At 32.4% G+C, this 72,089-nt stretch overlaps 1 protein-coding gene across 1 annotated transcript; it reads right to left on the reverse strand.

Moving 5' to 3' along the window:
- Positions 1–15,536: 15,536 nt before the first annotated feature.
- On the reverse strand, positions 15,537–52,240 carry LOC129229558 (E3 ubiquitin-protein ligase RMND5A-like). The gene is given in 11 exon segments (XM_054863884.1): positions 15,537–15,743; positions 21,454–21,544; positions 26,180–26,334; positions 26,427–26,529; positions 31,320–31,384; positions 31,386–31,486; positions 35,223–35,392; positions 39,197–39,297; positions 45,775–45,912; positions 49,377–49,513; positions 51,958–52,240. Coding segments are annotated over 10 exon segments (1,170 nt in total). The 5' UTR covers positions 52,094–52,240; the 3' UTR covers positions 15,537–15,743; positions 21,454–21,480.
- Positions 52,241–72,089: the final 19,849 nt, after the last annotated feature.

The following is a 72,089-nucleotide window of genomic DNA, read 5'->3' on the forward strand; positions in this document are numbered from 1 at the left end:
AAGTACGGAATCTACATTGACTTTCAGTTTCCCCGAGGCGTTAATTTTAAGGGATTTGAACTGTTCAAAATTGAAAGGAAAATTGTTCAAATCAAAAAGATATTTTATGTACAAGTTTTTTTCATCAAAAGCTTTTTCCTACAAAATTTGTTTGAAGCAAACTCGCCTCACAGTTCGAAATTGCCTTGAATTTCGCCAATGGCGCTAATGTTAAGTTTTTTTGAACTGTTCAGAATTGAATAAAACATAGTTCAAATCAAAAAGTAAAAATTAGGAATGAGGTGTCTTTGCAGAGATCAATTCAAAAAAATTGTTCGAATCGGACTATTCACTCAAAAGTTATTGGGGGGGGGGGGCAGACAGACTGACATACAGACCTTTTCCCCCCATCTGAATACCCTACTTTCCAATTTTTAATTTTTCGATATTTATTTATTTATTTTTTTTTTTATTTGTGATTTTTTTTTTGTTTTTTGTTTTTGTAGTATTTTCAAGATACATTAAGCTTTCTTTCATGCTTTTTGTCTTCTTTCTGACTTTTACTGGAAAAGTACGCTAAAAACGGTATGTCGTAGAAGTTGAAATTTCGTAAGTAGACTCGCAGTGGGATCTAGTTGTGCACCTCCCCTTTTGGTTGCATTCGGATGTTTCAAAATGGCTTTTACATCTTTTTTGGGGGAAATCATTAATTTATATGCAAACTCAAGTGGTGTTATAATTTGGCGGACACTTGGCGATATATCACCAGTCTTTTGGTTACCGTATTTTGTCGTCAACTTAGGGATAAATTTGGCGATTTTTTTTTTAAATCTGGTTTTAATTCGGCCACTATTGGCGATATTTGGAGAGATAACCATTGAATCACATTAAAATTGCCATTAATGGGGAAATAAATCTGTGCAAAACGTTTTTTGCTTCGGTTTGTAACAAACTAGGGGTGAAAATATTTAGTGTTTCTCTGCTTACTCCAAGGCACTATTATCATTAAATTGGCGTAAAAGGAAGTTATGTGATGCACATATCAGCTCGTTTTCTTTTTTTTTTTTAATCAGTAACCGTCACCGTGAAATTCACCTAAAAATTGGATAGTTGGAATATTAGAGGGTACAATGTATTCTTTTATTTTAAATTTTAATTTAATTGCAAAAATTTAAATAATGATAAAAGTTTTGAAAAAACTAAATTTACTAAAGTTGACGCGTTTTAATTTTTTTTTTTCTGAAAATACTATTAATAGGAGCCATTCATCCCTTGCAATATTACCCCGTCACTTGTAATATTGCAAGGGTCCCCCTGAAACTTAAACCTGTCGTAAGAAAGTCATATTACATATCAATAGAAAGTTCTATATTTAGTTTTACTCTATTTTTTTAATTTTCATTCTACTATATAATTAGAACAGGAGTTAGAGTCATGTGTAAGAAACACTTTTCATTTTTTCCGCACAGTTTCAGTTTTTTTACTGGTCAACATTTTGAACAATTTTCAAAACAGAAATCTAAAAATTGGCAGGATTACTTACCTTGTCATATATGTCCTTCATGTCAAAATTTATTGAAATCGGAAATGATGAGGTGAAGAAGTTGATTTGTTGGCCATAGGCCACTAGCCGCGCGACGGGGTAAGATTGCGAGGAATGGTTTACCCCAGGGTTGGCAAGGTTTTGGACACTACGGTAAAAACCAGGGTTTTTACCGTCCTGTCCAACACCCTTGTGTCCAAAACTGTCCGAAAGTGTCCAAAACTATATTTTTTAGAAAAATTGCATTCTGTGAGGAAGCATCAAAAACAGAATAAAATGTATGGAAGTAATTTTTTATATTGAACATTTATTCAATGGAGAACATTCAACTTATTTTTGCAGCTGATTTGAATCTAGATACATAGAAGTTAAACTCTTGATCCAAATTGCGATTTCTTCGCATTAGTTTTTTTTTTTTTTTGATAATAGCAACCAAATTTCCAGAAGTTTATGCATGTGTGCAAATTAAAGCTGGGTTGGCAAGTTTTTTATCATCCTGTTCAAAGTCCTTTTGTCCGAAAGTGTTAAAAACTATTTCTTGAGAAACTATATTTTGTGAGAAAATATCAAAAACAGAGCAAAATGTGTCAAAATTATTTTTTTTCGACTATTTAATATATTTATTGAATGTGCACATTCAAGTATAAATACATGTGTAGTTTATTTATGCAGCTGATTTTAATCTAATTATGTAGAAATTAAATTCTTCATTAAAAATTTCAATTTGTATGCAGGAGTTTTTTTTTCCCCATAAACCAAATTTTTCGACATTTATGCATGTGTGCAAAAGAAAGTTCAAAATACAGTGCAATAATTGACTTAAAAGCAATAAGTTACAATTTTTTGTCGTTTCAGAATGTATTTAAAAAATATGAACTAAAAAAAGAATAACACAAGTTTTACAATGTAAGTGTTTAATCATCAATTTCTTGTTCTTTAATCTATGATTTAAAAAATAATTTTCGTTAAAACATCATGTAAAACTTATTTGCAAAAATCATTTAAAAAATTAAGCTATTTTTTCACCTAAATATTGAACAATTTAATAACATTCCTTTCAATTATAAATGGAACTGAAATTAGTTGTCTTGGTAGTGTTGTGAATTTTCTCTCATAACTCTACCAACTGTTACATAAGGACGTTTTTGTGTAGTAGTTTTAATGCCAATTTTTTCAAGTAAAATATTTTTTAAAATAACATTTTATAAAAAAATATTATAAAAAACTCAATTATTAAACCTCGGTTACGTCCATATTTATGCATTACAAATATTGCAGTCAATACGACTTGATTAGATTACACCCCTTTAACTTTATCATTAGTTTTGGACAGATTAAGACAGTTTCGGACACTTTTGGACAGTTTTGGACGGTAAAAACCACCTGTCCTGTCCTAAACCAGTTTTGGACAGTCCAAAACCCAACCCTGGTTTACCCCTATAAATAGTACTTTCAGAAAAATCCTTAAACACGTGAATTTTAGTTTGTTTAGTTTTTTTTTTTTTTTTCAAATTTTCAATCATTATTTGAATTTTTGTAATTAAAATTTAAAATAAAAAAATACATTGTACCCTCTAATATCCCAATTATCTAATATTTAGGCGTAAATTCTACCCCATTAAAGATGTCGATTGCCGATAAAATAAAAAAAATAATAATAATAATAAAAAAAAACACTGGTTCAATATTTTTTAGGTGTTCTATCGATGTGCAAAGTTCCAATTGGTGTCAGTGATTGTTCCCCCCCCCCCCCCCAAGAAAAAAGCATGATGAATATTGTCTATTTTGCATCCATTCGGTTAGTTGAACTTCATTTTAACTCTGCAACATAGTACATATTGTGTATTCTGAACAACTGGTATTTTTCTTTTTTGAGCTGAAATAGAAAGTAGAAGGGTTTCGAGCGTCGTGAGAAAATTACAAAGGTTAATTAATATATATATAAGTAGTTGAAAATAAATATTATGTATCGTTACGTCGCGCCAAAAATGAAAACTATCAGAGTACGATGTTGGATGAATTGAGTCACTGTAAAGCTTTTTTCTTCGTTATAACCTATTTACTAAAATTTAACTTTCATACAAATATTTCAGTTGAATACTTTTAACGACAGAAAACAGTGACATAAAAAGAAATACATTATTAAACAAAACGATAGTTTTTATCTTATTTTAACACTATTATGCACCGGAGTCGAATTGTATAACGACAGCACATCTGTAATAAATATAGTAATTAATGAAATATATATAGTGATAATCTTAAACGGCGTAAATATATTTTTTCTTATTTATGCTAGTTAAGAGGTAAAATAATTCCTGCCAATTTCAATCTAGTTGACAATTTAAAAGAATTTTGAAAATTAAGCTTTTTTATTTTACGAAACGAAATAATCGATATATGCAATTTTAAATGCAAAACCTCAACTGAATCTACTTAACAATTTTCAACCGTATGAGATAAATTTTCAAAAAAAAAAGAGCAGAAATGAAGGATTATGCGACTTTGGAAAGTGTTCGAAATAAGGTTTAATTTATCTTTTTTTATATTTTTTCCCCTCTCAATTTCAAAAACGTAAAAAAGTCATATTTCCTTTAGGCAAAAATCTGATTTGCATAACAATGACTGGCTTTCCCATTCTGCAATTAATATTTTAAAGTATTCTGTTTCAAATGATTTGAATAACGATTCTGATATTAAAAACAGATGCTTGCCGATTAGATTTGTTTTTTCGAGTTAATTGGAATTTCTGAAAACGGATTCCATCTTTCACATCCACCTGCTAGAAGAAATCGTTGATAGCTGAATTACGTTGTGTCGAAAAAGATCTTGTTGTTTTGTTTTTTAATAACTAGCCGGCTCCTCCCCCTGCTTGCTGACGCCTACCCAGGAAGCAGAACTTTTTTCAGTAGTCTGCGACGCGGATTAGAAAACCCAAAAACCATTTGCGAAGTGAATCAGCGTTTTAAATTAGTCGCAACATCTGTTATAAATAGTCACCAAGGAATGCTTGAAAATAAAATACTAAACTACGAGCAAAAAATAGGCTAAAAACGATGGAAAACTGGGGCGTAAGTTGTTGTCGGAACAAGTGTTTTGACCTCTCAGCCGACCGATGACTCCTGCACAAATTAAGGCGCTTGTTTCTGTTTACTTTCTTCTTCTGTTTCGTACTGAACTATGTTTTTCTATTTTAAATTCGAAAGATTAACACAGAAAGCGAAATCATAATTTAAAAAAAACTTTCCAATTTAGAAATAACCTGCAACTCTCCTCAAAAATTCTGTTTCAGCTACCGGGGCACCCAAATTCTCAATAGGCTGAGTAGGGAGCTGCCTAGGGCGGCAAAAAATTTTTGCCTTAATCACACATTTTTAAAATTAATTTGTTATTCTTGAAAGTAAACTATTGGCATTCTTTCATTTTCCACAGAGACAATTTTTTCTTGTAATTTAATGATGATTACATTCACACATATTATGAAAATCAAATATTTTTCAATCATGGTAATAGATTAGCGTAAAACAGTACGTGAAGACGAAAAGCGGTTGTCAATTTCAGAAAGTGCCTTTGCGTTTGGCCAAAAGTAGCAACAAGGTTGTAGTTTGACTAAGATTTTTAGTACTATACTAAAGTTTATTCAGTACTGGTATCTAGAGTGATAGACGTTTATTTTCTTTTTTACATTATTAACATTTGAAAATTGTTTTCTGTTAATATTAAGTCTCGGAGGCAAATGAAAATGAGTGACGAGAGAAAAAGGCTGAATGATTTTAAATAAAGGAAACATGCTAAATTAAAAAACGCGGAGAACGAAAAGGAGTCTTCAAAAAATTTTTTAACGTGATATATATTTTTTTTTCTTTAAAATTAGCAGTTTTCAAAAGCGAAAAGTTTGGACTCTTTGCAATGTAGTCCAGTTACAATTCACGAATAAATACCATCGAACAGTGAGGAGTGGTATAAGAACACAAGTGAGTGAACGTAATTGCAGGAAGTTATTCAAATCGTTGATTTGTTGATGGGAGAAAAAAATAAAAAAAAAAGAAGAAAAAAAAACAGGATAAAGATGCTGCTTTAAATAACGATCACAACGATAAAATTGTTAACGCATAAGACATTAAATTTCAGTGCTCATCAAAGATTCAGTTATAGGGTCATTCCATAGAAATGACAACCTCAACCTCAGATTTTTTCTTTTTTCACAAAGCCATAGTTGTGACCTATCATTTCATTCTGCATACTTTCTAGTACATAAATCCAGTAACAGTTTGTAAAAATTTCATTCGGTATTTTTCTTCTGACTCTGAACGTGCGAGGTTGCAGAAAAGGCTTAGCGTACGCAAAAAAACATACGTCTAAGTTTTCTTGTGTAATTTAGGGTAACACCCCCAGTAATTGGCATGTCACCAGTGATTGGCATTTCCAACAAAAATGTCCTAAATTGAGATTCATATCCAATCTTTTAAAAGTAGAAGGCAATATACCAACTGAATGTACATTTACTTTTTAGATTATAACTTCAATTCATGTTACTAAATAATAGCAGTGCTTAGGAAAGACAAACAATTGTGGCTTGTATCAAATCAGCCTTTTTTGTTGCAAAAGCTTCTGCTCTGGCTTAAGGGAAGTATGCGCAGTAATCCATTACAATCTGACTTAAAATATATTTTAAATTTTATTTGTCAAAAGTTTTGTTTAGTTTAAAAGTGCTACTTTGAGTGGATAGAAGTATGTTTTTATCCCCTTTTCGATTTTTGAAGTAATGATGGATGTCATTTAGTGGTGCTTCAGTTTTGCACCACCAGTAATTGGCACATATGCCAATAGTCACTAATATGTTGTGCAATGTGTCACTAGTTTGATTTCTGATACTTTTGCCACAACAATATTTTACATGGGTTCTACTATTGATTTGAATCCTACAGAATCTACTGTTAAATTTTTAAGAGAAACGATTAAAAAAAAAAAAAAAAAAATATGTTTGGCCATCACAGTCAGATATTGCGAGTGTAGAGAATCGTTTCATTTTTTATAGTCCCTTAGAATCATCGGGTTAATGTTCCTTTTTTGTGTGTGTGTGTGTGTGTGGAAACAGCTATAATTTGTAAAATCAAAACTGCATATCGAATGATGAACAATAATCACAATATTTTTTTTCCATGCAACACTCCAAATTTATTTTTATTTCTCTAAAATACTTTTTTAACGTCAAGATGATTTAACATTAATTTATGTAACATTACCTACTTTAAATTAATATTAATAATGTTACTTATGATAAAATTTCTATACAATCTAAAAGTGAAAAAATAAAATGATTTTCCAGTTCTATTAACATGTGCCAATCACTGGATCACAAGGTGTCATACATTGGGGTATCAGGTGCCAATTACTGGTGATTTTTGTAATTTTTTATACATATATTTTTATAAAAATATCTATTCAAATATTTTTGCTTTTAGTGAACTAAATAAATGCACACATGTGCATTCTTTGATACAAAAATATTTTCAAGTGAATATTTTTTTCTAAGTAATGAAAACAGGTGTAAGTTTAAGGACAAACTCTTAAAGTGCCAATTACTGGGGTCGTTACCCTAAAAATGTTTGCAAATTTTTAAAAGAACTATGTTTATTCTAAAAGATTAGATGTTGGCCCAATAAAACTGACTGTTCTTTTTCATGCATTGTCAGACAAGTATTTTAATTACTTTGGTTATTTCACTGAAAATATTTACGTTGCGTTAGTCACGAAAATGTACTATTTTCTGCTTAAAAGCTAAACCAGATGATTGAACCAAACAGCACTTTTTTTTTCTTACATCTGTGTCATATCTACTTAAAAAGTGCAAAATTTTTATTGTAGTATATCAGTAGATATAAAATAATTAGTGTGACTAACGTATCATTTGAGCTGTGACTAACGTAACAGTTTGCATGTGACTAACGTAACATTTTAAAAATGACTGCTAATATTTAAAACTTATTTAATTTAATGTACATTTTCATGAACAATTTTGAATAAGTAGGCATTCCATATTGATTAAAAATATAAAGGGTGAAAAATACAAGTAATATTGCATTGTAGACCTTCTGTTTACTTAGAAAAATACTTTTTTCAAGGGCTTTAAAAAGATACTTCCAATTTAAAGAATTATTATTTAAAAAAAAGTGAGTAAAGTAAAATGAGTATTTTGCTGAATGTGCATTCAACACAAGAATCCAAGCAAAAGAATTAAGAAAATAGAAAGACAGTCTTATCAAAGGAGAATGTCTCTATTTTTTAGAAAATACATCTCCACCCATGATTAAAATAAAGTAATGGTAGGTACGTTGGAAAACAATTTAAAGATGTTACATGATACAGTGAGAATAAGAGCTGCTGCTATATATTTCAGAAAATGCAAGAATGATCATTTAGAAATTCAAACATTTGCGGTGATATCTGGAATCAAAATGCATTCTGCAAAAATGTTCGAATATTTTTTTTTTTATTATTACATTTTAATTCAGGATGCACAACACTATTCGTTCAATGAATCAGTAAACAATAAAAAATAATATGCCGTTGAAAAGTATTACGGAGTTTCTTATAACGATAATTAGTATATCGGCAGAATACTAGAATTTGGTGAAACTATCAACTTGTATAAAGTTAAGTTTTTAAAAGAGAGATATTTAGGATTTAACTAGCCCAAAAAATGATGTTACTCAGTTAGTAAAAGTAGTTTCTTTATTTGTTTATTTATTTTTTTATTTTTTGCGCATTCAAATTGAATTAATTGAACATAGACAAAACAAAATATAGAAAGAACCCTAATGTAACATGAAGAAGGTTCCTAAAAAGTGTAAAAGTAAGAGCAAGAGATTAATTACAAAAAGTTTTTTTATATGCATTCATTGCTTATTATTCGATGGTTACGTTAGTCACACAGAGTTTTTCGTAAAAGTACCATTAAGGGCCAAAAAATATTCATCTGTAATAAATCTGTAGCATATTTTTAAAAATAGGAAGACTGTTTTACCTCTTGCAAATATATCGGCCAATTTTAAATGCCTGCGTAAGTTTCAGAAAAATTTGCTTCATAACATAAGCATTGTTTCTCAAGTTTGCGAAAATGTTACATTAGTCACGATGCCTTTTTTAGTGAAAAAAACCTGCCAGCGCTTATTTTGCTTCAAATTCTTGGTAGAAATGAAATATAGGGTCTGGTGGGGGAAAGTGGTCAATGGGGTAAAGTGGTCATAATTCAAATATATGGCTATAGCTTGGAAATTAATGTTCGAATAAATGTGAAAATTTTATTTTAGGGTAGTACATTTATAAACTATATTTTGAATACAAAATTTTACAACTGGCAAAATTTTATTTGGTAAAAAAAATATTTTGTGTAAATATGAAAATTCTTAAAATCTAAACACCTTTTTTAACTTCCTTGGGAAATTTTGTTTGTTAGAATTATGAACAGATTGACTGCACAGGAAGCTTCCTACATGTGTCAAGAACTCTTACTCATTTACAGTTAGCTGAATCTATTTTGAATAATTTGTTAGAACAATTTAAGTAAGATGGGGTAAAGTGGTCATAATATTAGGCTTAACGAATATTGTTCTTCTAAAGTCATTAAATCTTTAAGTATAAGGCAGATATAAATTAAATTTTAATTTCACTTAATATGTATTGTTTTGACAATAAACAGGGTTAAATATACGAGTATATGCGTATGTATACGCATATACTCGTATTCACATAAATGCAACCAATAAACACGTATTTGGGTACCTGCAAGTATTTTTTATCTATACAGATATACATTAGACTATACACGTATATTCCCGCTTATATACTCGTATATATACGAACAATTATATACTCAGGGAGACACGTATATACGCGTACGTACTTGACTAGACACTTGCATACAAGCATATGATATACATGTATACAGGGTGAATCTAAACTCTTGGTCAAATTATTAAAAGGTGTTAGACGGGACGATAAAAAGCAAAAATCATAAGAAACATCCAGAATCAAACTCAAGGCTGACGCACTACATGCACGCAAAGCCAGAAACTGATGGATGCAAAACATGTCACAAATTTATTACACAAAGACAATTTTACACAACATTTTAGGTTTTAAGAAAATTTTAAATTTATTAATGAAATTTGCGGGCCGGCAGCTGTAATACATGCATCGCAATCACTCTGTTGCAATTACGAGACTTTTTAAAAACTTTCATCAGTCGCTGCACCTTCGTTGCGATGCGTGTATTAGAACTACTACAGGCCGTAACTTTTAACAACTGCTCTAAATATGTCTTAAAAACTAAAATGTAGGGTAAAATCATCTTTATGTAACAAATTTGTGACCTGTTTTGCTAACGTCAGTTTCTTACCTTTTGTGCATGTAGCGCGTCAGCGACCATAAATTCCTTATGATTCTTTGCTTCTTATCCTCCCCTTTCACACCACCTAGATTTTGCAAAAAATCTTGGATTCATTCTGTAAGCATACATGTATAGTAGCGGATATACTCGTGGATTACGTGGATACATGCACTGGTGTATACACGTAAATGCACGTATATACGTTTAACAGGTATATAATCGTGTTTACACGTAAACATACGAATATACTCGTGCTTTCATATATATTTACGTGAGTAGACACGTACAAACACGCACTGGATATATCCACGAATTAACTCGTGTATACTCATATAAGTATGTATGTACACTTATATATGCGTATATACGTCGATTGTACACGTATATACTCAGGTATGCACGCATATACTCAGGTATGCACGCATATACTCGAGATACAAGCGCAAAACACGCATATGATGTTCTTGTTCTTTTCTACGCTTTACTCGCATATACACGTGATACGTATATACTCTTGTAGACACGTATACACTCCTATAGGTAATCACGTATACATGCGTGAGTATATACGTGTATACACTCGTGTATACACGTATATACTTGAGTAGGCATGTGCATGCATTTGATGTATATATGTATCTATTCATATATGAACGTGCTTACTCATGTCTACACGACACGTATAGTAGACTCGTGTATACCCGTATATACCCGTACATATACTTTTAACTATAAAAATAACCGAAATATACAAAAATTAGGGTTATTTGTAACGGTTTTGCAGTTTTTTTAAACTATGACCACTTTACCCCATGCTATGACCACTTTCCCCCATCCCATGGGGTAAAGTGGTCATAAATACAAAGGGAAATGAAAGTGTTATAAAACTACTTAAATTCAATATTTTTTTTCCTGAAATGCAATGTACGGTGTTCTTTAATAATGCAATGTAAAATAACAACAAAAAAGTTGAAGTGTTTAAAGAATTTATTGTTTTTATTATCCACCTAAGTTGAAAACCTACGATTTTATGACCACTTTACCCCACCAGACCCTACATTTTAAATCTGCATATTGAACCAAAAAACAATTATTTTTACTCCCGGTGTAAGTAAAAAGAGTAAGAAAATCAGCTGCGAATGTTACGTTAGTCACTATGGAATGACCTTATATATAGATATTGAATAACTAAGCTAGAGTTTCGATTTTAATACATGGTTTTGATCAAAAGAGCAATTATATGTATGTAACTTTTTAAAAAAAGTAACAGAATTAATTCGGAATGGAATCATTTTTTTCCCTATAATCAAAATGTCTTTTTGAACAAACGATGACAAATCATGAAACAACAAAGATGTTAGTTAATTTATTCAGAAAATAAAGATACTGTCCTATGTGAAACATGTTTAGCATTCAAGACAAATCTCGGTTACCGTTTATGTTCCTATTTTCTATCATTTTATTTTCCCTTACAGGTCCAACTCACGTCTATATCATTTTTCAGTAGTTCATCCACATTGCCATTATTAAGAAATGTCATAAAACTTCAAAGAATAAAAGAGAACTTGTTTTATGAAACTATAGAGCCATGAAAAAATAATAACCGTGCTGTATTAATTGAAAAGTGTAAATAAATATACATATTGTAAATATTATTTAACTAAGTCTTTTGTGAATCGTTTAATAATCTGCCCAAGAGTAGTACTTGAGTCTATGAACCGACATACAAAATTAAATAATATAAATAGAGAGGCGCATTGAACTAAAATTTTTGAGAGGAGGAAAATTTTAATTTTACCAAATGATAAAACACGAGCTTACACGCATATGATAAATACGTACATAACATCTAATGAGAAGGAACGTTAGGCATCATCAAAAAAGAATTTTAAAAATTAAAAAAAAAAGAATATGTTGCGACATTATCTGCAAATTTGCTGAATCCTCAGAAAAATTTGCCAAAAAAGGAATATTTTGGGAGATCACTTTGACCTCCCATCGGGGCACCCCTGATTGGGAAAGTCATCATTTCTTCATAAGCTTGACTGTTTAAGTTCAGGAACACTTTTTTGAGTGCTTTTAAGTTAAGGAAGTTTTGCTTCTTTTAGGGGGGATGAAGCGGCAGATTTCAAATCCGCCAAAGAGTGGCATAGAGCTAAATTCAGCCCTGGTTGCCCATCAACCCTGAAGGTTGCTTCGCAATCCTATTTGGTACACAGAGAGTGGAATATTCTGCTGGAAAGATTTTGGTTGAAAAACAAGCTACGATTGGAACAAAAGTACAAACCCGCTGCCCTCCCGTGAAAAATAGAATTTAATCAAAGCACTTATTAAAAGAGAACAATATGAAAATCTTGTTCTCACTTGAAGAGAAAAGAATTAGATGAAAACACACATTATTAATAATAATGTAATAAGAGGGCTCAGTTGAGTGGCTATCTTCAAGTTGACCAGTAGAGCTTTTGACGCTGGAACTCTGGGCTTGGACCAGTGCAACATAGCATCAGGTAGGTACTAGTTTCCCTCTCCTCTTTATATAGAAGATGGAATAAATTACTTTAGTTTAGCAATCTTTGTTCAATTATTTAAATTCTTAGTTATGTTACAGTAAACAGAAGTTACATGATAACAAAGTGAGGGTTATTGTTGGAACTTGGTAATTAATAGAAATATGGAAAAAAGCTTTGGTTTATTTGGTCTACCATAGAACTAGTAGTGAACTAAATTTCAAGGCTGTAGGTGCTAAGTTCTTGGGCATAGCAAGACAAATGTGTGTGTGTATAGCAAGACAACTGTGTATTGAAATATGGGAAACAGCTTTGGTTTATTTGGTCCACCATAGAACTAGTTGTGAACTAAATTTCAAGGCTGTAGGTGCTAAGTTCTTGGACATACAGGGTCCATTATGAAAGTAATGAGCATTTACTGACAAAATTTGTTTATTGATCGTAATTTGTACAAATGTTCAATATTCTTCAAAATACATTCCTCCTGCATCAATACACTTGCGGAGACGTGTTAGCCACGCCTGAAACTCCTTGAAGGGAATGCCTCTCAGGAACGTTGTAACATGGTGTTGGATGTTTTCCACGGTTTCCTAATGTTTTCCTTTCATCTTTCTCTTGAGTCGCGGAAACAAAAAGAAGTCACATGGAGCTAAGTCGGGACTTTAAGGGGGTGAGGGATCACCGGGGTGTTGCTCCGGGCCAGGAAATTGGTAATGATGAAGGCTTTGTGACTTGAAATGCAATCGTCCTTGAAGGCTTCTTGCAACATCTGGAATGTTTCGGTTGCATTTTTTCCAAGCCTCACACAAAACTTTACGGCGTTTCGTTGTTTAAGCGAACGCTCCATCGTGTCATGTTACAAAAGTTGAAAACACACTTCAAGCGGAGGCACGTACCTCCTCTCACACTGCTCGAACTCAACTGACGACCGGATGCATTGAAAGGGCATGTCCCCCACCACATTTTCCAGCCAGTTTTACCGTGCTGCCATCTATCATCGCAACACAATAACATTATGCTCATTACTTTCATAATGGACCCTGTAGCAAGACAACTGTGTGTAGTGTTTGAAAAGTCGTTCATGTAATAAAAATTTGAAGTCTCTAGTAACTTACGGTGTAGCTCAAACTTGAATTGAGTTTAACCTAGGGTTTTTTGCAAAATTGTAAAAAACTTCATCTTGTGAGATAAATGTTCTTTCGAATTACAAAAAAAAAAAAAAAAAAAAATCTATCTCCGAGGTGCACTCTCGGGACATTAAGTAATTTTGCAACCAAATTTCAAGGTTATAAGGGCCCTATGGGGTCTCCTAAATATTTGACAGCCAAAAAATCTGTTTGACATTAAAAAAAAAATGTATAAAGATCATTTTCCTTGCATGTTTCATTGTAAATCTTTTTTACTTTTTTTTTTTTTTTTGTGTGCTTTATTTCAGAAAACGGAAATGACAGAAATATGCATTTCTTAATACAAACTCATTATTAACTATTACAAATTGTGGCCGTTAATAATAAGTTGGATTTAAGATTTATAAACTTTTGTGTCATATGCATAAAAGGAAATATAATCACAATTATTAAGTTTTTCCATTCTAAAAGCAGAATCGTGAGGGAAAATTGAAAATCCTTTTGAAAGCCTTACTTAATAAAATGATTAACCTGTACTTTATTTGTTAAGAAATTACAAAAAGCAACAAATAAAAAATTCAAATCATTGAACTTTCTCTCCTTGCCTGCCAGCAATGAAATTATTACCAAAACTAAGAATTGCATTTAAATTTATTAAAAATAGGTTATAATTCCAGTACTGTTCAACTTAGAAGTTCCAAACAAATTCTATCATACCAGAGAAATTTGCTCTTTCGATTGATGATTTTAAATGAACAAATAAGTTTTTTATACCAAAATTTGCAAAAGAGAACTAATTTTCACGATTTTAATTAATATCTGCAGCAATTAAACTCCTACAAGGATGAGATGCAACTAAGAAAACTCTGAATCAAATCATCTTTCAAAAAAAAAAAAAAAACAAATTGGTTCATCTGCGTAGGAGCTACGTGCTACATGTCAAACTTATAATCCCCCTTGTTTTTTGCGTAATTCCACACATTTGAAATGAATTTCTAATTATAAAAGGACTTGGAGAAAATGCAGAAGTCACTTTACTTAATTTCACTGATTTGTCCTGGAAAAAAATGGTCACTGATCTTCAGGAGAAAGCTGAATATTTTTCGGTCTTTAAATCGAATACCCCTTTAAATGATTTTAGTGACTATTTATTTTTTTTTAAACCGTTTGTTTCTGTAAGTTACCAGAAAGAATAGTTGTAAACTACTTAATAAATCTGCGAAAAAAGGGTGTTTGAAAATTAAGATAACTCTTGGAAACACAGATACCCTACTACCAAGCGTCTAAGGTTGAAATCAAGAAAGGATATAAACAACGGAACAAAAACAAAATTTTGGAAATAATAGTTCTGTTTAGAGAGGAATATAACTTCTCCCCCAATCAAGATTTAAATTTCTTTTAAAGTAGAATGCATACGTTAAATTTTGTTATCTTCTCATTATATTTTCTTTGTATTTTCGCTCGTTAAAAAAATTCCTACAATCACAAGGGTTTCGGGAGGGACCATGGCCCCCTCTAGATCCGCCCTTGGGTGTCATAGCCTTTTTGATTTGATACGGATTGACGCGAAGGGTAATAGCCACTGAATTGAGTTGGGTTATTTACGTTTTACAAAAGTATTCCAACTGAAATCCAGGGCAATTACCCTCTCCTATTACCAGAAAAAAAGATAAACATTTTCAATGTTGGAGGTCTGCTCTGCCGTGGGCATGTAAACAGCAGTATCTGCAGAAACGAGTTTGAGATATTTGAAGAAATGAGTTTTTTATTCAATGCTAACAATAAGGGAATGTTGGAAATAGATATATTTTTTGTGCTTTTTCCCAGCTTAAACAAAATAAGCAAGTTTGTACTACAAAGATAATATACAATAGATGACAAAAATGCAAAAAATAAAAAAATTGCAGTTACTGCCCTTTACCTGCCCTCAGGAGACCTATAAGTAAATAGAAGACGCAACAAAATTAACTAAAAGATATTTATTTACATTAACAGTCTATATCATACATCACCAGAACACTCAATATATCTTCAGACACCAGAGATTTACATCACATCATTTTATATTTAAGAGATAGATCCTTTATAACCAAGTAGTTCCTTATGCTAGTGAAATGAGAATGAAGCTATCCCTGTAACATACGAAGAATCACATCACAATTATTCAATGATGCCATTGAGGAACGTAATAGAACCTGAAAAAAAACATCACATCGTATACTAGGACAATGATACATCATATGCAGTGCTGTAGTTTGTGGGGAAGGGGAAGTGCAGGAGAATGCCTTTCCCCGAAACAATTGGTGGTTCTACAGACGTTGAATTAACTTTTCGAAAAAAATGCCTGTCAACTAGTCGACTCATGTTTTTCGTTATGTTCACCACAGCAACTTAGTTGAATCAACTTTTCTTCTTTTCAGCCAAATTTATCCGAGCAGCTGCTTCACAATGCTGTTAAAACTGAACCGAGTTGACTCCACTAGGTTACTCATGTGTGGAGCGAATGCTTGGCAATGTCCAAGTGAGTTAAATCAACTAGAAAAGTTGATTCAACTCTCCAGGATGAGAGTGGGAGAGGCACATGTGCCTGATGACTTGACTGTAGTGTGAAGGTCGCTTGGCAATTCCTTCACTTTTGCACCTAATTACATCTCCTGATAACCGCAAGTTCAAAAGTTGATTCAAATTAAGTTGCCTTGTGTAAGGAAGGCCTTATTATTGTACAAATAATATATTTCAATGAAAACTGAAATTTCAAACTATCTTTTTTAAAAAGATGCTTTTAGCGTAAGCAGTGGCACAGCAAAGGGGTTTTTTGTCTCCCTCCTAAATGACTTCTAGCCTATGAAAAAAAAAGAGTTGCCTTCCCCCAGATATTTTTTTACAACTACAACACTGATCATGTTTATTCCTATAACTAATGTGGCATAACTAATGTGATTGTCTTTTTCATAAAATATATGTTTTTTTTACAGCTTGATCATATAAATTTCTCAGTTCAAATTTCATATTACAAATAACTGTGCAGGATGCATAACTCAACATTAAATTTATCATAATAATTAAAGAAAAAAAAACATTTATATTTAATGCACATTGTATCTTCGTAGTAATAAGGAAAATTTTCATATATATACATTAAACCAACTTTACAGGTAATGTACACACACATTGCAGGTGTGTTTTTTTTTTTTTTTTATATCTTGCTGAATAGGAAATATTACAAAAATAAAATTTAAAAAGGAGTCCCCTTCAGTTCTACTCTCCCCCAGTATTGGTTTGGTTGAACCAAGAAAAACTAGTTATATAAAAGGAAAAATGAGTTTGAATTAAAATAGGGTTAGACGGGGCAATTATGGGTCAAAATACCATAATATCTTAATATTTTCTTAAGCATAAAAGATAAAATGATTTAATTTGGCATGGAGTAAGCTTACACAATTTAGAAATTATTCAAATAATCCCTTTTCCTAAAATGACATTATTATTTATTTTATTTAAATTAAATGAGTGACCAGGAACTACCCTGGATTGGGGCAACTATGGGTCACACATGGGGCAAATATGGGTCACCCCCCTTTTTTTTAAAGTAATGCATGTTAAAAGTAACTAACTATTCCAATTTATCATTTCTTAGCCCACCAAGAGACTTTTTAATGATAAAATGTTTTATGTTTAAGAAATAACACATTATAATTGAAATAATTTGGTGTTACTCTTACTAGTCGACTACAATTGGCTATTGCTATTTGCTCTAAGCCCACAATTCGATGAAGAAATTTCTTTAATAGTTCTGTGCTACCTTCATCATTCATGTTTCTATCAACTGCAAAGAGTTTTCTTTTCAATTTCAATTAACTAGACTGAAAAAAAGGCACTTATTTCAAATTACTTCTAGAAATGTCTCGCTTGAACAAACTAAAATTTCCAACACCTTTTCCAAAAAATTCATTTCTGCTTTTTCTTTGTCCAAAATTTAAGTTACTTTCCCATTGTAGAATATGCTGCTTATCATCATACATAACAAAGTACAGAATGAATTCGGTTATAGCACCCCATCTTTTAACATTTTTTAAAACAGGATTGTTTTTGCAATTGTGTTATTGCAAATTCTTCCCTCTTTTTATTGTTGTCATAAACAATTCCAAAATAAGCTCATTTTGTATTTAAACACTGTCTATATCAGCTTGTTAAGGTACTTTTATTTCTTTGCAAGCAGGGTTTTTCTCATTGACTACATTTGTGAATTCAATTTCTCTTGCAGTTACAAGATAGACAAGCGAGTTTTATTTATCATAACTATCGAATTTGTCTTTTTATTTGGTACTGAAGTGATTTGCATTAATTTGTCGCTTAATTTGCTTCTTGATGTGTGCCATAATTGCATGCTGACAACAGGGGCGTAGCTAAGGGGGGGGGGGGTTTGGGGACAAACCCCCCCCCGAAATGTTTGTCTCAAAAAAAAAAGGAGAGAGAGAGAAAGAAAGAAAAGAGAAGAGAAAGAAAAGAGAAGAGAAAAAAATAGAAGAGAAAAAAGAGAAGAGAAAAAAAAAGAGAAGGAAAAAAATCAAAACGACTTTTTTCTGAATAATAATGGTCAAAAATTCACTTCGCTCCCCCCCCTTCCAGTGTCATTGAAAATCAGCTCCATGAGTGACCCTCAAGCGTAAAGACGCCTCACTCCTCACTCTGCTGCTACATTTTTTTGATAATTGAGTAAAATTTTACACTTCGCTTTAGAACTGAGATTGATTTGTTAAATCCACGTATATGTAGCCTTTTTTTGTCATAGATTCAGCAAATTGTTAAATATGTTTAATTTTATGAGCGGCGCAGTGGGAATATTACATACAGTTGAATCTGTATATTTCGAATTTCACAGGAAGGAAAAAATCGAGATAAAGAGGTTTTAAGATACGGGGGCTTTAATAAACTTTATAGAAATTTGGAATATGATGGAAAAAATTTGAAATCGGTACTGAAGACAATATGGGCTCTTTATCAAAATTACCCCGTATTAGTTTTGTTATTTTTTTTATTTTTTTTTTTAAATTCTAAAGTGTAAGTCAATGTATTTTTTTCAAAAAATGCTATTTTGTAACACAAAATCAGCTCTATACAAAGATATTTTTCGAATATGAGAAATACAGTAAAACCTGTCTACAACGATACTGTTGGGACCTAAAAAATATCGTAATAGACAGGTTAATAATAGACAGTTTGATTATTCATGCTGACATTTTGCTGGGGCCAAAAAAAAAAATTGTTATAGACAGGTTATTGTTATAGACAGTATCGTTATACACAGGTTTCACTGTATTTTACTTCAGTACATGCAATTAGATGTATGGAATAGGTGGTAAAAATTTCAAAACCTAACACAATTTAGTTTTTGAGAAAAAGGAACATTTAGTTTCAAAAATACCATTTCGAGATATTGCGATTTAAGGGGGAAAATCATACCTCATCAAAATAGGTTTATACTTTTTTAAAGTTTATTCTTGAAATACTCATCCATAATGCAACTAATACTTAACCTGTGAATTTCACCCCTTTACTCTTCTTCCAAGAAAGTGCGCGAAACGACTGTCCTTTTGTTAATCTTCCTAGAAAACCTATTCGTGGAACGAATTTCTCCCTTTTTTGCCCCCTCAGCCCTTTCTGTTTCGAGTTGAAGAAAATGCTTTTGCTTGCTGCTTTAAAGATCATTGGGCTTCGAATCCGAAAATGATAGCATAGCCGGAATTCGAGACATAAGGTTTTTGTTGGCGTTGTGCTGTCATAGTCAAAACGACCTTTGCTAACCAGAGTATCCACCGCAATCATTGATTTGTCGAAAATGTCAGCCAGTATTTAATGCGTATTCCTTTGAAAACGTGCAGTCTGAACTATTTAAAAATAGTATATTCTAAGTGAACGTTGTTGTATAATGAAGCGAGCAAAACCGATAACAAGCTTTTTAAAACCCAAAGAAAAAATTGTAAATGACGAAAATGATTGCCTAAAAAGAAAAAGTTGACGTCGTCTGAAGAAAACCAAGTACAGTCTGCTGAAGCAGCATTAGTCCCATAGAACACTTCTGAAGGAAATTTTATTTAAACTTAAAAGAAAAACTGCATAGCATTAGAGGAATAAAATGTTTAAAAACGAAATGAATATTGACTTCTGTACTATTTCTGTTAGCTTGGTTCGCATTAAAAAGTAGAAAATAAACAAGACTTCTGTTTATAACACTCGAAAATTGCTATTGCTCTCTCAAATAGCTATTTATGTAAATTCTAAAGCAGCTAATAAAATTAAAAATAAAAACATGAGAGGAGAACAGATGGTATGCAGCTTTGTGCAAATAACTATCTACCGCCTATATTTCTTCCCTATTTTTTTTATTCAAATTTTATTAACTGCTTTAGAATTAGCATAAATGTAAATACATATAAAAAGCAACATATAAATATAACGATATGGAAAGCTATTTCATTTTTTGCTGGTTATAATCAAGAAATCTTTTTTTATTTTATTTCATGCTTTCAGTGCGAACCAAGTTAGTAAAAAAAGTCTGACCACCGAAGAGATTGAAAGTCAAACATCCGGTTTACAGGCGGAAATGGATGCATCTATTAGCTTTCAGGGATACCAGCTTCTGTAGATGTGTGTTAGCCTCTAAATTAAGCAGTCACACTGAAATGAACGGAACACGCCCATCAGATATTTGATTTTCCCCCTGATTTGGATAGACTGGTTTTGACTAGACGTTGCTAGAAAGTTTCACTTTAAATTAAATGGAGGAAACAGAAAAAAAAAGTTAAATCTTCCAAAACATTAAAAAATAAATATATAAATAAATAAAATTCTTTGCTTTTGTTTGACACAAGTATCGAACTTGGGGCACCCCATTCCAAAGTATGCAAGATTCACCTCCCTCTTACTATTATTTTTTAATATTAGAAAAAGTTTACACACACACACACACACACACACACATATGTATACATACAGTTGGGTCTCTGTTCAACGACTTTCAAGGGACCACAAAAAATCGTTCTTAAGTAGAAAGCGTCCTTAAATAGAGAAAGTCATTGAATAGAGCATCGTTAAACAGAGAGCCAACTGTGTGTGTGTGTGTGTGTGTGTATATATATATATATATATAAAATAAGTAACCCCCCCCCCCCCGAAAGTCGGGTCTAGCTACGCCTCTGGCTGACATAAATTATCTTCAAAGCTGAAATTGATTTGCTAGCCAAAAGGGCATGATACTTAAGCAGCAATTGAAGATAAAATATCCAATGTTGCACTTGGAGAAATAAAATTTCTTTTTAAGAGAGAGTTTAGCATAGAAAAGGATAAGTTGAAGTAAATACTTATATTATTTACGTAGAAATAAATAAGAAAAACATCAAAAATGTCAGAAAATATACTGACACAGAATTACCCCGCTAAACTAAAGTATAAATCAGCATACTTTTATGCTAATGTTTTTTTTTAAAGAAGAAAAAATGTGTGTAGGTATGAAAAGCTTAGACCATTAACTATTAAAAAACAGCACCAACAAAATTATTCCTTCAACAGTGTTTCACCAACACGAATCTTGAAAAAAAATCATGATTTTCCGCGGCAATCTTTTTTGAAGGATATTATAGAATAGTTTTTATAGAAGTGTGAAAACTTTTTTCTCTCTTATTTACTTCACTGTTGCATTGTTTTTGACCTTGGTATAGAAAAATTGAATGTAGAATGATGAATTAGCATAATTTAGTTTTTTTTGCAAAAGCATTTTTTAACAGTAAAAAGTTGGTGATCATTATTTACCCCGGAAAGAGAGTGACCCATAATTCCCAATAGAACAAAGCACTAAGAACTTCACTATATTTTAAAATTATAATTAAGAATTAATTTTGTGCTTACAAATGAGTAAAAAGTCAGGGAACATTGTTAAAAATGAATTAGTCTTGCATCAGATGGATTCTGTTCCACTGGACAGTATGGACATTTTAATCTAGAAAAAAAATATTTAATTATTATAAAATACTTGTTTTTAAAGCAAATACATCTTAATATCAGATCTAATTAATAAACACATTTGAAATCAGGAAGTTTAAGTTTTTGGACTATATACAGCCGGACCCCGGTTTAACAATCCTCTATTTAACAAATTTCGCAATTTAGCATTCTTTTTTCCAAATGAAAATGAAGGCAAAAACCCCTATTTACCGAATATTAAACCCCAACTTAACAAATTATTTTAACAGCTTATTTTTTTTTTTTGTTAATTTGAATTAGGAAATGTTGGTTTGTTTTCCAAATGACTTAACCCTTATTGTACGAAGCAGAAAAAGACTTTTCATGGAATTAGCAATTTTTGACGAGTGAACCAATGAATAGGGATTCTGGTGCAGAAAGCGATAATGAAACTTTCATTAAAACTGTTACTTTTCAAATGTTTTACATGGCCTGGAAACTAAAAACATATCTCATGCTGCAGGCTGTAAATGATACAGTACTTTCTACTCTCCATAAAGTTGAAAGAGAACTATTTTGAGTCAAATATCAAGGAAATTATCAAATATCTATTACATAGTAGGAACTTTAAAATTTCAAATTAACTAGTGTATTAAGTCGCGGAATGCTGAGTAAAACGTCTTCACTTTCTAATTATGTATATTTTTGTGCAGCTGCTTATTAGGGCTTTTAGATAAGCTAAATGCAATATTTAAAAACAAAAATTCACACCCCGGTATTACGAATAACCCTGACATATAAAAGCTTCAGTCCTGATGAATTCGTTAAATCGGGGTTCGATTGTATGCTCAATTACAATCAGACATAGAAAAGGAGCAACATAACAGAAAAAAAACAGCTAAAAGCTGATGTAGTATGCATTACAACATGATTATTACAATATAAAATTTTACTATTTTTTGCAGAAAACCATTTTTTTTTTCCCTTACTGATTTCTGCCCCAATGTTTTCTTTCATAAAAGTATGTGTAAATAATTGTTAATTTTTGCAACCATTATATGTATAGTGAAAAAGCATAAATTGTATCATGCATGAAAACAAAAGCTACTTAAAATTTAGTTTTTACTTCAGTTACTGTTGAGGAGGTAACATCGAATTTTTTGATTACCTAAGATTTGCACAAAAGTTCTGTCCATTTATGAAGGAAAATGATGCAGTTTTTAATACATTTAACAATATTTACTGTACAATATGATTTCTATTGTTGCCCAAGACTTGATGCCAGGATAATGGCAATTTGTAAATCTCATTTTTGAAGGACACCTTGTCTTTGGAAGTAAAGAGCTCAACAGATACTGTTTTGACATCTTCATTTTTGATGTTGTCTCCTGCCAAAATATTTTACAAAAAAAAAAAAAAAGAGAGAGAATCAGTGCAATTCGAAGGATGCAAGGTTTGAGGAGGATGGTAGATGAAGGATGCGATGGAATTTATTGACCTACCTAGCTCTGCAATTTTCTGTCAAATCACCAATGCTGCATGTGGTTTGACATTGTTATGATACAGGATACAGCATGATTTACTTCCTGTTGAACAATGCCTGCCTATTATCACAATTCCCACACTTTGAAACCTCTTATTTTCACTTATTCTTATTTTTGCCATTAAGGAAAAGGGGGAGGACAAAAATGAAGGCCCCCCTGAAACAATGTTACTTGAGTTCCTTGCCTCCAAAGACAATGCTTTCTCAAAAAAAAAAAAAAAAAAAAAAAAAAAAAAGAAACTGCCATCATGCTGGTAAAAACTCCATACCAATGATAGAACTATGTTGCAGAGTAAATAATATTAAGTGTATTAAAAACTATCATTTTCTCTCTCTTTATAAATAGACAGAACTTTTCATCAGAACAAATCTGTGTAAGAAAAGTCTCAAAATTGAAAAAAAGAAATATAACTACAATAGAAGTCACTAAAATACTGTTTCTCTACTTCTTCATATTCAAAAGATATATGAAACCAATCTTCATTGAGATGACATCAACCTCCAGCTCTGTTATAGACTAATTCAGACTGACATGTCCATAGCAAGGACGAAACTTCAATCTCCGGATGTCATAAACAGGCTGTCGGTACATTTATGGAGCAGATTCATTAAAAATGGGTAGAATAATGAAATTAAATTAACAGGGTGGCGACAGGAACTGTGAGAAAAAGTTCCCTGACTTTTCCCTGATTTAGTTCACCAAATTTCCCTGATTTACGTTACCAATGATAATGGTTTTCTTTCGTTGCTCTACTTGAAATCCATTGTATGTTTGTATAAAATGCAGTATTTTAAACGTTTTAAATTGTGTTAAGTTGTCGAACTAAAGATATATTTTAAAAAGGAGCTACTTTTCAAATAAAATGGTAAAAAAACATTAAGTCAATTTATTTGATGAAAAAAACCCCCACAAAACAGTATATTAAATTTTTCTACATGGAAAGATTATAGAAAATTAAAATTAAAAAAAAAAATACTTAACTTCCAGAAACCACTTAGCATAAGAATTTTAAGAAACTATTAAAATTACTCTTAAAAACATATGTGTATTTATGATAGAACTAAAAGGTAATTCAAATTATTTTGAACTAAGTTTTCAGACAGTATAATAATTGTAGCAAGAATAACAAGTAAAAGTGAAAGAATAGAAGTAATGTAGTTATTCTTATATAACTAATTGACATATTTATGCAAAACAGATGAAACCATTTGACATCCATTCATAGGGAGCTTTTCTCTAATCAAGAACATGGGTTTTAATGAATGAATACAGCATTTTAACAATTAAAAAAACATAAAGCTATTTACTAAAGTACACAAGTTAACTCTATTTCAAATGATTTCAGTATGTAACGAAAAAAATCTTAGATTGCTTTTGTAACAAACAACTTTGAAATGCAAGAAAAAAAAAACAATTAGTTAATTTCAAAATATATAAAAGAAGACTACCACTTGGTTATGAAATTAAAGAATCACTTAAGTCTGAAGAAAAGAAAACCTTTATAATCTGCGGTGACAACAAATAGGATAATGCCAAAAAACAAAGTTTTTTTTTTTATTGAAAGTTCAATTTTGGCAATTAAATTAAAATCGCGAAGAAGTAATAACTTTTAAGCTTTTATAGTATTAATTCAAAAACCAAACATTTCTTCCTGAAATTGTGATTACAGTATGCTAATTACTTTGAGAAAATGGAATAAAGGCAAAGGAGCTAAGGCATTAATGAAAGCTTCCTCTTCGCCGGTATGGTTGTTTATTTTACGTAGCATTGAAAGCGTAAAAAGAAATTTCAAGCGAGGTAAAATAAACAACCTAACAGACACAGAAGCAATCTTAGGAAGTTCATCCTGTATCTAATAAGTAAGATTCAATACTTTGACATTGAGGAAAAAAGATGCACAAATATGCGGCAGTGTATAATCGCACCTCATTAATTTTTTTTTGAACAGATACTTGGCGGAAAATGCGTAGTGAATTAGAGTACTTAATTTTGTAAAGCAAAAAAAAAAAAAAAAAATCTGCATAAAATCAATTTTCCCTGATTTTTTGTTACTTTTTTCAAAATTCCCTGACATTTCCCTGATTAACAAAGTTCCCTGACTTTTTCCTGATCTCCATGATTTCCCTGATCTGTCGCCACCCTGATTAAGTACCAAAAAAATGCCTACGAAAATGCTCTATCATTTGAAATATGAAGCTAATGTAAATGAACAAAGAAAATGTTCTATCACAACTCTAGTTGAATCTAAACAAAATTAATCCATCAATTTCATGACTCAACAATTAGTTCCATAGAGAAATATTTTTCATTTTTCTCCATAACCACGACTATCTTCTCTGTAACATTTTCAAATTTTTGGAAGGAAAAAAAATTGACTTCTAGCATTATCAATGTTTTAGTTTTAAAGATTTGAGCTTTCTCAGTAAGCAATAATGCTAAAATATTTCTGAAATGGAAGCAAAATTAGGAATTTTCTTGATATTTCAAAAAAAAAAAAAAAAAACAAACAAACAAACAAAAACAAAGGAGCAAACAAAACATCCGAGTTGAAATATTGTTGAACTGTTGGACCACCTCGCCTCCAAAAATTTACAAGGTGGCCTTGAGTAAAAAAGGTTGGAGACTTTTGGCAACATACCATTTGATCGGCTGTTAAATTCATGAGATAGATTTTATAACGTAATCATGCACCACAGCATGTGGTCCACATTCTAAACTAACAAACTGGTACTAAAGAAATCAACTAGATGGTGCTATTTGTAAATGAATAACTGTCAGCACTTACGAACAGAGCCAATATTTGCAAAAGTATCAAAACACAATAAAACCTTGTCCTACATGTATTTTTTGTGTGATATCTTAAAACATAGGAGAAGTAAGTGGTCCAACTTTATTATATAGCATTATTTTTGACCTCTTTTTATTTATTTATTGCCAATTATTATTTTTTTTTTTTCGTGTTTCTGAAATTTTTTTCCTAAAAAAAAAACAGAATTAAATGTATTTTATTTTTCATTATTTTGAATTAAAAAAAATAAATAAAAACAAATCTGGGAGAGTTTTAAAAAAAATTCAGGCAATGATAAAAAAGAAAGTTTTGGTAACAAAATAAAACCAGAAACCCTTACTTGTTTCCATTTGCTAGCTTATGAAGTGCATCTCTAGATATCACATGACCACAAACCAATCGCATTGGAGGATTGTTTTCAGAACTCTGTTGTCTTAAAATTGGACAGGCAAAAACAGAATGAAAATGACATTTTTTCCCGAGATCTATTTCAATCTAAAATGTAAAAATGAAAGTAAATTAGGAAAGAACACGCATCATAATAAAAAATCACTTTACAATTAGCTAAAGACAAATATTTTACTTACAGGTAATTCATCTCTTGTATTCCAAACACCTGTGACATGTCTTTGTTGCATTACTTGCTTAATATTTAATAAAGCTGGTAAGGCTATACAACCTGCATTTGTGCTACAATTAAAAAGATTTAAGATTTCAAATTGATATGTAAGTACTAATCATGATAAACAATGCTATTAAAACAATATTCAGAACTTCAGCAGACATAAAAGGGGGGGGGGGAGGACAAAGAAACATTTCAATGAATAAAATTAACTGAATACACCTAATGCTGAAAATCACTATTTCTTAATTTTTAAGATACTCAACATAGGTATTGGTTTTTTATTAATGGAAATCCAATGAATAAAGAATGGCATAAATTTACACCACTGCTAAGAAATATGCAAATAAACACACACACATATTAACTGTACAAAATATGTTAGCTTTAATAGTATACAATATATTTTCATTTTTAATTTCTGCACAAATGTTATAAATGAGGTTTGGATTTTGACGAGTTTTTTCTTTTTCTTTTGCACTTTTAGATTCTCCTTCAAAGGGTATTTTTTTAAACACTTTACCACATTTTTTTTCTTTTTTGAATCAGTTTTTATAAGTAACAAAAAATTTTCTAATCATTTTGCACTTCATATAGTAATTTTCTTTGAACAATTTCTCTTTCGTAAAATGCAAGAGATTGTATCCTTAACGATAAAAGGTTTTTGTAAAAAGAACAATGATTTCCAAACACATACACACAAAAAACTCCATGTGATTTTCAGACCACAGACATGTTCTTGCTTTTTGAAATGAGGCAGTAAAAAGCAAAGGGATGTAAGTGACAAAATTGAAAATTTGGTGATAACCAGTACAAATGGTAGATGAACCCTCTCCTCTGTCTTGGGACAAGAGATGGTACTAGTAGCCTTGGTAGTTGCTGCTATACAGCATGATTTAGAAAATATTTTCAATGAAAGCCTACGTAGACCTTATCTTTAAACGTGTTTTACTCAAACTTGAAAATGACGACTAACATCCCTTTGCTTCTCACTGCCTCATATGCCAATTTCCTTGAAAAGTGATACATATATATATAATCAGTGCATTGCTTTTGTTTAATGAAATTCAAATTCATACATATTTTTACAATGTACAAAATCCTTTTACTAAGTCATGATAATTTTGCCTGATGACTAAAAAATTTTTAAAAGTTACTTTGTATTAAAATTTTACACATCAATTCAATTGACAAACTGCAAACAAAATATAGGTGAATGGTTTAGAATTATTCTACGTATTTTTCATGAATCTAAACTATTTTACTAGTCAACATCAAAAATGCATCCGGCTCAAAAATAGTTATTTCCAAAGTATTTTTGCTTCGCTAAACATGGAAATCACCATATAAAGTTGAGATTAGTTCTAATAAGCACGAAACTGCAGTCCTCGGCTGGAATGACTGAGTTGGCGGTAGATTTCATGTATTAGCTCTAGTTTTCAAGATACAGAGCCAACTAGGATAGTGAATTCTCACTAATGCTCTTTTTTCTGGCAGATAGAAACACCTCCCATGGGACTGACAGTCTTCTGAAACTTTGACCCCAGGCTGGGATAGAAAAGCTCACTACGTGAAAACCAAATTGGACTTCAAGAAATTTAAATTCTGGGAAGTAAAATGCCAAAAATCAGCCTCTAACAGATCCACTCATTCCTGCTTTCACCCATTCTCATTCTGCTTGGAATAATGAAGAGCTTTGTGAAAGCTGTGAACAAAGACAATTTTCCAATACCTTGGAGGGAAATTTCCATGATATATTAAAGTTAAGGTTAAGGAATTTTTTAACACACATCTTTCAAATAGGCGCAATTATAAAAATGTTTTTTTTTATAAAGTTGTGAGGGGAGAAAAAAAATGCCCAGGAAGCCTTTTAAGGGTGTATTACAAGTATTTCTAAGCAGCAGAGAAGACGAGAACTAAAAAGAGTTGGTCAAACAATCTCTACGGAAGTTCTGTGACCATTGATGACTGTTGAATGATGTGTCTCTGAAACTCGATTTTGTTCACTTCTTCCAGGATATTTTCTTTAAAAACTAAAGCCATGAGCAGTGAGCCTCAGGAAAGGTTTCACCAAGATATCTTTACAATGGAACACAGATATCAGGGTCATTGAACTGTGTTAAATGCTGTTGAACTATTACAAGAGATGGCCCTTTTTTGACATACAAAAAACAATAGAAAATGAAGCGTTTACAGCAATGGGCTATGTTTTTCCGAAAATAAGCATTATTTAATAAAACAGGACCCATTTAAAAAAATTCATTCCATAGGATTTCTTTTTACTTTTTAACATTACCTTTAAATCAATGTGTAGTTTGCTGTGCATCTTTCTCCAATGGGCTTCTATGTATCTTGAAAAAAAGAGCTAATAAAAAAATCCACTACCATATTCGTTTTCCTCGACCCAAAATTAGTAGGAATTGACTATTTAAAACCAGGATGCAGACAAAAAGTTCTTTTTTGTCGACTAGTGTTATTAGTCATAACCCTCCTTGGAAATGTGACAATTTCAAAAAGGAGAAAACAGGTGAAAGAAAATTAAATGTTATAGTATAATTCACGTTTCCAAAATAGTAAACTGCCAATTATCCACAGAATAGGGTGGCACAGTAAAGGCCGATAAGTGAAATTGGTGGAGAATCCGCAAATTAAGTACAAAATGATACTAGTGCATTCAATAGCTTGAAAAAAAAATCAACAGCACTTGCATAAGTTTAAACTATAGCTAAAAACGATAACATTATATGTAAAAAACATGTGAGCATAAGTAGTAGTAGTAGTTCTAAAAATTAGCATAAGTAGTAGTAGTAGTTCTAAAAATCAGTAAGTAGTTTGAATCTAAAGCCGTAAGTAGGCTAAATCTAAAGCACTAAGTAGTTTAGTTTGAAAGCAGTAGGTAGTGCAGATCTAATACAGTAAGTAGTGCAGATCTAATAGAGTAAGTAGTGCAGATCTAAAAAGTTGTAAGTGGATTTAAAGCAGTAGAATAGATCTTAAGATCGGTTCTAAGGAGTAGTGTAGACCTAAAATCAGTAAATAGTCAAAAAAAAAAAAAAAGGATTTTGCACTTGTAAGTTAAAATTTGAATTTATCAACGTTCAGCTAATCATTGCCTTTTTTTTTAAGTGTGAAAGACTGCAGAATATGCCGAATGATTTCATTATAATGAACTACCTAATATACTCACGAAGTTTATTATGAAAAATGAGGTTTAAAGTCGGGGGTGGACTTATATATAGGGCAGAATTTCAGAAAATTCTTCCCTAATTAACGAGCGATTTTTAGAAAAAAATACTTGGAAATGTGAACATTTTTCCAATTTTAACTCTTTTAAGCAGATGATAAAGAAGTAAATACTTGCATATCCTGCTATGGTTTTACAGTCTGACTGCAAAATAAAGAGTAAATAATTAATCAATGGCTGACCACGCAAAAAGTGCAGGAATCACCGTATTCGCAAATTTTCCCAATAGTTGTTAATTTATGCTCAGTTCTAAAAAATAATGTAATATGGCTGCAGCCTAAAATTTTATTGATATTAAATCCAAAGAAAAGCAACAAGTAACAGAAATTGTAACGGCGAAATCGAGCCCTTCACAAATATCGTAGTCGAGGAAGTGAACCCTTTTTGTGCATTGGAATAAAAATCGGACGTTTTTCAACATAAAAATGTTTATTACATTTTATTTTTCTCCTTTTATAGCGTTTAAATTCAAAATTATTCCCAATTTTTTCAGAAAGTAGGAACTGAACTTATACGCGGTTTTTTCAATTTTTTCCAGATTTTCCTCCCAAAAGTAGGGGGGGGCGACTGATATGCGAGATCGACTTATACACAAGTCTATATGGTAAACACTGAAAAATATATAGTACAAGTGCGATGCAAATTATGCAATCACTAATTTTTCGGAGAAATGATACATTCAGAAAGCTTTATGAGAAAGAAGGTAATACAGTTGGCTCTCTGTTTAACGACGCTCTATTTAACGACTTTCTCTACTTAACGACGGCTTTTAATGGTCACAGATGGTCTACTGTAGGGTTAAAAGAATTCTATTCAAAGAGGCTTTCTACTTAAGGACGATTTTTCGTGTGGTCCCTTGAAAGTCGTTAAACGGAGAGCCAACTGTATTTAAAAAATATTATTTTATTTGCTGCTTTATTTTTTACTTCCTTTTACAAAAAAGGAAGTATTGTATTCGAAAAAAAATTTTACTCAAAAATCGGCTTAAATTTTCATTTTGCTCGCCTGCTCGAACGAATATTGAATTTTTTTTCAACCGGATCACACGTGGATATATGCTTAAGAATGTATAGACACCCGATGTATCCATTTTGACCATCCCTGAGTTAATTACAATGAGTTTCTCGTGACATCTGTATGTATCTTGCATAACTCAAAAACGGTGTGTGTCCTAGAAAGTAGAAATTTGGTACGTCCACTCCTAGTGGGGTCTAGTTGTGCACCTTCCCTTTTGATTACATTCAGATGTTCCAAAGGGACTCTTAATAATACAGATTCTGAACATTTACAATATAAATTTCAGGTTAAGAGAGTTGCATTTTACTTCTCATGTTTTAAAAATTTTCTTTTAAGCTACTAATAGTATGAATATTTTGGACAAAAAAAAAACATTTACATACAAGACTTTTACATAGAGAAATCCTTACAAAGATGATCACATAAAAGAGGTGATGGTGGAGGGGAGGGAGGGAGGGGGGTGTTTAAAAACAAATTTTTGGTTTAATGTAGCTCAAGTTTCAGTTTATTTTTTTTTTTTTTTTGTTGAAGTGTTGAGATTTTTCACAAATAATTAATTTGCATCACTACTTTAAACACTCGGCTTAAAATACTTACCAGACTGCTAATGGACTTTCCACTGATAAGCCTAGTAGTGCACAAGCATCTCGGGTAAAAATATCACCAGATTTCGGCCCAATGTATGGGATCTAAAAGATAACTGTACGGAGAATTTTGCACTCCTTGTCTTAAGTATAATAAACTTCCCATCAGAACCTGAATATCTGTAAATAAAAATTTATATTTTAATGAAGTCTATTTGTACACGAGTGTGTGTATGTATATATATTCAAAAAAAAAAAAAAAAAACAAGAAATAGAAAGCGCTAAATTACAAAAAACAAAGTACGGAAGGAGACAAAATGAAATACGTAAATAAGAGACTGACTACATCGTTAGGGGGAAGACCAGTCCCTTAATGTACAAGGTCCTTTATGAGGGGCTGGTCTTCCTCCTGACAACAAAATTTAAAAAAGAGCTTAGGACAATGCATTTTTTTTTTACATATTAAATTCAAGGCATGTACATACATGAGATAATTGGTTTTACCAGAAAGGGATTTCAGTTTCAGATTTTAAGGTGGAATATCCTCTACATTATTACTTTAATTTAAAATATAATCAGTATCCTGTTGTCATGTTTTGACAGGTATAAAACAGGGGTCTGTCCAGGATTTTTCACAGGGTCCGTTTTTTGTGAAAAAATTAAATAATTTTGTGAAAAATGAATAAATTTTGTGAAAAATAATTAATTTCGCAAAAAAAAAAAAAAAAAAAAGAATTTTTTTTTGTTAAAACGAAATTTTATAATTTAGAGATGGCACAAACTGCATCAATTAAACTTAAAGTTGAGTGTTTTCCTCTTCTATGTCGAGAATATCATTCTGGAGTGTTTTTTCTGATATTTTGGCGGGGGGGGGGGGGGGGGGCGCATCGCTCTCTCAAGTATCAATATTTATCTACCATTCTACATTTTGTTAAATTATACTACAAATATTTCTGTCCAGTATTTAAAATAATTGTAACAAAAAAAAATAAATAAATAAATAAAATTCAGAATAGGGTTCAGCATTTAACTTTGTGACCCAAGACACTCTTAAAAAGCACAGAATTTCGTTTTTAAAACGTATAAATTCCGTGATTTTAACAAAAATAAAAAGTTATTTTAATTGTTTACCTCTTAACAAAGCGTAATAAACATCAGAAATTCGAAAAATCGGATTCCGATAGCGGATGCAAAGAGATCGCAATTCTCAAAGTGAAGGCATCAAAAGTATAAAAACGACTTGTAAAAGAAATATTTTTGATAAAATTATTTTAAAATTGCATTTTAGAGTCCTATGATAAACATTTCATTAACATCTGTGGACACAGTTGAAGCAAAAAAATAAATAAATAAATAAATAAATAAATAAATGAAATAAACCATCTATTCAGCATTTTAATTTTTCACTCATAACAGAAAATGGAATTTTGCTTTAAAAACTTGAAATGAGAGTTCTAACAGAAATAAAGAGACTTTTCATTTATTTGCATCCTAATAAAGCGAAGTTAGCTCGAAAAAAGAACAAAATATGACCATATCAGATTTAAAGGATTGCATTTTTCAAAATGTAGACATCTAAAGAAAAAAAACGGTAATTAAAAGAGTTTATTTAAAGTTAATCATCTTTGTTAGCATCGAAAAATCAAAACCCATATAATTTTCTCCCAAAATAACAATTAAACATCGCACCGCACTGTAAAAACGCAAATATTGACAAGCTAGTAAAATGAGAATATTTTCTAATCAAGTCATTATAAAGGTTCAACGCCAGATGCTAAGTGGTGATAATTTTGAAGTTGGTAACCCTATCTGAAGCGATCATATTTTTTCCCCACCCTTACTATCCTTTTGCAGTTCTAAGTTCATTTCGCAGATATATATTATTATGGTTTATTAAATCAAGAGCGGGGAGAAAAGTGCTTACAAATGCCTTTTCAGAAAAGTTTACAACAACACCGCTGCTAATTAGCTGTGATAAAACAAACAAACAACCATTATATTTATTTGGCAGTAGCAATTATTTATCTCTTGCAGGAGCATCGCAAGAGTGCCGATTTTTTTCTTTCAAAATTAGCCGATTTTGTATAAGCTGATCCCTCTAATTTGACTTCAAAAAAGGTTCCAAAAATTATCGGTTTATACACAGAAATATGCATCGTTCAGATTTGCTCTTTCAATTAACAATTTGTGAAAGATCCAATCTTGTTTATCAGAATTTTGTGAAGGGTCCGTTTTGTTTGATCGGGATTTTGTGAAAGGTCCGTTTTGTTTGATCGGGATTTTGTGAAAGGTCCGTTTTGGTTGATCGGATTTTTGTGAAGGGTCCGTTAACGGACCCGAATATCCTCTGGCCAGACCCCTGTAAAAGTTTGTTTAATTGTTCATCACTTAGATATAAGATAAATAGTTAGAGCGACGTTAACTTTGATATCGCAAATATTTTCTTTTCCAAAGGGCATTGGCATATCAGAGAAACTACTACATCCGAAATAACTTTCAGATATGAAGTAAAACGTACACTGAATTCTCAAATTAAATATTTACACTACATTGTTTTTTCCGTATAATATTTCTCTATAAAACCTTACTCTAGCTGGTGAAACTATACCAAATGGCACTGCATAAAGGCGTTCAAAAGACATTTGCACACCGTTGCCGATCAGGCTTGCTGAGGGCCTGCATTAAACTGAGTTTAATATGCAATGATGGAAGAAAGGCACATTGCGGATTTCCAAGTGGTTCATGTCGTAAGTTTTTGGTGCCATGAATGAAGTTTTTTTTTTGTTTTTTTTTTTGCAGGCCATTGTTTGAAGACAGCTAAAAACTTAAATATTTTTTAAGTATTTCTAATGGCAATTTATTAAACAACTGAACATCAAAGTAAAATTCAGTAAAACATTTCAAAAACTGAAAAAGCATGTGAAAGGTGCATTTTTGGGGAAATGGCGCATTTCAAACAAAGAAATATAGACATAGATTTGTTATTTTCAGCCAAGAATAGATAAGCACTAGCATGACTTTGGGGTAGAGATGGTTAGCTTGCGAGGCACCCAAAGTGGATGCAAGAGGACAGTGGCGTAGCTAGACCCGACTTTTGGGGGGGGGGGTGGTTACTTCTTATATATATATATATATAAATATATATATATATATATATATATATATATATATATATATATATATATATATATATATATATATATATATATATATATACATATACACATATATACATATATACACACACACACACACACATATATATATATATATATATATATATATATATATATATATGTGTGTGTGTGTGTATAATCGCTTGGAATTTTTTCCTTTTCTTCTTTTTTTTTTCTTTCTCTTCTCTCTTCTTTTTCTCTTTTTTTTGAGACTAACTTTTCGGGGGGGGGGGGGGGTTGTCCCCAAAACCCCCCCCTTAGCTACGCCCCTGCAAGAGTACATGAAAAATATATTCTAATTCTGAAAATTTCCTCCAAGATATTTTAAATTACATGCAATCTATTAAATGTAAATGAAACTAGAGCACAATATTGCAGTGAAGGGGCAGTTACTACTGCTCCTAGGGAAATTTTATATAAAATATATTCATAATATATACTTGTTATAATTTAAAACTTTTTTATGCCAAAAAAATAAAAAAGGAGTTGTTTCCGAAAATTGTACATAGAAATATTTACATACGCCATTAAAAGTTTTATTATTATTATTTTTTTTTTTTTTATTATTTTTTTGATGGGGGAGGGGAAATTCATAATTATAAGAGGTTTTGATTTTCAGATTTGCACAGTAATAATTTTTTAGTTTGTAAAAAAAGTGAGTTATTTAACAAGAATATGCAATTTCTAAACAGAACTAATCTAACATGATGTTAAGCAAAATGTTTTACTTTTAAAATTACCTTTTTCATGTTGGGCGGCTAAGTGCTGGAAGTTTTTACGTGCGTAACCTATCGCTTCTTCTTGCTTGAACACGCCCTGCTGCAACAAATCAATAAAATGTAACCTATGAAGTCTGAACTCAAGAGAGCTGTTCTGTTCCAACAATTTCTTTCGATTTGATTGGGCCCACCTAGAATTTTAGATAAAAATCAAAAAGATATTAAGCAATGAAACAAAACAGAAACAAGTAAAATCTGCTTAATAAATGGGATGCACACTCATATTTTCAGGTAAAAACAGGATGTTTGGTAGCATTAGACAAACTGAATAATGGGAATCATTTTTTTTAGTGTATTATTTTTCTAGAATGCAGTATTCAGAAATGTACAGCATGCACTACATCAACAATAAGTTTCATAAGCATTAAAATTAGTGAAATGGTCATTCTGATCCCAAGCAAATTTTTTGTTTTGCTAACTGTTCCTCTAAATTTTCATAAAAAGTTTAATCATACCTTAGCTTTTTCTAAATCATTGTGCTGCATTATAATATAAAGTTTTCAAGAAAATAATCTTTTTTTTAAAACTCAAACTAAAGAGTTAACACTAGAATAGCAAGAGGGGAAATTTGGACCCCAATCAAACATTTTTTTGCTAACTGCTCCTCTGTATTTTCATAAAATACTTAATCTTTCCTTGACTTTCCCTAAATAATAATGCTGTTTAATAACATAAAGCTTTCAAAAATATTGAATTTTTTTTAAGTCCAAACAAAAGGGTTACACCTTACAGTGTGGACAGGTATCATTTTGACCCTTTTGAGAAAAAAAGAATTGGAAGCATAGCAGAATCTAAAAAATGCTTCGTAGAATATTGTATGGCAAAAACTTAAAGCATTTATAATGTTTTATCACATAAAAGAGAACAATAGTTGGTAGCTTCTGAAATGCAAATGAAACAGCGCTGGTTGCTTAAAGGATTTTTAAACATTTTTTAAATGCTTCATTATATCTCTGCATCCTTTAAATAAACTATATTTATTCTTAATATGCTTATTTTTAACTAATTTTTACAAATGTACAACATTATGTAGGGAACTATGCAGATTTCTTCTTAGGGGTCAAAATGACCCACGCTGTATTTCTAGGTATACGAAGATCGCTATAATTCTGGTGTTATACCTAGAAGTGTGGGTAAGTATCATTCTGACCCCTTTGAGAACAAAGTAATGAAAATGTAGTTATAGATGCTGAAACAGAGCAGAAACTCAAAAATGCTTCTTGGAACATATCATTTAAACATTCATGATGTTTTTGTACATAAAAGGGAACATTAGCTGCTAGTTTCTGAAATGCAACTGAAACAGGGCTGGTTATTCTAAGGGCATTTTAAACCCTTTTGTTAAATACTTCATTGCATATCCTTAAAATCCCTGAATCCTTTAAAGTAGAGTGTAATTATTATGATTAAGTATATTTTTAACTTATTTTTACAAATGACACAACTTTGTTAAACATGATGTAGGGAACCATGCAGATTTCTTTTTCAAGGGTTAAAATGACCCTCAACATATTTCTAGGAATATAAAGACTGCCATAATTCTAGTATTAAATCTCATGGAACTAAATAATAATAATAAATAAATAAAGAAGTTAAAAATATCTATACAATTTACAAACATAACAAGTACCCAATAAGTTTTCAAAATAGGAACAATTGAAAAGGAATTGATGGCAAATGCATTTAAATGAAAAATAATCCAATAAGCTTTGTGCTAAAATATGGTTGAAATGAAAAATCAATGGAAATAAAGCACAAATTATCAAGAAAATGCAGTATTTTGCATTTTGTTTTAGCTATATGCTGTATTTTCTTAATAATTTGTGGTTTATTTGTGTCGGTCTTTCATTTCAGTCACAAGTACATTTATTATTCAACACAGTGCCAAATTTTTCAAAAGACAGAGTAGGAACATATCAAACTGCAATTTTCAGCGATGCAATTTAAACATAAATATTTTGGAATATAGACAGAGTAAAATGGATCAAGGTAACTAAATCACGTAAAACTGTCTCAGACAAACATTTAGCTATGTCTTTAAAAAGTTTGGCCTTAAAAAAAAAAAAAAATTTAAACTATATTTTTATCAAAACTATTATTTCTCATTAAAACTATTTGAAAATACAAAGAAAAATTATTTTTAAATTTTGAAGTTATCAGGTGTCAGATTGGAAAAAATTTGTATAAAAAATGCACTCCAAATGTTGCAGTTCTTTAATTTTTTCACTAGCAGTGACACATTTGGTTTCCCTGTTTTTACAGGAGTGATATATCACCCAATTGCTATTAATAAAGAAATAGTAACTTTGTTCTTACTTAAAAAGGTCTACCAGTGACTAGCAATAAAGGTTTTAGGTTCTCCCCATTGGTTTTGAAAGCAAGCAAGAACTGCACAAAGTTTTCTAATTCCATATTTCAAAATTTAAAATTTACAAGCAATAAGTAGTTAATTCATAACACACCAGGCATCTAAAACTGCATCATATTTGACAAAACATAATTATTTCAGAAAAAATGGCAAAAACAGAATGTTTACATTTGAACAAAATTTGTTTAAAACAATTAAAAACAGAAAATTGACAAAACTTCTATGCATTTGCAGCAAAGGAAGCAATTATAATCCACGTCTCAAATTTTTTATGGAAATTTAGTGCCACCAATGGCACTTTTTCTGCACTATTCATTATTGAAAAGAGAAAAACCCTCTTTTTACTAATTTTTCTAAAAACATCAAAAAGCATTTAGTTGAAGCTTTAACACAATAGGGACAAATAAAGAATTTTTTAAAAAAAATATCAGTTGTTTAAAATGCACTTTGCATTACCAATGGCACCTTTCCCACACTCCCCATCATGGAAATTAAAAAACAGTTTTCTCAGACCACCCTACTGAATAGGACACAAAATTGACAATTTTAAGGGGGGAGGGGAGATGTTTTAAAAGAGTTTTTTTTTTCTCTCTCATAAGTGACAATTCTTTGCAGCAGGCAAAAATGTAAAATTTCAGGAAAAAAAACCGGAAACATTTTACTGCAGTTTTGGGATATAAATGTTTTGTAGAGAATTCAAAAATGATAAGATCAAAAAAATAAATAAAGATCAGACATACAGTCAAGCCCCGCTTATACGTTTTTCCAGGGACTGTATGAAAAAAACGTATAGGTACACATTAATCTGTATTGGATTTTGCAGGGACCAATTCAAAAAAATATAAAAAAGAAACGTACAATTGGTGCTTCACTGTATTAATTTCAGGTTTCAGGGAAAAAAGTTTCCTTTTTGCAAGCACAATCGTTTCACAGTAAAGAGTCTCCCTCCCCCCTTACTCTAATTACTAAAACTTCTTTCATCGGAAATTTTGTTTTGACGAAAATTTGAGAGACATTTACTTCATTCAAGAGAAGGCATTAAAATTTGTTAGTCTCCCGAACAAATTGGAAGAGTTGACAATTATGGACTATGTGTTACGTTTATACTTAACTACAAAATCTAAACCTTTGGCGATAGTCAGGAAATTTGCATAAAGTTGGAGTGTTGTAAGAGTGCACATTATTACTTGAAGATTTTGCTTCTGGTAGCTTCTAATAATTCCTATAGAGAATGAGTAGGAAATTTCAGGTTGCAAACTTTATTTGAAACATTTCCTCTTTCTCTCTCTAATAACTTTTTTTTTATTTGCCCTACACAATTAAGCTACATATTTATTGATAATCAATACAAATTTTAGTTTTTAAAATAATAACAGATTTCCAGTCAATACTGATTCCAACAAATGCAACAACAATTTCAAATCTTAAGCAATTTAGGTATTATGCATCAGTCATTTATAAAAGCTTAAAAACTGGATTTTCGTTTGTTCCAAAAAAGTTTTTATTTTAAAATAAAGAAGTAAATACATACTAAAACGTTTATTTTTTTCAAAATACTTTTACATACATCAATGCAGGTTCCAAATCTCTTTTTTTCAAAGCATCTAAAATTCTATTCAGTTCTGAAAATGGTTCTCGTTTATTTTGTTCCATTTGAAGTCCTGTTTCCTATGGTGAAAAGAAAAATCCTTGTTCAAAGCAGAGTATATATAAATTTTATGCAAAACTTTTGGATTTTATTTACATTTTTAAAAAAATTTAAGCATTAAGTTTGTTTAACATTGATGCAAACAGTTTGAATGCAATCCTTCCATTAAGTAAAAAAGTTCTGATTTCTTAATTGACCTTTAAAGATTTTCTGCTCATGTATATTACTTTCTATTCCAGATAGTTTTTTAAAAACATGAGATTAAGCAACGGAAAAAATATTGAAAAATATGTTTAAAACTCAAACTTTTCAAAAAAGAAATATGAAATCATTACTTTTTCAAACAGGTAAGAGACAATATAAATACTATATATTCATACCTAAATAAAACTTAAAACTGTCTGTGAACTCAAATGAGTGCTTAAAATTTTTCTGCCGAAAAACCTGGCACTCCTACTACTCGGACTACATTTTCCTAAAACTTTCAAGGTTTTTAAGCACTTGGAAACATTTTTTTAAGTACCATAAAATGGGACGGCTTTGCCCACTGGGGTGACTTTGTCCCATTTTAATTCTAAGTATCTCCTCTTAAAAGTAGTAGATCAAGGTTTCGCTTCGATGCTCTAAGATAGTGCAATATCATCTCTGCCTTGTTTAGAATGCACTATGAAAAGGCATAATGATTCTTGGTAAGTTATTAATCAAACAGGTTATTTCATTGGCTGTAAGGCAAAACAAAGAAATTTTAGTGTGCTCTAAATTACATATGTGCTGTCCACGTGTTGAGTCAGTAAGTACCCCGCCTGTTATATTTTCCCGTTGATCTTGTAATAAGGAAGAAGCATTTTCTTTTTTTTTTCAAAACCATACACACTAGGTATAATCCTTGTGGGTAATTTCACTCCGGCTTTTATAAAAAAATTTGAGGTCACTTTGCCCACTTGATATGTACAAAAAAATGGATTCATACTTGAAAACGTATGAATGAATAATAATTACTATTAATATATGTCTATTATTATTTGTTTCAAACAATATTAGCAAAATACCATGCACATATAAAGGAAAACTGGGGCACCATCAATATGTCTCATGCACAAATGCTGTGCTCGACAAAGCATTTTGTGATATCGTTGAGCTGTGGTTATCGCTTTGGCAAAGTTGTCTATTTGGCTGAAAAGCATGGGATTCTCCGACTAACTTTGGGAAATCCCAAGGTAAAAACATTAAACAACCTGGGCAGGGGGGGGAGGGACATGCCGATCAGTGGTAGATGAAAGCGAGATAATCAAACAAATTTTCAAATGCGCTGATTAGGGCATGCCTCTATTATCAACGGATGTACGGCTCATTGCTAAAGATTACTTGTCTCAAGCTGGTAGAGAGTGTGTGAAGCTCTGGAATAATCTTCCAGGGGAAAATTGGTTTAAGTCATTTTTGAATCATCCTGAAAAAGAGCTCTCACAAAGTAAATGTCAAAATGTATCCCGATCTAGAGGTCCTGAATCTATATTTTCTTATTTCGATCATCAGTATGAATCCTTACTTACTGTCCCACCCAAAAACACCCTGAACTACGAACTACAACTGATCTGATCCCTAGAAACTGATATCAGTGATGACCCGGGTGCTAAATTAATGATATTTCGGCGTGGAGTGAAGTATCCTGAAAGCAGTATACCAAAGCAATACTGTAGCAGATGTTCCAAAGGGAGAATCTCTTTAATCTTTATTAATACTATTGCTGGTGAATTACTATTTTGCGTTATAGTGTATATAACAAAATGTTTTTCTCTTTTTCCCAATTTTCCCCTGCATGTCAATGTTTATATTTATTTCGGCATTATATATTTTGTTTTTGCATTCCTTTGCTCAATAAATATTTTTGATTAATAGATAGTATGGTTTTCTTCACCCCTGACAAAGTTGACTTTGTCCAACAAAATATGTGAAGGCAATTTCTTATGAAAAGTAAAAGTGGGCGAGGTCACCCCTTTAAGCAGGTTGACTTTGCCAAACTAGTTTTTAATTTTTTAAAAATATATCAAGTGAGCCAAAAATAAAATGCACTAGCGATCCCGATTTCTTTTGCCTTTCCCAAAAGCACAAGATGTTTATTATTGCAATATTTTTACAGCAAGAAAAAAAAAAGCTCTAAACATGATAACTGGGCAATGTTACCCTCGTTATGGTTCTTTTCATTTTTTTAAAGAAGGAATCATGCATTTTCGGGGGTCCTAAGTTATAGCTTGTTTAACTTATAGGTAAATTCTGCCCTGTTCTTATGCATTTATTTTGCTCTCTCAATTATTGTTGTGCACATGGTTCAGATATTAAATTAACTTGTTTTTCCTATTTTTTGCCATACTCTTTTAGAAGTTACCATAAATTTGGATTGTAAAGCCGGCTCTAGACTATACATGAAACATGTGATAATCAATCTTAAAAAAGTTGATTGGACAAGCTACACTACAATACTGCCGTGCTAAACACAGATGTGGTATCTGCAGTAGAACTCAAAATGAGAAATTGATGATTAAAGTTTTACAACTCGTTTCTTTGATTTATGACTTAATTAAATGCTCAACTTGCGGTAGTTGTTTCATAAATAACTTATCTAAAAACTGTAAGAGAGTATTTTTGTAAAAATCTTAATTTAAAATTAATAAATGTAGTTACGACAAATTTTCTTTTCAAAACCTTTCCATATATTAAGCTATTTGCACCGTAAGTGACAATTACTAGGCATTTTTAGGGGTATCTGCACAGATACGACAAAAGTAGCTTAGAAAAACGTGCTCAATGTATCATTAAATAATACTGAAAACACCTGCTTTCTTTGGACTTAGCTGTTTCGCTTTATTTAGTAATACAAATCTAACAGAATCTATCTTCTGAAAGATACCATTTTCAAAACTCCGGACAGTTAAAACCAGGGTTGCCAGAAGTCCCAGATTTCAAGGGACAGTCCCGTATTTTGAAAAATTTTCCCGCGTCCTGGGGAACTTCCATACGGGACGGCTAAAGTCCCGTATTCTAGCGGATAACAATATTTTACAGAACAAGACATTATTTTAAGGAAAGAAATTAAGTAAAACAAAAAATGTGAAATAATGAGCAATAAGAAAATCATGTGGCAGCAAACGCAAAAAATGTTTTCCTTTTGATTTGGTTTGTATGTTTTTGCTTTTGGCAGCAGACCATTAGGAGCCGCAGGGGTGCCCACCTGGGGGGGGGGGGGGTCATGGCGCAGACTGCGGCATTGAAATTTATAGGAGACGTTTTGAGGGGTATTTATCTCATTTTTGGTTTAAGGGACCTTTCCTTTTTTTGGGGGGGGAGGAGGGGTCTCCACAATATTGAGAGAGGTGTGTCCTAGCCCTTAGAGGAGGCACCCCTGAGGAGCCGAATGGTTGCTTCTTTGCTCATTGACTAATATTTGAAATATATCTCTGCGCATGCGTTGTCATTCGCAATGAAAACAATTTTTTATACTTTGATAGGCAACATTTTGTTAGGTTTAATGCTTTGTTGAGATTGAATTTACAGCGACGTCTCAAAAATACCCCCCCCCTCCCCATTTTTTTTCCATCTAGAATCTTGTCCTGTATTTACTGTTCTTAAATCTGGCAACCCTGGTTAAAACTGTAATCCATAACAATTTTCTGTTTTTTATATCCAAAGAAGGTGTTTTTTTTTTTTAATAATGTTTTATTTTCTAGATTCATTTTTACCGAGCATGAAGATAATTTTGGCAGCAGACGATACTTAAATAAAAATATTACTGGCCGTAGAATGAAATGCGTTTTTTTTTGCATGAAAGAATTAGTGAATATTTTACATGCATTTCATCTTTAGAATTTGCATTTTAAATAACCATTTAAATAGAAAAAGCTGAATATTTACTTTAGCAATTATTCAAAGTTGTATTAGTTTTTATTATCAACTTGTATCAACTATTCAACGGTAAACTAATTTTAATATTCTGTGTTACAATAAACTGCTACATTATTAAATTTGCTGCTTTACTAAGGTATAAAAGTCGTATCTACAAATTACTAAGGAAAAAAGTGGTAACTGCGCAGATACCACATTAAAGGCTTAGTATTTGTCACTTACGTTCAAATTGCCTTAGCAAACTAAGCAAATTTGCAGTTATGACTTTTTTCTTAAAGCTTTTTTTAATATTTCGCGTTTACAAATCGCCAAAAATTTTGAGATTTAGGTAAATTAAATTACTAACGACCACCTGGTGACAATAACTCAATTTTGATAATATGTGCAGATACCATATCTGTGCATCTGTGCTTGGCACGGCAGAATATACATCGCAGCAAAACATACTTCCCTTCTATTTTTATGTAAACAATAACATTTATAAAATAACAATAAACAGTAATATATATTTCAATAGTTAACTAATGCATTGTTATGCATAATGATTTATTTAAACATTCAATGCAATTAATTCTTTTTGACAAGGTTCTCCCTTTCAGAAAAAAAAAAAAAAAAACTTTTAAAATTGAGGGTGAAAATTTTAATCCATTTGAAAAATTCTTAGCCGGACTTCTGGACTTCACAAAAAGGAAAATTAAATTTAGAGAACTATTACAGAGTGACTTTTTGATTTTGAGAAAAATACTGTAGTGCTTATCAGAATTTAAACAATGATGCAGACAAGACGCAAGCAATGAAACAAAGTTGCAAACATTTATACATTGCTATTGAGAAACAGAGGTCACTCAATTAGACAGATGCAGCTTTTGGAGTACACAAAATCAAGATTTTAAGTAGAAAAAAACTTTGTAGCAGGGGAAAATAAACTCTCTAGCACAGAAATGTACACTAGCACCGACTTCATGTAGCTCGGGTTGGGGGGGGGGGCAGGATTACATACTCCTTTACCGTCAAAAAGGTTTAGTCCCCCCCCCCCCATTTTTGCAAGTCCGTGTCCCTGGAAATGTATACATAGTAAATTGTTTTTGATGTTTTAAGAACTTAAAAAAAGAAAAAGTAATACATTTTTATGTCTGACCCAGAAAACAAAGCTGGTCGATAGAAAACCTCAAATAATTAAAACTTGCTTTTTTTAGTTTTGGTTCCTCCACCAATATGTGGTACTGATTACTTTATACTAATTTAGTTTAAAATTTATCAAGGCAAAGAAAAAAAGAAAGAAAAAAGAAGCTAACAATGGCTGGATTTAATGCAATCAAAACCTTAAAAGACTTTTAAAAATTTCAATTGGTTCAGAATGAAATACTTTGATATCAATGTTTTAAACTCTTGTATTTAAAATACAATTAATTTTAAAATAATACATAAAAGCTTCATTTAATGTTATATACATATCAAACATATTTTACTTCTTATAACAAAAATAAAAGCATTTCAAAGAACAAAAAGGATAGGATTGAAATGCTAACGAGCACAATTACAAAATAATAGATTTCCAATTCTTGTAGAAAATTTATCATCGTCCATTGCCATTGTCTAGAACTATTTTTCTTAAACAAAATGTTTTAAGATCTATATTAATATAAACGCTATGATGCTCCACAATTCTAAAGACAGGCATGATTGCCAAAACTTTAATAAAGGCTAAGAATAACCAATGCATTTGAGTAACTCAACGTTTTCAGACTTCTGCCCAAGATTTTCCGAAACGAAAGAATTCCTATATTTCTGAAATCTAGAGCTATACTAAGTGATTTTTTAGGAGGGATACCTCAAAATCCAATATCTTTGGTAAGCCTGGTAAAAATCAAGCAAATTGCTTAAACTAACATAGATGCAATTGGATTGAATTTTTTGAATGGGAGTGGCAAAAGAATACAAGTGCTAGTCCTCAACAGAAAACACAATGTATTGAAAGTAACCATCAACACACACTTACTAATGTCTAAGTCATAGAAATGCATCATAGACAAAAATCATCAAGAGTTGCAGAAACTAATGCAATCAAATTCCGATTACATAAATAAATCGTGCTTAGCAAAGCACAATAACGATCAAAATGCTTAAACTTTATGTCTAGTGTGTTAAATCCATTGAGAAGAGATAAAATGGAGGGAGTGAAGACGTTCTTTTTTGAACCAAAGACCCCAAGTCACGTGATAAATTTTAAAGCAAAGCATTGGAAGAAATCAGGTTTCCTTCGATAGTTTCACGCAAAACCTGTCAACCATTTGTCGTTGTTGAGTCACGTGACTTGGGGTCTTGAGCCTCTGCTTTTGCTAAGCCAATGATTGGACTTGCTCCCTCCATTTACTAATTCCTATTCTAAAGTTAAATCCAGCAGTTATGATATTTAAAATAATAAAATATTGCTTTGCAAGAAAAAGTAAAATGTTTAAATTTGTTGCAGAAAATGACAAAATAACCACTTTTTAGCAGGTTATTCTTTTTCCTGCAATTTGGAGCAAAAGTATACTCTTACACAAATAAAAATTTATTTAAAGGGCAAGTGTTAGCTAATACTTTAGAAACAGAATTACCTTAATAAGCTCTTCTGCAATTTCGAGCATCCCTTGTCTGAGAAAATGTTCACTAATAACTTGATTTAAGAGCTTCACATTTTCATTTCCTTGGAACACCTCCTCATTACTTGTACTTGCAAAATCAGCTATGAAATTCTGTAATGATAAAATTTATTTTTAGCTTCATTTTATTAATTTTTTTTTTTTTTAATATTTTAATGCGAAAATACTAATTTTTCAATTAGAAAATTGTTAGTTTTTATTGGAATAGTTAAGTCAAATTACATAAGAAATACAAAAATTGATTTTAAATACAGTAGAACCTCGTTTTACGCGGGGGTTACGTTCAACGAAAATGCCGTGTAAATTAAGACTCAACATTAGTGTTAAAATAGGGGATAGGTTTTATAGGTGAAAAAAATACTTCATTCTAGTGATAAATATATATAATAAGTTTAATCTGTGCTTATTTCGATACATATGCACAACCCGCATAAAAAAAACATGAATTAACTTAGTGTTTATAAAAAGGAGATAATTTTGATATTCTTTTGGTAGTCATTAATTATTTTTCTCTGTAGTTATTTGTGCAGCATTATTGCTTCCATAATCACTTCCATCATTTCCATGACAGGATCTTCCTTCGCTAACGAATTGGAAAGATCATTTGTCATTGTCAAGGAATGACTCAAAATTATCAGCGAGAAAGCTTTTGATTGTGACTCACCAATGTCAGTATCCTCCTTGGTTTCGTTCTTCTTAGTCACTTCTAAGAGCTCTTCTTCCAGTGAGCTCTGTATTGTGTGAGTTTAATAACTTTACTTCTAGAATCAGCTCTGGAACTGATCGAAAAAAATGTCTCCAGTGGCCCAAGCTCGCTTTTTATCACATCAAACTGCAGTTTATTATGTTTTATTTGCAATTTTAGAGGCTTTGAGTTTAAAAGATTGAAAAATTTTGTCTATTTGCAATGCCTCATCCACGTAAAATCAAAATCCATCTCTATAAAATAAAATAAAGGTGTCAAATCTTAACCGCATATAATCGAATCCGAGTAAAACGAGGGTCTACTGTACCTGTCATTTTTTGAACAAAGTGTTCTTGTTTTCAAAACAAAATTGTTAGTTTAGAATGCTCAATCTATTTGCACAAATAAGACAATTTTACATATTTATTAACACTTCATTTCCAGAATTTTAAACTTAGGGTGTTCATTTTCATAAATGCGAATATAAGGTAGGGCTGGGCGATACATTGCATAAAGATGGTGTACTTTTTTTCATCTCACATATTTTTCAAAATGCTGGTGTAAAGTAGAGACACCCCGATAGGAGATCACTGACCAACGAAAAATATCCTTATTTGATAATTTTTTCCTGACGATTTGGTAAATTTAGAGACAGCATTGTGACATTGTCCTTAAAAAACTTTTTTAAAAAAATAATGATGTTTAATGTCTCTTCTCATTAGATATATGTTTGTGTTCATGCTCGCATGTAATCATTTGGTAAAATTCAGAGTATCTTGCGGCAAGTTATAAAATTCCTTCTTCCCAAAAATTTTAATTTGTGTCATCTCTGGGCTGAAGTAAACAAAGATCTCCACTTTTCCCAAAACTTGCACTCACAAAAGTGCTTTTTTTTAATTCTTATTTTTAACTCTTATAGGAAAATATATTGCTTGAACAAAATTTATCACATAATCAGCCCCCGCCCCCCCCCCCCAAAAAATGCTTAAAGTGTATAATAGCGACAAAAATTGCAGGCACATATTTTGGAGCTTCAAGGCACCTCTTTTTAAATGCAAGAAGATGCAATTGCTTCCATAAGTTCACATTTTTTTACATTGAAAAAACAGGTTCATTGTAATCCCAAAACACATGTCTAATATTTATTGTTATCTTCTTTTTCTTTAACAATTTCTTGCTAGTGTTAGAATCTATTTGTAATATATGAAGTAATTTATATTTTTTCATCTTGAATATATGTTTTAGAATTTAAACAAGCAAGTATAACAAACGCTCTTAAAACCACACACACACACACACACATTGTGTTGTATCGCAATGTAAGGTTGGTGATGCATTACGATGTAGAAAGTCCTACAATAGCCAACCTTAATATAAGGAACCATTATGTACCATAACATGAAGTATCAACTTTCTAAAAAGTTTTCTTGTAACAAAACAATGATTTCTATGAGTTGCAAGCATATTTTTTTTTTTGCCATAATATACTTGAACTAATCGAAAATTCCCGTGCGAAATTGTCAGTCCTCCATCGGGCACCTCCCCAGGTGGCGGACAGGGGAATGTCTCCCAGATATGGGTAGTACCAATTAAATCAAATACCCGAGGTGAACCAAAACTGACGAAGCATTGTCTGATCCAGAGTGGGCGGATGCGCTCAGTGTCTGTGCTCAAGTGAGAGTCGGCTGATTTCTTTTGCATGCTTTCCTTAGGAAACATCAGACTTCAGCCCTTGCGGTTCCACGTTAAATTGGAGCTGCCTCGTACCTATATTGAACGACATAGAGGTAGAACCCTGTACCACTCTTTTAATTTTTTGACTCCCACCACATCTCTCAATAATGTGGTTTTTAACGAATTTTTAAATTTGGCTTTTACTAAACAAAAAGAGTACCCAGAGCTGTTGCGCAAACTGGCTCTTGAAATCATCGACAATATCCAACCAGGGGCTGTTGCTATTTATACCGATGGCAGCAAATTCAATTCAGGAAGAACTGGCACTGATGTCTATATGAGAATTAAGGACAAGTCCTACAAATACAGCTTCAGAAATCCTGATTTTAGTTCTGTTTTTTGTTTGGAACTCATTGCCATAAATGAAGCTCTGAGCCTCGCCTTGGACAATGGTATTTGTGATGTGTGGATTCTGACTGATAGCAGGAGTTCCATTCAATTCTTGAGAGACTGGCCATGTATTTATGATCAACTGGGGCAAGATATTGTTTCCAAACTGGCTACATTGTCTGAGGTAGGCTCTGTGTGCTTACAGTGGATTCCCTCTCATATTGATATGGTAATGATGTCGCTGACAGTCTTGCCGTGGAAGACAGTAACCTTTCCATTCTTCCATCATCAATTTTAAGAGTCTCAGAGGTTCATTCTATGTTTACTGACAAAATAAAATCAACTTGGAGGATTCCACCTGAACACGATTGTACACCGCAGAGCATCCTGGATTGTCCCTGAAGAAGACCTGCTCAAGACTTGCCCAAACTGCCTTATCTAGGCTAAGGTCTGGCGGTTCCATCAAGGCTTTTTCTACTTGCCTGTGCTCAGCTACTGCCTCCCTCTCATATTATTTGCAGTTCGGTGCCTCTGTGAGGCAACTGTCAGATGAGAGTAGGATTATCTTTGATCTTTTAGTGCAACATGATCTCTTGGACTTGGTCTAGGGGTCTAGACCAAGAGGATCAGCAACAACAAAAAACACTAATCAAAGCATGCAGAATTATGTCAGTTTCAGACAGCACTAGAGTAATATAGAAAACATCTGAATATTTATATCATTATTCACTGTCATCTTGTCTTTCATATTAAAAATTAAAAACAATTTGAACACATTTATAGAAAAAAAAATGTGATGAAATCTTACTTTATCTATAGCTTTTCCAACTTTGGACACAGTTCCATGCAAATCTCTGTGCTCAGTTGCCATTGCTGCCACCACATCTTTCACTTTTTTTGAACAATGAGTTAATATTTGAACCTGAGCAGGCGTTGGCTCATTACCTGAAGAAGGGTTAAAAGGTTAAAGTGAAAAACTGAAAGAGCATAAAACAAGGTTCAAACAATTTGAACAAAATTACACCCCTCCTAAAAGATTTTTAGTTTGTCCTTTGGGAGAAAAAGGAACTAAGTTTTTTTTTTTAAACAGGGAACTTTTTTATCAAAACTTTTTGAGGTCAAAAGTAGGGATTAACTGACTAATTGGTCGAAATCAGTAATCAGCAAATTTGCTTATTATTTATAATTGGTTATTTTTACCAAATAATTAGTAAAAAAATTTTTTTCTTAAAACTGATTTTAAAAATAATTTTCCTCATTATTAAAAATTGTTATTAAATGATTAAAAATAATTTATCAGCTAACTTCCAACAAATTTTTATTGATTAATCAATAAAAATTTAATTAAAGGCTACTGTAAAATATTTTTTTTTTAATTTACTTTTGTCTAAAAACAAAAAAACAATGCAGAATGAACTTATCACAGCCACCAACAGTTTAGAACTCTAGCCATCATGTCCACATTTGATTCAAAATTTTTAAATTGTCATAGTAGGGTTGAGAAAAAAAATTCATATTTTTCTTTAAAGCAAGAAGTTCTGTCCAGAACTAAACGAGCCTACTTTCACATATACCAATAGTGACTTTCTAGTATCTGATCAATATCCTTAAAATTAGCTTTAACTCTACTTCAATAGCAATAATTTCATAACAGAGCAAAAGAATGGATTTCTAATAGACATCTCCCGTTCTTCATCTGAGGTCTTAATATATATAGATACCACTGCCGAATTAATTATTGTCTCCTTTACTTCTATCCTTGCAGATTTTGATAGGTACTCAGGTAAGCTGCTTCTAACCCATCTTCCATGAGTGACAAGGCAGTGAATAATAAATAAATTCACATAAAATTAAACTAACTAATATTAATGAAGCCAATTAAATCATACTTTGAATGCAGTTGATGACATACACATAGATGGCTGGTATACCAAAAAAGTGTAGGAGTTAATTGATGTGGCCCCTGAAGTTGATTTTTTTTAAATATAAAATTGGGCTATATTACTCTGGCTTTTATACTGATTTAATAACTCTAAAAGTGTGGAATATGGAATCAAAAATCGCACAGAGGGCATTCTCAGACTTTCCTCAGTTCCATTCTTATAAAATAAGATGTGAAAAGTTCATTGAGTTGGAGTTTTAATTTTTGCTTTCATGAAATGAATCAATCCTTCCTATAAAAAACCATTTTCTAATCAATCATAATTTTTTAACACTGAAAAGTGAGGGGGCAAAGTCCCCCTTGCCCCTCCGTATGAGCCACCTATGGGTATACATTTATTAACGTGAATTTAAAGTAAAAATTCCTTGAATAAAAGATTTGTTTTTTATAACTTTCTCAGAGTAGAAACTTCAAAATTTTTGAGTTTTTCAGTTTAAACCAGTATTTAGCAGTTTAAACTAATTATTTGACACTTATCACAACAAAAACCAATTTCGGATGTCAAAATGCCAACCTTATTGCATATATACCAGCAGAATAATTCCTAGATCTTATATATAAAAAAAAAAGGTGAATGAGCAGAAAAGTGTAAACAAAATAATGCAATGAATTAAATATCTTGAATTCCTTCTTAATAAAAAGAATGAGCTGAAACAGATTTCTAGACCTTCAAAATCACAATTTTGATTACATCCTCCATTGACCTTTTAGTAGGATGGATTTGTTGAGCAGTATTGATCAGATGTCAATCAATGTGTGTGCAGAAGTTCATACTTTTTTTAGCATAACAAAAAGTGCAAAATCAATAAAGCAATTAATCAATCAGTTTGAAATCTGTTTAAATGTAAATTACTAATGTTTATTAATTAGAGAAGGTTTTGATAACTAGAATTCTTGGTAATTGTGCCAATTGTTTTCTAATTTTTTGATGATAAAACCTAGAATGTATGACATCCTTGCTGATATTGTCAGAGTAAAATGATTTCAATCCAAAATTAAACATTAAAATCCCAATTTGAAATTTTTAGCAAATTAAAATCATAAAATTCAACAATTAGGGATTAGTAAAGACTAAATTTAACTTGTCACAAATTTAAATGAAGTAAGGAACTTCTTATATTGTTACAATTTGAAATCTGACAAATTAATTTTAAAGGGAGCTAGTTTTAGTGAAATTTCTAAATTATATTTAAATGCAAGAAAACAAATTTTGACATGTAACAAAAAGAGAGAGAGAGAGAAAGAAGAAAAGAAAAGAAAAAAGGACATGAAAACTAAATGAAATAAAAGAAAAACAAGACATTAAAAGGGCAGTACTGAAATTTTTAGACTTTTAAACAATAACAGAATTTTCCAGGTCTTCACGTTCAAAATGGAAACATCAGTTCTACAAAATCTATTGGTACGAAAGGAATGTTTCAGGAAGTTTTAAAATTTTAATATTTACCCAAATTAAATTCTCTTTGAATGTTCTGCACATATTCAATAAGATCAGTTAGAGTTCTCCATACGTGGTCATTAAAAGCACCGAATTTGCTCAGGACCTTTTCAATTTCTTTTTCCACGTTTGCGCAAGCATCCATTTCAGCTGCTTAATGAATGAAAAAGAATTTCGCTGTGAATTTTAAATTAAAGGGGCATATTTCACTAAAACGAAGGATGTCAAATAGCAAGCCAAACACAAACAATCTTAAATACACAAATAAACTTGATAGACTACTAGTTACTAGTAAACAGTTTATTTTAAGATGAAGCTATAGTTGAAGTAGCTATTTACGATGGTGGGTAAGGCTCTCTAGCAACATTAATGTCTGAAATGAAACGTCAAGAAATATTAGTTAGAAAAAAGCTAAGGAAAAAACGAGCTTTTGCTACAATTGGAATTGAAAAGTAAGAAATTATCTTCGAATATAAAGCCAAAACTTGAAGAAAGCCAAACCGAAACCAGCCACTGACGTCATCAAAGAGCCAACTGTTTAACCGGTGCTTCTATTCGAACACACTCATTTTCTTAAATAGTTTTATGATTTACGATATTACTATAGTGCCTTCTAAGCAGTATAATATTACAGATGATATTTTACCTGCAATAGAACAGATATAAGGGGACTAAACGTTCCCATTTAGTAGGGACAGTCCATGTTTTTGTCTCCACGTTTTAAAATTAGGTAATGGGGACCACATTTTCGTAATTTTGTCCCCACTTTTAAAAAACTTTTTATTTTAGCGATTTTTTTTTTTGAGTTTTCCAGTTAATTTAGTAAAACATCAAAACAATCTTCTTTTCTTTCAATGGTTTCACATTTGTGATATCTTGTATATATTTCTCAAAGGGTTTTTTTTTTTTTTGAGCAATCACGATTGCTTATCGTTCTCATTTGACAGTCCTTGACGTTCCTTTGATTTTTCCCACCGCCACCTTCCGCACCATCACCGTGGACCGGCTGGCTCCTCACGATGCTGCTCCTATAGCGAAAGCCGTCTCCGGGTTGCATCCATGTCCTATACACACGCGCATACATACACAACTACACGCACACACACATACACACACACGCACACACACACACACATACACATACCCCCCCCACACAGACACAAACATACATGCCTACACACACATACACATAACCCGTACACACAAACACATACCCCGATCACACAAACACACACGCCTACATACACACACTCGTGATTGCGAAAAACATAATTTGAATTGAAAATGTCAAGATTCAAATTAATTTTTTTTTTTTTTTTTTTTTTTGAGCAATCATGAATTGCTCAGTGTTTTCACTTGACCACAGTTGAACTTGGATTCATTTTTCCGATTACCATTACGACAAAAAATGAGTCTATAGCTCGTTTTTTTTTTTTTTTTTTTTTTTTAAATATTTATTCAGAAATTAATTTTCGTCGTCATGGTTACAAATCGTCTGCGTATATTCTCAAGCAATTTTTACATTAAAAAAAAAGGAATTTTCTGTGCAAAATTACTTTTTATTTTTTTATCAGGAAAAACACCTGTACAGATGAACATAATAGCAAAACTTCAACTAAATACAAAATTTCCAAATAACTAACTCCCACCACTGAAGATTTATTAGAAATAAAAATACCGTAGCAGTATGCGCTGTGAATATAGTTTTAGGAAAAGTGTTCGGGTGTAAATTGGCCGTAATAGCCAAGACACCTTTATTACTGCATCCTATAATTACCATTTCCTTTTCAATGAATATGCCTCCTATTACCTAAGCTAGAAAACTACCAGTCATGATATGATAAGTGCAAATTTCTTCTCCATTTCCATTCCATTATATTTGTAGAAACAAGAAACACAACGAGTAGGGTACTATTGCAATTCGTGATTGCGAAAACTATAATTTAAATTCAAGACGTTAAAATTCAAATGAATGCCCGCCTGAATGCTGAATGTTTTTCTTTTCCTTTGAGATATAACTTCCTCAATAATTCATCAAGCATCATAATATAGCTAACACGCTCTTAAATTACCTGCCCTTCTTTGCAGGATAAATCGAAATCCCCGCATTCTCCGGGGGAGGAAAAAAAAAAAAAACTTGTGGTAACATAGTAACAAGTTCAACACTCAGGCTGATGTTTTTTTTTTTTTTTTTTTGAAAAAAAGAAAATTATTGAAAAAGCCTTATCGGAATAATACCAGTTTCCATAACAAAATCTGTCGGCTTTGCATGGGCTATGCAAAAATTTCCTTTCGAATAAGAACAACATATGTTGTCTATATTTTCCCCAGCGCTGCATGTTCAATCTCAATTGCAAAGACGTCTTAAGAAATGATGGCACACGAAGCGAATATTTTCTGGCATCCCTCTGTACCCTGCGCTGAATTGTGGACGTACAATGGAAAAGTATCTAACACTTTAATAATATCAGTTGTTAGCCTGCTAAACCCTTAGCCAAAAAATAGCATATTAAATTAAAAAGATGAAAAGAATGTGTGTGTTTGTGCGTGTGCAGTGGGGTGGTTTCCTTCAGTCAAAAGTACTACTTTTAGTCATTGAAATGGATAGAATAAGCAAAAAAAATTACATAGACCCAGAAAATACTTTCATTTTCCCAAAAGTTTTTTTTTAATTAATTTTTTTAAATGTCCGATTTTTCAAACAAGGCGTGGTCTTTATGACGTCACAAATGATGCAATTTGGCGCATCTTTCTACTACGTTTCCACGTTATGATAATCAAGCAGCGAATTAAAATTGCGCTCTACGCTTGCTATCAACCACATCGTTGCCAATACACGTGAGTAAAGATGCGAATTAAATATTTTGTTCTGTGAAAGGCAACATTGAATGGCATATGTAAACAATAAAAGCGCACCGATTTAAGTATATATATATATTTTTTAAATATTAAACTTAAATAAATTATTTAAAAAATGGTCAGATCTTATGTTTTTAAGCATGCTGTTTCAGAAAACAAATACTTTTAAAATTTTGGAAACGACCCCACTCATTGCTTTAAAGGGAAGGATATTTTTAGTGGCATCACACACAAAGGAAGAAAGAAGAAGGGGAGGGATCGATAGATGGTTCCTGGAAATTTTTCAAAATTGAAGACTTAAAAATTTAGTTAGCCTTTGGAGGTGGGTGTGAGCAGAAGAAGAGGATTAATGAGTGAAAGGGATTTATGAAAATTTCAATATTGACGTTACAATATCGTATAAATGAATTTATTTTGGGAGGGTTCCAAGCTAAATTTTATGAGAAATTTTCAAATTTAAGTTTGAAAATATTAAATCATTGTTCACAATGAGAGATTTAAATTTATTTTGGAAGGGGCCAGAGTCGTTCGGCTTAATTCTCCCTTGAATACTCCCTTTTGTGACGTCAGAAATTGCAATTTTAGGTGGGAATTTTTGATAATGTTGGGGGGAAAGGGAGATGGGGTGTCCTTGCAAAATTTTTTTTTCAAAATTGAAGTTAATTTTACGCTATTTTGGGTGACTTAAGGGAGCTGGAAGTTTCTCTTAGAAATTTTCCGCTATTGAAGCCTAAAAAACTGAATTTTAGACTGTATTTGATAACGATAGCGGGAAGGGGGAGGAAGTTCCCTCCCGGAATTGTGTTCAAAACTGATGTCAATTTTAAGCTATCTTTGGGGGAAAATGGTTTGAGGACACCCCCTAATGATATTGCTTAAAATAAATTTCAAGCTATGGGGAGAGTTGAGAGAAATGGGTCTCCCCACCTCCAACCCCTACAAAAATCTGATTTGAAGTTTTAAACGTAGTTTTAGGTTGTCATCGGAGACGTTATGCTGTGAAGCAGGGAGTTGAGGGCATACGGATCTGCTTCATAAAATGTTCGACATGGAAATCTTAAAGACGCAGTCTACCTTTGTACTAACATTGGATAACACCTGTGTTTCGTGGCCCTTCGCTTTTTTTTTAATTAATTTATTTATTTTTTTCTGACAGAAGTCTTAAAAACATATGTTAATCTGATTAATGTTAGAAGAAAAGTTAGGAGCAGTTCTTTGAATTTTTTTTTTTTTTTTTGATGTTGAAGTTTCAAAAACGTAATTTTAGGCTATATAGGGAAGTGAATTAGTGTTCTATTTAGACATTTTTCGAAATGGAAAGCTTAAAAATGCACTTTCAGTGTATGTTTGGTGATGATAGGAGATAGAGAAAGCAAGAAAGTTCGTGGGGGCTCTCGATGGAATGTTTTGAAATTTAAACTTTGAATAAGGAATTCTAAAACTATATTTAACGGTAGTATTGGAAGGAGTGGTGAACTTTGCAGATTTTGAAACTCTATTTGGCGATGTTCGAAAAGGTAGTTTTGAGTTATTTTGGAATCTCTTTGGTCTCTTGATGTGGGTTCATGTCAGTTTGTCACATGGACGCCCACACGGGGGGGGGGGGGGGGGTCAAGTGTGGGCTCAAGCCCCTCCTTAGGAATTAGAACTTCCTTGCCTTTAGTTCTTTTTACCTTGCAAAAATTGTTAAAGCCGAGAAAAAAAAAATAATAAATAAACATTTAATTTGTTCATCACAGAGTAAAATCTAAAATGTTTCGTAAGCTTGAGTGTTTTTTCTGATAAACGAAATATTTAGAAACGACGCGTCATTTAATCGATTGTTTTTGCGCCGACATCAAAACTTGTGTTTGAAAGTAGTCTGAATGGTGATCAAAGAATAAAATTATTTTTCATTTAGAGCAATTTTGAAGTCGGTTTTTTTTTAAAATTATTTTAAATAAAAATTTAACCCTTTCTACAATCCAAATTACAATTACAAATGCTTAATAAGCCAGAAGAAGCCACTGCAAGTCACGGAACTGTACTGATGCAGTCTTTACAAGATTTTTAGATGACATACAATGCAAAAATTTCGTTGCTTATTATAGTTACCATAAGCCAATTGTTCTTTCATAGGATTAAATAATGATAATAATTTAATCCTATGAAAGTTATCACTTCTACTGAGCGTCCCATGACGCATTTTTTTTTTTTTTAAATATTATTATCAAACCGTTCAGCATTTTTCTGATAGTGGTTTTTAAAATATGAAATTAGGAAGTAAAGAAAATACATTTGCAAAATGTAAAATACATTAACAGGGCCAAGAAAACGTTTAAAAATAAGAGCGCTTTGTGTAACTAAAATCATAAAAGTTGATTAAAGATGAATGTGCATTTTTTTTTTTTTTTTTTTTTTTATTTTCCTCCCTATAATTTTTTGCTCCATTGGAATGGTTTAACCAGATTCCGATTACCCTCTGAAATTAGTGGAAGCAAGGTCACATTTTGGGGCCCCCCACTTTTTGTTTTGCGAAATTTTTCTAAACATTCTATTCACATTGATACATTATGACTAATGCCAAGTGGCTTTTAGGAGAATTCAGATTTAAGTTTATTCCACCTTGCCGACTGACAGAAATTTTGTTGAAAATATGTATATGTTGCACTTGAATTCTCATCAATATGGGTAGTATTAGGTTGAATCATGTTTTGCACTTCACAAAGAAAACTAAATGGCAAAAAGTACGTTGTAAGAGTTGAATCAAATCGCACATTTGAAAATCTAGCTTGTGGCTACATTTTATCAAATGTGCCCTCACATTCCATAATTATTTAATTCTTTCAAACCTTTTTGTTTAGCAAATTCCAATGTTTACAATCTCTTTAAAAAAAGCAGTCAAAAACCGAAACTAAAACTATTAAGTACAGTTTAAGGTTGAGTTCGACGAGCTCGACCGGTAGCGCTCGGTTAGTTAATCACGTGACAGCTAATGATCACGTGTTCCAATCAACCAATCAACAGCTTAAAATGGTAACCGGTGAGGTAATCGATAGATGATAGAACGCTGCGGTTTGCAACCGGTTACTTATCGGTCGACCGGTGAGGTTCGTCGAACGCAACCTTACAGTTGTAGTTGGGACCCCCTAAAAATCCTGAGGGGAAACTCAAGCTTTCTAAGCCTTTTGAGTAATCAGACCCTGGGTTTAACACCTAAAACCCTCCTCTCTGGCACGATCTTGGTGCTGCTTCCCCCTTTCAGAACAGGCTCCGCCAATTAGGGGGATCAAAAGAGGGCGATTTCCTTCAACGACTTTCAGAAATCAATGTTGTACTTTTCCCTTTTTGAGTATCATTTTTGTCGTTTTTTGACATAACATGTACTCGTTGACCTCGCCCCCCGGAAAAAATTGAAATGACGGACCTGCCTCGGTCGCAAGCAGAATTTCCCTCGATGAGGAGGGGGTCATAATAAACCTTATATGTGTATTTATTACCATACCAGGACAGGAAATTTAGCACAAAAAAGGGAGAACAAAGCAAATAAACCAAAATGAAAACAACGCACTTCCACAAAATTCTGTTTGACAGTGGTTAGGAAACCTCTCCCACAAAACCATGGAAGGACACGAATAGTGCACAGAAAAGTTTATAGATGGCAGCACTATTTATTAGGGATCGAATGAAAATGAATTCGGGTACTATTACGAAAAATATGTTGGTTAAGTATAAAAAAAATGGGAAATAAATAATCAAATGGTCACATTTCTCAGGGTTGCCCTTTCCCCCCATGGGCAATGGAAAACCCCTCTCTAATCCTATGCATCACCCTCACCCTCCCAGCTGTATGAGAGCTCCCCCGAAATGATTTCCAAAATCCTCTCAAATCCTTTAAAATTTCAAAAGCGCAGTCTGCACAATGAAAATCCCTTGTCATGGGCAATTTTGCATTTCTTTTAACCATAAAGATTTTTGAGTTCCATGTAAAATGGATAACATTCTCCGAGAGAGAATATAATTAAACATTTACTACATTTTCCATTTTATAAACTCGATATGAATAATGAACTCTTCTTTAACTATTTTGTAGTACGTTACAGCCCTAAGCCAGGGCTAAGGCAGAAATACTTAAATACACCGCCAGCTCAGTTATTCCATCCGAGGACTGCAGTTTCGTGCTTTTTAGCACTCATGAGCCCGGAATAGGAACTGGAGGTGAAAAACCTCTTAAGGTAGCCAAGGGAGCCAAACAAACTGATAGCTAACGTAGAATTAGCACACCAGATGAGTAACCGCAGCAGTGTTGCGGTTCAACTCAAAGATTGATGGCAAAATATGGAATTTTGTAGTACGTTACCACCCTAAGCCAGGGCTGCAACAGAAACACTTAAATACACCGCCAGTTCAGTTATTCCATCCGAGGACTGCAGTTTCGTGCTTTTTAGCTCTCAACAGCCCGGAATAGAAACTACCTGCGCTGGAGGCGAAAAACCTCTTAAGGGAGCCAAACAAACTGATAGCTAATGTAGAATTAGCACACCAGAGGACTGTAGTTCAGCACGTTGCTTTGCCATCAATCTTTGATTTGAACCGCACCACTGCTGCGGTCACTCATCTGGTGTGCTAATTCTACGTTAGCTACCAGTTTGTTTGGCTCTCTTGGCTCCCTTAAGAGATTTTTCGCCTCCAGCTCAGGTAGTTCCTATTCCGGGCTGATGAGTGCTAAAAAACACGAAACTGCAGTCCTCGGACGTAACTGAGTTGGTGGTGTATTTAAGTCTTCTTTAACTGATTAGTTTCAATCAGCAGCGTCAATTTCAAAGAAATACTAATGCTTTCTGCATATTATGTAGGAGTGAACTGAAATTATCTGTAATGAATATTGAGTGAAAACGTTTTGTTCTCTGTCTGAGAAAGGGTAAGATTTAGAGAAGTAATAACTGCAAGGGAGACGTCTCAAAAATAAAACATTGCATCGAAAAAATAGGTCTAACACTCTAGAATACAACATTTACATCTGGTTTTCTGGCATTGAATCAACAGCTTCCCTGGTTTACTGTTTTTATAAAAAAAAAACATGCAGTGTTTACTGTAGCAGCAACTTTCCTATTCAATCGTCATTTGTCACTTTCATTTTACTCTTTATTTGAGCTGTTACCAATTTTTCAACTTTGTTGGAGTAATTTCAGATGCTCTTTGCTTTGCTTCAGTAAGTATTTTTCACGAGGTATCATTTAGAATGATGTCTACATTTCCACTGTATTTTATTGGCTCGATCTCTACTGGTTCAGAAAATGGGCTCACATTTCCGGAGTGATACCACAAATGTGGTATTCAATTTACTAGACACACAATAAGAATCCATTTTCTTGGACAACCGAGACCGACTGGTAGTCGGGCAAGCGTCCAAAAAGCGCATGCGCACAACAACTTTTGCCGTAGTCTACGAGGATACAAACAATTTTCCCGGTCATCTGCCAATGATTAAAAGTGAAATGCTTAGGATTGGTTTTCTCTCTCCCCACAGTTTCGCCTGCATTTATAATTTCCTCCTCCTTTACATACATCAAAAGGTAAGATGGAAACTGAAAAACAGGGGCGGAGGAAATTTCATGTCGGCGAAACTGGGGAGACACATTAGGAGTTTATTGAAATTTTTCAAAAACTTTTTATATAATTCCAGTTCTGTATAGCTCCCAAACTGGAGTTTGTTGAGGCTTCCCAAATTCCATCATGAGCAGAAAATTCGCTCTTTTGATAGCTAAAGGGTCATTCATTAATTACGTAAGGATGATTTTGGCAATTTTCGACCCCCTTTCCCTTATGTAAGAGTACGTATGATTTTTCAAACCCCTATCCCCTATTCTTACGAAAGATTCCATTTCGTTTTTCAAAATAATAAAATACCGAATGTTACATCACTGGAATCGAAATTAAATCCTCTATAATAAATTAAACCTTATTGTGTAAAGAAATACTTACTAAAAAGTTGGAATCTAGACTGAATGTTTTTTTGACTTTTTTTTTTTTTGTATGTGTTGCGATACTAACTAAAAAATAAAACATGCCATACATAGTGCGATTCTTTTATTATATTTTACACTATTCATTCTTTGTAAAACAAACAAATAACAGCTCATCCTAATACTTTTCTTACCTTTCAGACGCAAATGAAATATGATCCCTGTCAAACCACTTGATCGCGCGATTTCTAATGTAAAATATCGACTTGGAAAACATTACGTAAGAATTGGTTTGACCCCCAACACCCCAAAGTATGGGTATGTAGAGATTTTTTCAACCCTCCTCCCCCTTGGGACCCTTACGTACTTAATGAATGGCCCCTAACAATCTTTTAAATGTGTGACTAAGTTTTCGCTACCAATACCGTGAAAGAATGCTTATTTGGTTTTTAATTAATACACGTATATCCGTTTATGTCATTAATGTTTTATAAAAGAATTCCGTTAATTTCGATTTTTGTGGTACCTTGTTCGATTTCTAACTCTTAATCGCTCTTGAGGCAATTGCATTTGAAAGTATTAAGTGATAATTAAGTGATTCATCTTTCACATTGTTGATTTTAGTAAACTGATTTTAACTCGTGCAGAGGTTGAAAAAAAAAAATCAGCCACTCCCCTTTGAAGCAATTGGCGTCAAAATTGTGTTAGTACTAGTTTCTGTGTAGGTTCAATTTTATTCCAAAGTTTATCTAAATCATCAGGGGTGCCCATCCCCCCCAAGCTCAATGGCGCAAATTCCCCCCCAAAAATTTTCTCGCTTTCGAATCGGGTTAAACATAATAGTTTTTAGAGTGTGAAATTTCCAATCAAATTCACGGGAGGGGAGGGGGAGCGCTAACAAATACCATTTGAACTAAAATATTGTTGGGTTGTTGATCCGCCTTGTCTTCCCAAATTTTACAGCGTGGACCTTGAGTAAACAAGTTTTGAGTACCCCTGAATTTTGCTACCCCTTTTTTTTTCGAACGTATGAATAATTAGGGAGAGTGGATTCAACTTTCTGGCTTAGAATGGAGTCGAGTCATTACTAGACGTATACAATATGAATCTTGAAAGCGCAATTGTAGATACTCTAACGTTGTGTTAAGGAGGGCTCTCCTTTGTTTTCAAAATTGTAGTTCTAAAAACGCAGTCTTAGACTATCTGTGGTAATGTTAGAGAAAGAAGAGATCCTAGGGCTCGCACCAGGAAAAATTTCAAAATTAAAGTCTTAAAAACGTTATCTTTGGATGTGGTAAAAAACAGTTTTCTGAAATTGAAGCTCTAAAATCGCAACTGCAGCCGACCTTTGTGACGTTAAGAAAAAGAGTTTTCGGCAGCTCTCCTGAAATTTTCTCGAAATTGAAGCCCTGAAAACCAAATGTAAGACGATTTTTTAATAATTTTGACGAGAGGGGGGGGGGGGCGCTCCACTTAAATTTTCGAATTTTTAGCTTTAAAAACGCAGTTTTGATAGATCTTTATAATGTTAGTGGAAGGTGAATTTCGGTGCCTTTAACCCGGCAGTTTTTTGAAATTTATACTCCAAAAACGCAATTGTATGCTTGTCTTTGATTGTGTGAAGGAAAGAGGAGGGGGGGGGGAATCAGGGGCTCTCTCCTATAAATTTTTCAAAATTGCAGTACTAGAAACGCAGTTTTAGATGACTCTCATCACTGTCACACGCATTCATGCAGAATTGTGCTACTTCCAGAAAATGCATAAAAAATTGAAAAGTCAAATCGTCTGATCCAGCTTTGAAACGGGCACCAACTCCATGCCGTCTATGATGTGTTCCCGTCATTGGAAAAGAGACACGGTCATTAAATTTTGGAAAGAGTACCAGGACCGTCGCTAGATCAAAAAACTTCTGAGGCGGGGGGGGGGGGGGGGTACGCTTTGGCGGGCCCTTAATTGGTCCAAACGCATGATTTAATGTGCAGAGAGAGAGAAGATTTGGCTTCTCTAGCAAGATTTGGCTTCTTTAGCAAAGATAGTCATATTACTAGACCTTAGTACTAGCAATATAAGTTTAATCGTAAGGATAATATTCAGTCAGTATTAGGGGGTGTCGGAGGGCTACTTTCCTGCATTATTTCGAAATTGAAGACATAAAAACACAGTTTTAGACTATATTTTAAGGGGATTTTAAGGGGACTATATTATAAGAAGGGGAGATGAGGTCCAGGATAGCATCTCCCGATATTTTTCCCGAATTTAAGTTTCCAACACAATCGCACGTTATATTTAATTATGCTTAAAAAGGGGGATCTGGGCCATCTCCCCCGAAAAATTTCAAGATTGTTATTTGAAAAACACAGTTTTAGACGATCTGTGTTGATGTTAAGGGAGGAAGAGACTCTGGGTCATCGTTCTATAATGCGTCCTCCGAGCACGCATATGAAGTTTTAGACCTTCTATGGTGATATTAAGGAAAAGAGATGCGCCCCCACCCCCGAAATTTTTTGAAGTACTGAAGCCTTATTAAAAACGCGATTGTAGATTTTTTTTTTGTTGAAAATTTAGTGCACCGCCAGTTTCTTGAAATTAAAGCTCCGAAAACGTAATTTAATCGAACCTTCGATGAAAAGGGGGAGGGAGGAGTTTTGAAGGTGCTCGCGACCAGAAACGTTTTGTAATTGAAGTATTAAAAGCGAGATTTAAGACATTTTTCGATGATGTTGGCGAGAGAGAAGGGGGGGGGGGAGGCATTCTCTCGAAAAAATTTCGATCAGTTGAAACCGCAGTTTCAGAAGATTTTTGGTAATGTTAATGGGTGGGGAGATTGGAAGTCCTCCCCTGGCATATTTTTAAAATTGAAATTCAGTAAACGCAATCGTAGACGATTTTAAATAATGTTGAAGGGGTAGAAAGTTTTGAAGATCTTCCCCGAAACATTTTATGAATTGAAGTCTTTTACAATGAAATTTTTAAAGATCTTCGGTAATATTTGGAGAACGACAGTTTCAAAAAACCTCAGCGAGTTTTTTTTTTAAATTAAAGTAGAAAAGACGAAATTCATTCGACCTTGAATGATGATGAATGATTAATTTGGAGGGCGTTTCTCGGAGGTTACGTTGGGAGCACTCTCACCGTTTTTTGAAATTGCAGTTCTAAGCTCTCAGGTGTAGGCCATCTTTAATGACGTTAGGGTAAGGGATGGGATTTGAGAACATTTTCCCGGGAGTTTTTCAAAACCTAAATTTTAAAAAGTCACTCACAGGCCAGCTTAGGGGACGTAAAAAGAAGGGTTTGGAGTCCCCCACTCTTCTTTTCAGTTTGGCTACGTCTCTCCTATCTTCATTGCAAATTTTAATTATTGGTAAACATATTGTGTTAATATTTTCTTCCAATTTTCCTTTGCCAAACACGATTATTTGGTTCTATTTTCCAAAATAAAGTTTTAAATTTCTCGCTTAATATTTTTGTTTTCTTGCAATACAAGCGTTTGCGGCCAGGACTTTTAACATTTTGAACGGATGTGGTAATTTTCGGAGATACCTTAGGTCTCTATTCCACTTCATTTTATTTTAAATATGCCACCTGCATCTCTGGATAAAGCTTTGATTTACTTACGATTTTTACATTCAAACAATTAGAACTTTTGTTGTGAGTATTCATTACAATACTTTGAATCTCTCTTTGCATTTGACTGTTTTTTTATTCTCTCTCTCTCTATTCAAACTTATTTTGGCAACCCATACATTTTTCTCCACTTAGTAATGATTTTCAGGACATTTTTCATCAAAAAAAAAAGGAGGGAATGTTTCGGCTACCCCTATCATATGGGATATCCTAATGAAGCTGTCCTATTTATTTATGTATTTTTTTTTTAATTGAAGAACCACGAAGCATGGTTTTGTATAACCAGGGCCGCCGAGAGACAAGGCGTGTACCATGTTAGTTGTGTCGCCGGTCCTCTCCCCCATTATGCTAGTTTTACTCTATGCACAATACTTTAATTTGAGTAGAGCCCATTGTTTTCGACTAGGCAGACATACCCACTCTGCGGCCTAGTGAAGAGTGTACTGTACTGAATACTTCTTTTTTCGTTGATAAAACTGTTTGAAGCGTACATTTCCGCGGCCCTTATTTAGATATTCTTAATGAAAGAGAATCATGGATGTTCCTAAATTGTATTTTAAGATTATTTTCCATTCAAATTTCACAAAAAACACCTTTTGGCACTATTATTTGAATTGTTTATTTAAAGTTACTATTTTATTTTTTTAAAACAACGAAGTTTCATTTTTCTTCGTTAGTTGCATCGCTAAAATGAAATTGGAGGCCTTACTTCTGAAAAACTGCGGGGGGGGGGGGGGGGGGGGGGGTACGGAAACTGCCATCAAGAGTACGTGAAAAAAGCATTATTAATGCATCTATTTCTTGTTGAATGAGTTTAAATATTTTTTCTTACCAAAATTCAAAAATTTCATGTTCTAAACAAAAAACCTTCTGGAAAAAAATCCCCCCCAAAAATTCTGATGGCGCAACTTGCGCCATAATCCCCCCTTGTGGGCACCCCTGTAAATCATGGCATTTTTTGATAAGATATATGAGTCACAATAAATGGAAAAGAACGTCCGATCACCCCCTCGAAGTAAAACTGAAGGATGCCATAAGTTTGACGTGGCAGTGTGTCTGTCTGTGGCATAAAGTAGCTCCTAAACGGAGGAACTAATTTTGATCATCTGTTTTTCGTTCTAAAGGCGATTTGTTCGATATTGTTTTAATTAGTTTTCATCTATGTAGGACTGGAATTATAGGAATTAAAAACCGAATTAGCTATCTTCTGCAATTTTGGTCTTAAAAACTTACTTGCACATTGAAAATATTAGTACTAATTTACGTATCGTGGAAATTGTTTGGTTCTTCTAAGTAGTAATATAGATTTAAAATTATAACCTTTTGAAATAAATTTTAAGTACAATTCTAAGATTTTGTTCACGCGATTGGCAGCAATTTCATTGTTGGTAGACAAAAACAGACGGCTCAGGGATTTGAAATTTTATCTGTTGCCATTTTCTTTTTGTTAACAAATAAAAAACTTGTAATTGATTATACTATACAAGGCTTTTAAAACAATTTACAATTATTATTCCAGATTCCGCTTTTTCGACAGGAAAAACTTAATAGTTGTGATTATTTTTAATTTTCTGTGTTTGCCCTATTTTATCTGTAAAAATCTTTAATATTTAAACGCATTATGTTACAATTTTAAATGTGTTCTGAACCGCGAGATTCATCTTAACATAATATTGGTGCTCAAAAGCGTTTTTTTCTTTAATTTTAAATTTAACATCAGTTTTTGTTAAGTAAATAACCATCATTCAAAATTTCTATCGGAATACAGTGGCCGTCGCTTCATATGAATCACGTTTGTTCTAAACAGTTTTGATTCCATAAGGCAGCTGATTCAATAACGCGGCTAATTCAACATAGATGGATTTTATTCTGCTTTTGACAATTTGATTCATTAAGGCGGTTGATTCAATTAACCACTGATTCGATTAACCGGCGTTCACTGCATAATTTAAATATTTATGAAAGAATATCATAAAAATATGAGCACAAAGACGTTGGAGCTCCGTAGGGGTAAAATATTGCCAAATGCAGAGCCATGGTATGGTTCAATAACTTCTCTACTTCTTCTCCACTCCGTCTAGCAATTCGAGCGAATTCCGTTTTATGAATGGGATTTTCATCTACGCATTTCGCAGATCGATACAAGATGCAGTTGTCATGGCGACCGAAGAAGCGATTGTTTGATTTATTTTCCTTGCCTTGACCCCTGTCTTTTCTCTGAAAGTCCTTGAAAGTGCAGCTTGGAAGATATTAATCGTCGAAATGTCTGGATCTTGCTCGTCACCGTCGATTTAAAATTGAGGATCATTTTAATACAGTAGTCTCCGTTTAATGTGATCACTTTGGGACACAATTATTTTGATAACAATAACCGACTGATAACAAGAATTGATATTAAATTACAATTCCCTGATTAAATTACAATTAACCTGAGTGACACCACACAAGAAACACTGTATTTATAGGTGTTGATCCGATGGTCGACCTTGTACAAAGAAAAAATAAGGTCAGAACACTTTTAAAATTTAAACATGTATCAAAATTTTTTCTAGATGACATGAAAAAGCTCAGCAGAAGAAAGACAATCACAACTACTAAGTTTTGCTAATCGCACAACCAGACTAAAAAGGAAAAATCGAGAATCCTTTTTAAAAGCCTAACTTTCTAAAATCAATTATAGATATTGTATTGAGAGGGGCTTACGACAAGGTGATGCTCTCTCGTGCCTCTTGTTCAACTTGGGTCTAGAAAAAGCAGTTCTCAGAATTAAATCCTAGCGGAACCATCCTACACAGAACAGTCCAACTGCTTGATTTTGCGGCTGACGTTGATATTATTGGGCGAACTAAGTAAGCTGTTGTTGAAGCTTTTATCTCGCTTGAAAATGCAGCAGGTAAGATTGGTCTAACCATCAATGAAAATAAAAATAATTTATGATTGCATCAAACAGAAATGTAGATACAGCCCCTTTGAAGATAAATAACTACACATTTGAGAATGTCAAGCAGTTTAAGTACCTGGGCACAATGATCCCAAGCTGCAATGACCTATATATTGAGATTAAAAACAGGCTATCCATGGTTAATAGGTGCTTCTATGGCCTTAGAAACCAATTAAATTCAAATTACATCAGCATTAAAACTAAAATAAGTCTATATAAAACATTAATAAGACCTGTTGTCCCGTATGGGAGTGAATGTTGGGCTCTCCACAGGGCAGAAGAAGAACTTTTATTGATTTTTGAAAGAAAAGTTTTAAGAAAGATTTTTGGACCAATAAGAAAAGAGAACTGTTGGAAAAGAGCTTATAACCATGAAATTTACAAAAAGTATGGTGAACCTAACATCTTAAAGGTTATAAAGGCGTCTCGCATTAGGTGGCTGGGCCACATATTTCGATATGCAGATGCGTTCCCCACAAAAAAAGTCACCTTCTCCAACATTGAAGGAAAAAGACATTGAAAGAAAGACCGAAGAGGAAGGATGGGGTAGAAAAGGACTTAAAAGTAGTAGGAGTGAACCGATGGAGAGCCATTGCACGGGATAGAGTTAGTTCGGAAAGATTTCAAAATACGGTCTTGGCCTGCAACAGGCTGTAGCACCAGCGAAGAAGAAGAAGAAATTTTATTTGTTAACAAATAGAAGCTGGTGACATATAATTTTTGAGTAACTGAGCTTTCTCTCTTTGTCTACCAACAATGAAATCGTTACCAGTAGCAGCAATAAAGGCTTAGAAATGTTTTTAAATTTACTACAAATGGTTATGATTCACGTTATATGTTACTTGGAATTTCCAAACAAATTTCTTCACGCGTAGAAAAATTCGTTCTTACAATTGTGACCAAATGTACCATTACATGTTCACCGCCGAAATTGTAACAGAATGCTAATTTAGTTTTAAATTAACATATCCGGCATTTTAAGTCTACAAGACGATAGTCAGCGAAGAACACGTTCGATCAAGTCACCCATTCGAGCAGAAAGACAGTTATCAAAATCGATTCATTCAAAATCGTTACGGAGCTACAATGCCACATACTCACAGATTAACATTTCAAACTTAAAACCTTCTTGTTTTTTTTTTGCGTCGAGGTGAAATCACATAAATTTACCAATTCAACCCGCACATATTAAGTTTCAAAATGAAACGAAAAAAAAAAAAAAAACTCTTCTGATATGTGTGTATTGTATTTTTCCATCCTACTATAAAAATTATATTTAAGGACCCCACCCCCACCCCACCCGTTAATTGTTGATTGTCTACAAACGTTAAAAGCTTATTCATAGATTGCTCATAATAAAAGTTTCTTAAAGTCATCGAAGTAGTGTTGTATTCTGCGTTTCAACACTTTCAATGCAATCCTCCTTTCAGCATTTGTAGAAGGTGACCCAACAACAAGGCATTCTTCATTGATTCATCAGTTTCATCTTTCGTCTATTTTCCTATAACAACCTGGTAAAATTCGGATTATGTTTCCGTGGAAGCTACAAGATTTTTTTTACTGATCAATACGTAACTCGAATTCTTAAAATTTCATATCTGAAGGATTTTTTTCTACTTTTTTTTAGCTTCTAGGTCAATTTTTTGCAAAACCTGGAGTAGGAGACGCAATTTCTGGTCGTTTTAGAAGAAACCCAACACCGATTCTAAAACTAATAACATTAAACAATATGATGATTACTTAAAGCGATAATTTTCACACAAATGAATAGAGCAGATTGGGACCGAGTGCTTCTGATAACAAAAGCAGTGATTGACAGCTTAACCCCGAGGACCTTAAACGGAGACAACTATATAACTAACTGCAAAATCTGGCGACAGTCTGGACTGTAAATTAAGCACTTAAACCATTTACGTAATTTTTAATGCAGATAGGGAATAGGTGAAGATGGGGCAAAGTGAGACGATAAATATAAAATTCAAGAAATTTATAAACTTTCATTCTGTAAGAAATTATTTAAGGTGGATTCAGGGCCGCGCCAAGCCTGATCGGCGCCGTCGTGCAAATGTCTTTTGAGCGCCTTTATGCAGTGGCGTTCAAGCAAAATATTGTTAACTCCTGGGGTTAGGTTTTTGTGGACAAATGTAATATGGAAAAAAAATATGTTTGGCATTTAATTTATTAAAAATTTAACGAAAAACAATCGGTAAATTTTCAATTTTGGAACAAAGTGTACGTTTTTACTTCATATCTCGAAGTTATATCGAGTATGGGCGGATGTAAGGGAAGGGCGATAGAAATTGACTTTTGGAATCAGAATTTTTCTCTTGGAAACCTTGCATTGAGCTGCCGTTAAAGAAAAGATTGCCAGATTCAGTTAATCAAAGCATCTTACCCCAACAATTGAAAAAAAAAAAAAATCTGGGAATGTGATCGAAGCAGGGCCCGACCGACACTTTTCAGGATACTGGGCACGAACTTAATTTGGTGCCCCCAACCTCCCCCATTCCCCTACCAAATGGTAGATATAAATAAAATATTTTGAGACTTAAGTTTTTACTACATCAACGCTAAGTATGATAATGTTTTACATTCCATTGTAAACCGCGAAAATATAATAATATGAGATATTTCTGAACTTCCTCAGCAATAGAACATAAATATCAAAAATATACTTTATATAACAATTAAAATGTAATAAAAATATAATATAAGGCTTGTAGTTACTCTGAGATTTGGAAAAGAGGTTATAATTTTAATAGATTTTTTTTCTAGACTTAGTATTTGCTTTTGTTACGGTGCAATTTGATTTTGCTTCATTTTGAGAAAAAAATTTGAGCTACACATTTGGGGTCCCCGAAATGTTGGTGCCCTGGGCCCGTGCCCCATGTACCCATGCTTTAATCTGGCCCTGGATCGAAATAATTATTGCTTGCTATTATGCAGCTTACATTTCTAATATTCGATATACTGTCCAGAAAGCAAGAGTCTATTTCTGGAATTCATATTGATCAATATTTAGTTTGTTTCTGAAGAACATGTTTCAAAATATAGAAAATTGTGAAAACGCCACTTTACCGAGATAGTGGGGTTTTTTCAAGTATGCCTGCCCGAAAAAAAAACCGTGCGGGTTTTTTTCTAAATGGCCCCGGTTTGACGCACCCTGCCTTTGATATGCTAATGCGTTTTTGGAAAAAGAAAATATTTTAATTATGTATCAAAGTTAATACCGCTCTAAATATCTCTCTAATTGATAAACAATTATTTAAAGTGTTATGCCTGTCAAAACATAACAACAGAGTACTGAATAGATTTCTAAACTGAAGTGTGTGTGGAGGATATTTCCCTTTGAAATCTGAGAGAGAGAAACTGAAATCATTTCCGGTAAAATCAAAAATTCTAAAACACCGAACCATTACAAAAGGCATTGAAATTAAGATCCAAAACAAACACTTAGTCTCTCCAAAGCTGTTTTTTTTTTTTTTTTTTTTCAAGTAAAGCACAAATAGTTAAAGAGATAGGGGGGGAAGAGAATCAAGTAATTATGGTCAATTCGTTATTTTTCGGAGCTCAAAAATAACCTAAATTATAGTCTACAATGTATGAATATTAAGCACATCTAAGTAATATGCAAATGTGCCTACCGTATTTTTTTATGTATGATAATATGAAGTTATCATTACAACGAATTAAATATCACAAAAATACTATGATTGCACAAATTATAATACAAGATATTCACCGCAAGAACCAAAATGGAGAAAAGCAAATTTATTGCTCCTCGTATGCTCAACCTTGTGTAATACAGACGTACCAAAATAGCATTCACGGCTCCACATTAAGAAGGAAAATGCTAATGTATGTATTAATTAAAGTCGCTTGTTTTTAGTGTAAAAGATAGCGCTTTTGAATAGCATGTTTCCCAGCTAAAAAAAAATCTGCAGAAAATCTTTTAAAAAAATCTGCAGAAAATTTAAGCATATTTGGAACATGGTTTCTAAAGAAAATCTGCATATTTTATCTGTAGATTTTTTGCAGAAAGCATGTTCCAAATATGCTCAAATTTTCTGCAGATTTTTTTCTGCAGATTTTTTTTCTGCAGATTTTGTGAAGAAAGCATGTTTCAAATATACTTAAATATTCTGCAGAAAATCTGTAGATAAACTGCAAAAAATGTACCCAGCAAATTAAAAATAGTAGATAACAATTAATAACAAATGAAATTAATGCAATAAAAATCCGAAAACATTTTTAATTTTAAGTTTCGACATTTCTTTAATAAAAATGAGTAAATTCACTGCAAAGTGGTGTTTCATGTTTGTTTAATAAAACATATAATTAAAACTTAAACTACTCCTCCAAAATGAAAATTTAAATTTTATTAAATTGGAGTTTATGCAAATTGAAATAATTAAACCAAATTTATCACAAAAATACATCGCTATGATTGTAAAATTAGTATAAAGTTTCAAGACGAAATAATAAATAGAACTATTTGTAAAAATTAAAAATTCCGAAAAATTCCTCCAAATCGACCACGTGGTGGAAAGTAATTAAGTTAATTAGGCTGGTTATTATTGAGACATAGTAACACAATTTTTTTATTAATAGATATTGACAACGTAAATGTTCGCTCAAAATTTTAATTCAATCGGTGAAAAAGTAAAAAATTCAAAAATTAAAAACCTCTGATTAGGCATAACATTTCAAACTAACCCTGATATACTATACACTTATTAAATAAAAGTTAATTTAATCAAATAATAATTGTT

Source organism: Uloborus diversus, chromosome 9 (genome assembly GCF_026930045.1).
Source record: "Uloborus diversus isolate 005 chromosome 9, Udiv.v.3.1, whole genome shotgun sequence".
Classification (NCBI taxonomy): domain Eukaryota; kingdom Metazoa; phylum Arthropoda; class Arachnida; order Araneae; family Uloboridae; genus Uloborus; species Uloborus diversus.